The sequence below is a fragment of the Elaeis guineensis genome, chromosome 1 (assembly GCF_000442705.2).
Source record: "Elaeis guineensis isolate ETL-2024a chromosome 1, EG11, whole genome shotgun sequence".
NCBI lineage: Eukaryota > Viridiplantae > Streptophyta > Magnoliopsida > Arecales > Arecaceae > Elaeis > Elaeis guineensis.
Genome location: NC_025993.2, coordinates 140,496,581 through 140,568,669, shown reverse-complemented (window position 1 = coordinate 140,568,669; position 72,089 = coordinate 140,496,581). Strand labels below are relative to the sequence as shown.

General features: G+C 35.8%; 2 protein-coding genes and 1 long non-coding RNA gene across 3 annotated transcripts in view; 1 reads left to right on the top strand and 2 right to left on the bottom strand.

Moving 5' to 3' along the window:
• Nucleotides 1-22,726: 22,726 nt before the first annotated feature.
• Nucleotides 22,727-24,476, top strand: LOC105060364 (uncharacterized). The gene has a single exon (XM_010944033.4). The coding sequence runs from the start codon at nt 23,855-23,857 to the stop codon at nt 24,206-24,208; it is 354 nt and encodes a 117-aa protein (XP_010942335.2). The 5' UTR covers nt 22,727-23,854; the 3' UTR covers nt 24,209-24,476.
• Nucleotides 24,477-24,690: 214 nt separating this feature from the next.
• Nucleotides 24,691-60,347, bottom strand: LOC105060366 (retinoblastoma-related protein). The gene is made up of 7 exons (XR_012139977.1): nt 60,253-60,347; nt 60,062-60,142; nt 57,775-57,940; nt 56,933-57,252; nt 55,966-56,838; nt 43,054-43,573; nt 24,691-26,979 (listed from the first exon to the last, which is right to left on the bottom strand). It is a non-coding gene; the product is annotated as a retinoblastoma-related protein (long non-coding RNA).
• A 3,923-nt stretch (nt 60,348-64,270) lies between these two features.
• LOC105060367 (multiple organellar RNA editing factor 8, chloroplastic/mitochondrial) overlaps nt 64,271-72,089 on the bottom strand; it is a 9,421-nt gene continuing 1,602 nt past the window's right edge. Inside the window, exon 4 of the mRNA XM_010944034.4 lies at nt 64,271-65,439. Within this exon, the coding sequence (XP_010942336.2) occupies nt 64,640-65,439 (800 nt within the window). The 3' untranslated portion in view covers nt 64,271-64,639. The remainder of the gene's footprint in view (nt 65,440-72,089) is intronic.

The following is a 72,089-nucleotide window of genomic DNA, read 5'->3' as shown; positions in this document are numbered from 1 at the left end:
ATGAGTGTGGAGACACTGGTATAGCATACAGGTGAGATGTAAGGGTACATCTGCACTGAATGTGACCGACTCCGGAGCTATTTCTGCTGTCAAGATTTACTCCGATGGAATATAGGTATAAATATCTCTCCGACCTAAGACCGCCATGGTGACTTGCAAGCAACTCACTGCACTTAGGCACTGGACTACCTGAATTTCTAATTCAATGACAGAATGCTGCTGGGTGTAGTCAAGTACTTGACTTATCGGTGCGTGTGTCAAGATGGGATTGACCACTCCAGTTTAGGAGCTGTATACAGTCGTGTTTCAATTTAGCAAAACCTTGGCCAGGGTAGTCTTTGTGAGGAGTCACAGGACTGTTTGAGTTGAGCACGATTCGGATGATCTAATCAGGGTTGACAGTTTAACCCTGAGTCATCCTAAACACGAGGTCAAAATGATAAATTATACAGTAACCATATTCATGTAGGTTCTGAGTGTTGCGATTGCGACCATTCGACCTATCCGATCATCGGGTACCATTGCTAGATAATCACTTCGATTAGTACAGGAATTGATTTCTGTGCTACCGACTTAGGTTCGAACCTGCGGGATCACACACATTAGAGGTTCCTATCTGATCTGATGGCTGATGAAGAGTTCTAATACTCATGAACTATGAGTCCTATATGTCTGAGACTCTGTGATCGAGAATCAGATTCTCTGATCATGAGTCCCACACATTTTGGATACCGGGGTCAAGAGTCCCACTGGTTTGGGACTCTTCGATCAGGATTACATATCGATGAATTCTGATGCTTGATTACCCATCAGATTTAGACTCAATATTTATGAGAGGTTTAATTAGTGATTTGATCACTAATTAACTCAATTTGATTGAGTAATTATTTTTGGATCAAGTCCAATTGACTTGGATTCAGTTGGGTTTGACCCGATTAGGTTAAGAGTTGACCTAATCGTCGAGATGGTTTGGTCCCTGATATGATCAGGGGTTGAGCTTAATCAATTCCTAATTTGATTAAGATTTTATTGAGCCTAATTAAGCCTAATTTAGTTAGATTTAAATTAGTCTAATTGGGCCTAACTTATTTGGTTCAATTAAGTTGGTTTAAATAATGAAACCACCTTGACCCACTCTCCCTGCGCCACCTCACTTCCACTGCGCCCATTTGAATTCATGAGAAGGAAGTTCTCATAATTTTTTTCTCACGCAAAGCTCTCCTCACGCCCTACTTTAATGTGCCATATGAGTGGATAAGGATGATTGGTTGGCCATTCAAATTCAAAATAAAGTTTGAATTTGAATGAGCAACCAATCTTAGCGCCTTGACCTTATCCTCTTTTAACACCCCATTTATTATACGAGAAAATATTTCTAATGAAATCACTCATGCACAAATTAAGCCACGCCCTCCTCTTCTCACGTCCTTAGTAGATAGGGATAAATTGATTTTCATTTGAATTCAAAATTTGATTTGAATTCAAATGTGCAATTACTCATCTTTATCCTCTCACGTGGATAAGATGTTTGTTCTTATTTTATAAGGAGGAGAAGAGTTGGGCGTGGGTAATAAGAAAAATTTTGGAGAGAAAATCTGGGCGTGAGGAATCCTTGTGTGCAAGGTGAAGGTCTATATCCTTCTGAGAGAAAAAGAAAGAAAAGAAAGAAAAAGTGTGCGCAGGGTTTCAGTGAGTTCTTCAGGGTTTTAGTCTGGAGTTCGAAAAGTGAGAAGGTGAGCTATGAGTGTCGTGAGCCCACCAAATTTTTGAAAGATCTTCAACATCCTCTCAAGCACGTCTGCTGATGATCTGAAGCATTCGAAGAATCGACAGATATCGATCGAAGGAGTTCGATCAGCATCGGCCGTCGAAAGGGCTCTACAATGAGCTAGCACTCGTGAGGAGTCGATCAGATCGGGAGCTTCGTGTGGATGATCCGCAGAGGCCAGATACACTGTGTGGCTGCATCGCGATGATCAGACTCTCCCAATGGTGATCAGATTGCGGCGATCTACTATCTGCACAAAGGTATTGTGTTCTGAACATATTACAGTAAAGTGTTTACTGTTCAAATTCGAATTTCAAATTTAAATGCATGCATGCTATATATCATATTTAGATCCTAGTGTAGGATAAATTCATATTAATTAATTAGATTAATTAAAATTTTTCACTGTAAAATCATAATTTTGAAAAAGTTTTAAAATTACCATTTTACCCTTGCACTGAATTTTCCCAACAGAATGAGCTCTTGAGGGGTTGGTAAACTTGAATTGAAAGCTTCTTTCGCTTGAAGAGGTCTTTTTGCTTAGGACTGAAATGAATGCTTGAAAAATTTTATTTTTTTCCTCCTTTAAGTGCCTTTATATCTTCAATGGATGCTAGAGATAAATCTGGACTAAAAATAGAACCATTGGAGATCACTAAAAGAGTATTAAATGATGCCAAAAAGAGCTGAAAATTAGTCGTTATGAAAGTTTTCATCACAGGAGATCGACTCATGGGGTCGACCTCTGTGGTACAGAACAGAAACTGACTGTTCTGCAACTTTGGCTTGCACAGCAATAGAGGTTGACTCATGGAATCATCCTCTTTAGGTGTGCTAGCCAGAAATGGCGTGCCATTCAGTTCCTTTTGACAGGAGTCAACCTAAGGGGTCGATCTAATTCTTTAAACTTGAATTTCTCTCAACATATCCATCCAAAAAGTATGAAATTATCTTTAATAGATCACAAATCTTCTATTCTTGCTCTTGAGACTTTTGAATCAGAACTTGATAAAATTATGATTTTGCCTCTGAAATACAATAAATCTTTTTTCAAGCCAAAATCATTTGCAATCCCCTCAAATATTTTGTAATCATCAAAATCAATTCAAGGAGCAACAATCAAATTAGAAATTCGGATAGTCCTGCACCAAAGCACGATGAATTGCTTGCAAGTCACCAAGGCAGTCTCAGATCAGAGGGACATATATATCCATATCCCATCAGAGCAATCTTTGACAGTAGAGTACTATGAAAGTGATCATGCTCAATGAAATATACTTCTAGAAATCATCCATATGCCATACTTGTGTCACCACACGTCTTAGTTAAGAGGACAATCAACCAATATGGCATACAACGACTTGCACCCGATACAATTATCGTTCTTATAATAATTATATCATTTGATTGCAAGCAGGATTTAAGAACTACACAATAAATCCTCCTTTATCATTTTGGAAGTAGTTCTAAAGACTTCATCATAATATATGAGTTTCATTTTGAAAGATGTATTCCTTATGATGAATCTGTCAGATAACATTTATCATTTTATAATTCATATACTTGTATGGAGTACAATCATCTATAACTTAGATGATTGGCTTTAGGATATATTTTCTAACAACTCCCACTGAGACTAAAGTCAATCAGATTGGAATCAAATACCCATCTTTCATTTTAGATCATCGAACTCATTAGATCCGATTGCTCTAGTCAATGGATCGGTCAAATTCTCCTTTCAATCGATCTTCCTAAGGTCGACTTTATTTTGATCTTATCGAATAAGTTGATTGCAATACAGAAAATATTTGATTCTTAGATGAAACATCAATTCTTCAGTTTGACCTATGGCTCCAGTACTGCTGTCAATACAGAAAGACTGGACCATCAATGGAGGGTGCCACTCCATGCTCACTGATAAATTTTCATAACCAAATAACTTCTTTACTAGTTTCAGATACTGCAAAGAACTTTGTATCACAAATGATACTGGCTACAAAATATTGCATGGAATCTTTTCAGTATGTCGTTCCTCTTTTTAAAATAAAAACATAATCTGACACAACTTTGTCATTTCGATCTGACTAGAAACTGAAATCAATATTCTATAGATTTTAAGTCAGACTCTCCGTAAATGAGTCATTGGTCCTTAGTATTTCATAAATACTTAAGGATGGTTCTAATAACCTTCCAAACCTTTATGGAGAATAGAGATGACAACCAAGCTTTTATTCCATGCAATATAGGGATGTCATTCTTGATTAAGAGAATTTCGTCCAAACAACACAAAGAATACTTTTACAGAACTATTAGCCCATTTGTATATACAAGATTCTTTTTCATTCTCAACGAAACCATACATTTAAAACATATATTCCAACTTCGAGAAGCTTGATTCAATCCAAATAGACTTGAGCATTGCCACAAAAAGAACTTCTCATCATAGTCAACACTATAATTTTGATGAAATTTTTTAGCAACTGAACAGAATTAATAGGTCTACACTTTTCTATCTGCATCTCTTATCCATCTAAAATCTACTTATATTCTATGCGTCATACCCTTTCAGGTGAATCAACGAATGTCCATACATCATTGATCTTTATGGACTTCATTTCAAATTTAATGGCTCCAAGCCACTTCTCAAGGTTAGATCCCTATATTGCATCCGTATGGAAGATCAAATCCTCATTTCGAACCTAAAAATTGAAGTATCTGTTCGACTGATACAGTACTCTACCGTATCTACTCAAGGATACCTTTACATCGAGCTTCGGATTTGATCTAATCAACTCCGATTCTGTTGGTTTGTGTCAGAGTTGGTTTCTCTACCTATCAAGCTTTACTAATCTTGATCTTAACGGCATCAGTTCTTTCATCAAGAATTTTTTTTTCAAAAAAAAGTATCTTAAGATTCATGAACATCTCATGTCCATCAAGAAGGTAGAAGAAATATCTCTAAAATAATATTTATCAGACCAAGATCCAAGCTAGTCAGTTTGTGAATATTTTACATAAGTTCGACACCCCAAACGTTAAAGTAAGAGAGTATTGAATTATCCAAGTCCATATCTTATATGAACTTTTGGTGATCAATTTGCTTAGATTGTTCTCGAGCACATATCAAGTAGTCTCTAAAACATAACCTCAGGCAGACCAGCAAACCCACAGTGGACCGAACCATGTCTAACAAAGTTCAATTCCTCCTTTTAGACATCCTTTTAAACAATGGTATCCCTGGAGAGGTCCATTGAGAGAAAATCTAATTTTCTCCTAGATATGTCAAAACTTACTGTAAATGTATTCACTTCATCAGTCAAACCAATGAATTCTAATACTCTTTATAGTTTATTTTTCTATCTCATTACGAAATCGTTTGAACACTTCAATCGATTCAAATTTATGCTTCACAAGCAAGATGCATCCATGTCAAGACAGATCGTCCGAGATTTTAATGAAGTAATAAAGCCCTCTTCTAGTACTTGTGTTCATGAGTGCAAATACATCAATATATACCAAACTCAGAATATCGCTGGCTCATTCACTCTTTCCAATAAAGGTGACTAAGTCAACAATGCTAAAGGCAAGCTTCAGTGATATTATCTAATCAGGATGCTAATTAGAAGTATACTTTACACTAACAGGCTATAGTACTGAGTTTATATCATTTTTAATTATCCACTCATTATTGCAGTATCATTCACAATGATATCACAATAATCATTCTTATTGACACCATCAATAAGATTGGACAATAGTGACAATCACTTAAATGGCATCTTCAGGATTGAGAATAAGCTCGACGATTTTTAATGTTAAGACTGGAACAGACTTTCATGTCTTGCATTCAGGAGTCTCTTGCTGTTTTCAAATCTTCTACTATCTTGAAGTCTTTTGCAGCTATTTGCAAATATGACTTATACTGTCGATATCCTATACCCCGATAGTAGGATTATCGATAGAGAAACTTTAAGAAGTTATTATATAACTATCTTGACCAGCAACCATATGCTGATTTCTCTTTTAAGTTTATTTGGGTTAGCTTGAGATTTTCTGATCAATTAGCTCTAAAACTATACTCAACTTCTGATACTGGCTATCGAAGTTAGGTCTGATAGCATTTTTACTGTCTAACAGTGAAGAAAGCAATAATTTTCTAGCTATTTCTGAAAAGAGAACAATTGACCTATCAGTATATGAACTACTTTAAGCCTAAAGACTTGGACTTTAGTTTAAATATTCTTTCACTATTTTATATGAATTGATAGCCTCTACCTCCAATTCAAAGAATTATCTTAATTTTTTAGCAGGTACTAAAATTCATACAGACTGTATATAAGTCCAGGATGGCTCGATCAACCCATATGCATCCATGGGTAGGTTCTCCATCAATTATTTCTCGAAATAATTTTTAGTATTTAATTTCACCTCAGATTTTATTTCAGTAGGCAATGGGCCTCCACTGAAAGTCTCGGTTAGGTCCAACCATTAACATGAATCTACTCAGTGATTCTAGCCAAAGAATGATCAGGTCCGAGGATGGCTCGATCAATCTGACCATCATCAGATAGTTTAATAGAGTCATCATATGATGTATAATAATTCCATCATTCAGAGAGAACACCAGATGGATGGCGCCTACAATGTCAATCTGAAGTAATGGACCCATTACCATTCACCTTAATGGGAGACTATGATCTAGTTATCTCCATAACTAGCTCATTTTATAGACCTAATAATTTAAAAAATTTGATTAAATCTTTTAAAAGATATCAGTCGACTTATAAGTCATAAATCCTCCCACTGACTTCACCAAGTCATGTAAAGGACTAAAGACTAGCTGGTCCAACCGACATATCGTAAATCCCTTCCACTGACTTCACCAAGTCATAAGAAGGACTAGAGACAAGTCGGTCTAACCAACAAGTCCATCCAGGGCACCTAAATCAGTTATACTGATTAACCTTAACAACATGGGTCAACTCGAGTCACCTAACGATCTAATCAGCCTAATGACTTAGGCTCAATTTTTTAGCCTCAATTAAGGTCCATTTGATTTAATCAAAGATATAGACTCGATCAATTACAACTATTATTTTTGATCTAGAGTACCTTTGATCTAATCTAAATTAACTATTGGTTAGATTTGATCAACTACCCTTTTTAGTCCATTAAATTTTTGACTTTTAACCTTAGGTCTAACCCAATTAAAAAGACTTGATTTGAGCTAACCCATGCCCCATATTTTATACAATGTCATTAAATATTTAATTACAATTCTAGATCTAAAATATATTTTTTAATTCTCAATTAAGTATAGCATCAACATGGGTTAAGATTATTAATTAAAATTATTTTAATTTTTTTATAAAATAATTTTACATCATTTTTATATAAAATTTTTTGTTCCAAAAACTAGATCGGCTCACCCCTGAACTGAGTTGCTCACTTTAGTGGGTCGACTAAGTCTGATACTTGATCGACTAACTGATTATGAATAGTAATCCTTACTGTTTGGCCTAAGATAACTAGGTCAAATTAGTCAACACTGAACCGATTAAAACAGGAGACTGGATCGACTTAGTTCAAAACTAGTCGGTTTAGTTGGCATGCCAATAGGTATCACATAGTTTCAGATCTAAAAATTCTCATAAACTGAAATAAAATCAATCATAATAAACTTTAGATCATATCTAAATATTTTATGATTTTAAATTTTATTTTTATGATTAAAATAATTTTAATCATACAGATTAGATATTTTACTTTTCATACAACTCATGCTTTGTATCACATACAACAAATCATAAGGTTTCAACATCTAAGATTTTGCAGAAAAGTAAGTTCTTTCTTTTACTTTCTTCTTCGAGGGACCTCACAGTAGCACCCCTACATGCCATGAAGAGCATCCCATTGAATGGGAGAAGAGGGTCATGTAATCCTACTTGCTCCTATGATCAAACGGCATGGTGATTATCCAATCCGAGTACTTTGCTACTCATGCCATCTAATCTAATTTACATATCATATATGTAAAAATTTAGATCAAATCTAAATTATATTAGATCTAATTTGATATTAGATCATATGTAAAATCAGATCATAATACATCTCATGTATTGCTAAATTTAGATTTCAACTCTACATGCATATATGTTCATGTCATAATGAACCTTCGCTCTGATACCATTCGCAGGAAAGCGTGGTGGGTTTTGTGCATGTATTTTTAAAATTTTATAGTGAAATATATATAGATTAAATAATTTAATCTACAATACATGCATAGATCAAATCTAAAATCACCGTACAGAATCTATGACATAAATTAATATGCATGTATCCAAAATTAAAATATAAAATTCAGTAAGCATAGATCATATTTATATGTAATTAGATCATATCTAATTAATATTTAAATCACATCTAAATATTAATTGAGATAAAAACCTTATACCTGAGTGTGGGTGGTAGATCACCACATCCAAAATCTATGGTACTTAATTCTTCATGATGCTTGGCAGCCGCACATGCGTCCGACCTCTATGGATATCCACACGAAGTCCTTGTGCTGATCGATCTTTCTGGGAGTGCTAGCTTACAAAGTCACCATACTTTGACTGATATAAAAGTAATCACAAAAAAGATGAATAATAAAGAGATTCTCTTCTTTTCTTCTTAGACCCACACATCAGATCTCTACAATAGAGATCAAGAGAAGAACCCTTTCTTCTCAATTTTTTCATGCATAAGAGAGAACTTTTCTCTCTTCCTTTCATGTCCTTAAGAAATTTTTTTTTTAATTTTTTATGATAAAAATTAGATCTAATCTGATTTTTCATGCTAAAAATCAGATAAAATTTTGAACCCTAGAAGAATCTAAAAGAGAGACCCAAGAGAAGAACCATTCTTCTCTCTTCTTCTCCCTTTTTCTACTCGATCTAGAATACTAGGAAGCCCTAAACACCCAACCAGATTTTTTTAGTATTTTTTCCCTAAATTTTTATATTAAAAATCAGATCCAATTTAATTTTTATTTTAAAATAAAAAAAAATCTGAAAAAAAAAATCCTTCTTCTTCAAGATTGCACTCGAGAAAGAAGATCCATCTTCTTCCTTCTCTTTCTCTCTTTGGGAAGAATTTTTCTTTTTCAATTTTTTACTATAAAACTAGCAAAGGAACCTCTCTTTGATGCCCAAAAATCAGTAGTAAAATCTCTCAAAAATTCTTTTAAGAAGGGAGGAGAAGAGGGGCTTTGCACATGGGGTTATGGGGCATCCAACTCTTGGATGCCCCTCACCTTCTTTTTTTTTTTTGGGTGACAAGAAAGAGGGATGCCTCTTTCTTTCATGCAAGAGAAGAGAGGGGGCATGGTTCCTTGGGTGTGAGGAATTCTCATGGTAAAAGGTGAGGAGGCATGAAGATATTTAAGCATATGGGATGTTTCAAGTTAGTTAAGTCTTATTCCAAATAGGACTCAAGATCTTATTCCAAGTCTAACTAATTCATGAACCCAATCCTAATCAATTTAAGAATTAGTTATAACAAACTAACTAATTGGATTCTAACCCAATTATGAAACCAATTAGGCCCCAATCCAATTGAAAATTAGTTAGATGAAAACTCCATTGATCCAAGGATTGTTTCTTAATGGATATCAAAAAAGTTTTTGATAATAGGGCTTGATCCAATCAAGCCTATTATCCAATATGATTTGATCCAATCCAAGCCTATATAAAACTAATTGAATCATATTCAATTTAAAATTTGATTTATATCCCTGAGATCAATTGGAACAAGCTCTATTTTCCAATAGAGATGCATCCAATCAATCCAAAGTCAAACTAATTGAATCTAATTCAATTAGATCTAATCAATCCCCATTGCTCAATCAAATTGAGCTAATTAACAATCATATTGTTAATTAATTATTCTTCTAATTTATCAATCATTAGTAAATAATTTATTACAATCTTTGCATAAGATTAATCATCAACCAGGAGAACAAATTCACGAGTCATGGGAGTGACTTAAGGAACTTCTTAGAAAATGCCCATACCATGGTCAATCTAAGTAGCAAATTATTTAAGCTTTCTATGAGGGTTTAAGTGATCAGTATAGACTGATGGTAGATACATCTTGTGGAGGTGCATTCATGAGTAAGAGTAAGGATGAAGCCTATACTTTGTTTGAAACTTTGAGTGAAAATTCGATCAACCATGCTTCATTATCTTCCTATGAAGGATCGATCCCTCACCAAAAGCGGACAAAAATTTTTGAGATCAAATAAACAGACTCTAATTCTAAGGCTGACTTGAACCTAATAGCTCAAAAATTAGATAAAGTCAATCTTCATATCTTGAAGTTAGATCAATTTCTAACTTTAGGTCAATAATTTTCTGCACAATATACATCACCTCTCAATTATCAAAGATTTATTCTATCTGTGCTAGCCTAGCCCATCATGTGAGTGAATGTCCCATGAATGCACAGTTTTCATCTTTCATCCAAGAACAAGTTCAAGCTGCCCAAGGTTACTCCAAACCTGTCAATGATCTATTCTCAAACACATATAATTCAGATTGGAGGAATCACCTCAATTTTTCTTGGAGACCCCAACAGACTCAGGGTCAAACCCAAATTTCTCTAGTGCAAAACTTTCAAAATAAACCTCAATATTAGAATTATACCTATAATAGAGATCAACCTAATCAGTATATCCAGTCATCATATCACAATCAGCCATCATACTCACTTCCTCAACAGACTAATCTAGTCAATGATAAGTTCAATCAACTTCAACAACTGATTATGACCCAACAGCAATCCATCACCAGCTAGAAGCATAAATAGGATAGTTAGCTGAGTCTACTATGAGGAGAGAACCAGATCAATTGCCAAGCCAACCGATATCGAATCCTAAAAAAACCCACCCACCCACCCATCACCAACTATCTGGATCTAGTCATCAATCCAATTTCTCACCTAAGAATCCTCAATTTAAAAATGCCAAAATAATTTTTGAGCTTAAAAGTAATAGGATTCTTAAGGACTCATATCAAGATCAGGTGAGAGAGGCTAGTATCAATGCTAGCCAAAATGAGAACTTAAAAGAAAAAGATTAGTATTGAGACTAATCCAATAGAAGAACCTGAGCCTAAAATTGGTACTGATGCTAGTTCTAATCTAAGTAAAAGAGATAAAAAAAAGAAGAGAGCGGATGAGTTACTCCACACATATAAACTAAGAGTCCCATTCCCTTCAGTCCTAGAAGTCGGTTCTTTCTGCCAAAAGCAAGGAGCACGCAATGAAAAACTAATAAAATTATTTAAGCAAGTTCACATTAATCTATCTCTCTTCGATGCAATTCAATATGTTCCAGCTTACGTTAAATTTTTTAAAAAACTTTGCATCAAAAAGCGTGAGTCATGAACCATAAAGAGAATTACGCTGTCTGAAGATGTTAGTGTAGTTTTGTTGAATCCATTACCTCAGAAAATGAAAGACTCTAGTGCTTCTTTGATTTCATATGTTATAAGAGGCATCATCTTTGATTGAGCCTTGTTAGACTTAGGAGTTAGTATGAACCTACTTCCAACCTCGATCTATGAACAATTTGAGATAGGAGAACTGAAACCCATATCAATTATTTTGCAACTAGCTGATAGATCTGTAAAGATGCCATATGGTCTGATTGAGGATGTCATAGTCAAAGTAAACACATGCTATTTTTTAGTAGACTTTCTCATACTTGATATGGAACAATCCCAAAAGCTGAATCTGAATCCTATAATTTTAGGTCATCCATTCTTAGCCACTGTTAATGTCAATATTAATTATAAAACAGAAGCCATGGACATTTCTTTGGAAGATCAAAAGGTGAGAATTAATATTTTTAATGCTTTGAAGTATGCTCAAAAGGAGGAAAGCTATTTGGTTATTGATTTGATAGATGAGATAGTTGAAATCGATTCCTCCTTAGATTTGACTGAAGATGATTTCCTGAATGAGCCCATTGAAGAAACTCAAAATCAGGAAGTGAATGCCTTGCTTGATTCATCTCACCCATCACATTCACTATCTTGGTCAATGAGAATTGAATCGTTACCTAAGCTAGAAACTGAATACTACATCCTTCAATTCAGGCCCCACCACAATTTGAACTGAAACCTTTGTCTAAATCACTTATGTGCTTTTAAGAACTGAGAAAACTCTATCAGTAATTGTTGCTTCTAACCTAACCCCTGAGCAAGAAGACCAATTATTGAATATGTTGAAAACACATAGAGAGATCAATTATCGATATGCATGCACCATATTTATATAGAAGACAATACTAAACTAACTCGAGAGATGCAAAGATGACTCGATCTGAATATGTAGGATGTAGTCAAGAAGGAGATAATAAATAGTTAGATGCTGGTATTATTTATCCTATTTCTAACAGCTACTGGGTAAGTCTCACTCAAATTATTCCAAAAAAATCTGGACTCATGGTTGTCCACAACGACCATGGGGATCTAGTGCCAATACGACTTTTCACTAGATGGCATGTCTGTATAGATTATAGAAAACTCAATGCAGTCACCCCTAAAGATCATTTCTCCTTACCCTTTATTGATCAAATCCTGGAAAGACTAACTAGCCAACAATATTTTTGCTTTTTGGATGGATACTTAGGATACAATCAGGTAGCAATCTACCCAGGAGATCAGAAAAAAGATCACATTCACATACCTCTATAGAACCTTTGCTTTTCGAAGAATGTCTTTTGGACTGTGTAATGCACCCGTGACCTTTCAAAGGTGCATAATGTCAATATTTTCATATATGATACGAGATTTTTTAGAGATTTTTATGAATGATTTTTCCATCTTCGGAGAATCTTTTGAAAATTATTTCAACAATTTGAAGAGAATATTAAAATGATGCATTGAGGCTAATCTAGTTTTAAGCTAGAAGAAGAGCCATTTTATGGTTCAAGAAGGGATCATTTTGGGGCATATTGTATCAAAGAGAGAGATTGAGGTTGATAGACCAAAAGTTGAATTGATTTTTAAACTTTTTCCATCCACTTCTGTCAAACAAATCCAATCTTTTCTTGGCCATGTAGGATTCTAGTGTTGCTTCATTAAAGACTTTTCCAAAACATCTCATCTTTTGTATAATCTGCTCGCTAAGAATGTTCCTTTTAATTTTGATAAAGAATATCTTAAGTTTTATGAGTTTCTAAGATAAGCTGTAACCAAAGCTCCAATCATCTAACTTTCAGACTGGTCACTACCTTTTAAAATTATGTGCGATGCTTCAGATTTTGCCATAGGAGCTATCTTGGGTCAAAGGATAAACAAATATTCCGTAGTGATTTATTATGCCAGTAGAACTCTAAATGAAGCTCAAATTAATTATACAACAACTGAGAAAGAGTTATTAGCTGTAGTATTTATCCTAGAGAAGTTTTGATCATACCTATTAGGATCAAAAATCATGATTTATTCAGATCATACGGTTTTGAAATATCTGCTCTCAAAGAAAGATGCTAAACCACGATTGATTAGATGGATCTTACTGCTACAAGAATTTGATATTGAAAGTTGAGATAAAAAAAGATCTAAAAATATTATAGCAGACCACCTATCTAGGATCCTAGTTGAAGATTGTGAATCTACATTAATTGGAGAATCTTTTTTGGATGAGCAACATCTAGCAGTTTCACACACAAAGGCTCCTTGGTTTGCAAATATTGTTAATTACTTAGCAGTTGGATAAATTTTTGATAGATGTTCTAAGAATGAAAAAGATCAATTTTTTGCTTAAATTAAGTATTATTTTTTAGAAGATCTGGAACTTTTTTGAATTTATGCTGATCAAATCATTCATAGGTGTGTTCCTGAATCTGAATAATTGAGTATCTTATAATTTTTTCACACTCTTGCTTATAGAAGATATTTTTCTGGATGAAAAACTATGGCCAAAGTATTGCAAAGTAATTTTTACTAGCCCATGTTGTCTAAGGATGCTTATACTTTTAGCTAGGAATGTCTTAGATATCAAGCTTTAGAAAATATTTCAAAGAAAGACACGATGCCTTTGAACCCCATTTTGATAGTTGAAATTTTTGATATTTAAAAAATTGATTTTATGGGATCCTTTTCACCCTCCAATGGTTTTGGGTACATTTTGGTGGGCATCAATTATATTTCTAAATAGATTGAGGTAATGGCAACATGAATCAATGATCATAAGGTAGTCATAAAATTTGTTCAAAGAAATATCTTTTCTAGGTTCGGATTTCTACGTGCTATCATTAGCGACGGAGGTATCCACTTCACAAACTATCAGTTTCGAATACTGTTGTGAAAATATGAGGTCACATATAAGATAGTTATATCGTACCATCCGCAAATAAGTGGTCAAATAGAAGTATCCAACAGGGAGATCAAGAATATCCTGCAAAAGACTATTAGGCTCGATCATAGAGATTGGTTAGATTGATTAGATGATGCATTATGGGCTTATAGGACAATTTATAAAAATTCCATTGAAATGTCTCCTTACAGATTGATCTATGAAAAAGCATATGATCTTCCGATAGAACTTGAACACAAAGCATATTGGGTAATCAAGCAACTGAATTTTGATTTGAAACAAACTGATTCCAATCGAATGTTGGAACTGAGTGAATTAGATGAATTGAAATGAAAGGCTTATGAAAATTCATGAATTTATAAAGAGAAAATGAAAGTCTTTCATGACAAACACATTTCAAGAAAAACCTTCAAGCCAAATCAACAAGTCTGGTTATTTAATTCAAGGCTAAAATTGTTTCCAAAAAAATTGAGATCTAGATAGGATGGACCTTACATAATAAATCAAGTATTCTCACATGGTGCAATCAAACTTTATGGTCCTAAATCTGAAAATTTTTTTAAGGTAAATGGTCAAAGATTGAAACCATTTATTGAAGGGATGTCATTAAATCAAACCATTGATTAAGTAGCATTAACAGACCCACACTGAATTGAGCTATATTGTGTCTGACTGAAGATGGTAAACTTAGCACTTGTTGGGAGACCACCCAATATTTATTTTTTTTCTTCATATATAAAAAAATAAAAAATATAAATAAATAAATAAATAAATAATGCAGCCTTTATATTGATGATGAGCACCTCTTCTCAGGTTGTTTCTCTCCCTATACCTTTCATTTCATTCTCATAATTTAAATTTATTTTTTTAATTTATTTATACTATCAGGGACAATGGCATTTAAGTTGGGGGTAGAAAAATCTCTTGAAATTTTTTTTGAAAAAAAATTGAAAAAATTTGAAAAAATTTTTACAAAAATCTTTTTGAATAAACCATGTATCAAGAAAGAAAATCCTAAGCTAAATAGACTAAAAATAATAATAATAATAGTAGAAAAGTATTTACTAATGACTGTAGTGAGTTAAGGAGTAGATTAGTTGGTCAGACTTTTAGCAATCTATTTAGATTATCTAAAGGCTATCAGTACTTTCAATTGCACATGCACACTAATAAGACAAAGTAGGTGTTGATTGTAAGACCAACTGAAGATTCAATTATCATTTAAAATTGATGATTGATATACATCCTAATTAAAAAAAATTGAATTTAAGGAAAAAGCTACTTGTCTAAAATAAAAGTGTAAAATATAAAGTATATGTGGATTGCCCTAAGCTTAGTAACCGGATCTCTGTACCTAAGTCAAGTGTGGGATTCACATCAAAAAGTAGAAGGAAGGCCAAGATGCTCAGCACTATAAATAAAAATAATAATAATAATAAAGAGAGGGAAGCAGTGTAAAAGCTATCTTAGTTTATAAGTTTAATTTGGGGGGTGTATAGAAAATTAACCAAAATAGATGACAAGAGAAGATATATTTGTCCTTTACAAGCTGGCACCTAAATACTAAGTTAGCCATCACAAGCACAAGTGCGGTAGATCTTTAGATGAATTCTAAGAAAGTTTCTAATTATACTGACTATAAAATTTGCTTCCAAAACTTAATACTTAGTTGGCAATATTTGTTAAACAATTTTCAATCCTAGATCTATTTTTGTAAAAGAGTTTCTTAATGAAACATGGTAATACTTTTATTGCATTGCTAAGGGACTAGCAATAAGTAAGTTGGGAGATGTGATAAGTTACATATTTTTATATTTATTTTAAATATTTTTGATAATTAATGATGCTAACATCTTCTAAAAAATCTAATTTCATAATTAAATTAATTTTTTTATAAAACTAAATAATTTTAAAAAAAATGAAATTAGAGTAAATTTATGAAAAATAGATGTCAAGTTGATTGAAAAATTTAAGCACTAAAATAATTAAAGAATTAATGAAAAATTTAATTTATATTTTTTTATTTTTTAGGTATAAAATTTTAGTAAAAATCATCCAAAAAAATTAATTTTTAAGCCTTCAGTGCATGTGGACCGACCACTCGGTCCACAAGCAATCCACAAAATAGGGCATAGCTCACAGCACGGTTCATAAGCCACGACACATCGAGTCTACATGCGGTGCAGGGGAATAGTGTCGTCAGTCTTTATCGTAACGTAGGGCTCCTGTGTGCTGATCAATGGCTGGGATTGATTTTGTATGGGATCGGATGGCTGAGAACATGCTAACCCATATCAAGGGGTGGTGGCCCACAACAACTATGTGATCCAATGGCTCCAAGCAATCCTAACCGAGATTGGATGGTCCTGGTTGTTGCCGGTGGGAGAACTAAGGCTGATTTGCACTGATCGACGGACAAATTTCAATCCATCAAGGGATCGGATAGCCAGCATCAAATTTGACGAGATTAAGAGCTAGGCGGTGATTTTTGATGAGATCTCATACATCCAAACACAATTCGACAGCTACAAATGTAAGATGCGGGTTGAACACATTTTGGAGGGCTTTTGGGACTCCATTTTCTATCAGAAAAAGAGAAAAAAATCATCTATAAATAAGGGGGTCTGAAAATAAGAGAAAAGCAGAAAAAAGATAGATAAAATAAGAGAAAAAAATAAAAAAATAATAAGAGAGGTATAGGAATCCAAAGAGAAGAAGGAGAGAAGTCAGTTTGCTCTATGAAGTATGAAGAAAGGAGAGGTCGTCAACCATCTTTCCGATAAGATACGTCAATTTACTTTAAATCTTTGTTATAATTTTATTTTATTTTATTTTATTATTTTTTAAAAAAATTTTATAATTGAACTTCAATTTTAATTAATGTAAAATTTATTTTCATATACTTTAAATTCTTGTTATTTATTTTCTTACACTTTAAATTTTTGTTATTTATTTTTATTGTAAGTAGATGCTAAGATTTAGATAGTAGATTCTAGTATCAAGTTATTTTCATGCTCTTTAAATTCTTATTCTTTATTTTTATTACAAGTAGAAGCTAAGATCTAATTAGTAGATCTTAGTATCAAATTTATTTTTTATATTTTTTAATTTTATTTTTTAATTTAAATTACTTTCTTAATTTTTAAAAAAAAATTAAAATTTTCAAATCAAAAAGATTTTTTTTCTGTGAATTCGATCCGACTCGCTAATCTCTACATATTTTTAATTTTTTAGAAGTCAAATTTAATTTGATAGTCACAGTGTCCTAATGACAACATCGCGAGCTATCATATCATTTGATTTGATCTAATTGGATGCATTATATGTGGATGAATTAGAGAGAAAACAGCTTCATCAAATCAGATTTAATGTGAGCCATTGGATGGTTTGGATGGAGCGCATGCCCATCCCTTGTGACGTGAGAACATGATTTGGGCGCCAATAGTTGGCATCCTTCTCCTTTTCTCATGAGATAAGGATTAATTAATAGGTCTTAAGGCATTAAAAGGAGTAATCCTAATGAGATTAGGATCCTTTTTAAATAAAGATTTGGAGTTCGGTTAGGACTCAGATCAAAAGTCTATATAAGTGAGTCACCCCTTCACCTTTAGGAGTAATCAAACCTCAAGCAATTAACCCACAAGGAGTCCATGCCTCCCCTCTCTACCTCTCTTTCTCCAACGTCCAAAGCTTGGGCATCCAAGCTTCTACATACCCAAATCTGGTTGGGCATCCCCTCCTTTTTTCTCCTTTTGGTTGGTGGCTGAAATACATCAAAAAAGATTTAAGGAAGGAGTAAAGGCTGATCAAGGAGTTGATCTAGAGGACCAAAGGCTGATCATGAGTTGATCAATTATGTATGCAAAAATCAAGAGGATCAACCCATCCTGTTCTCACATAGATATCTGTAGAGGCTGAGTGTTTATGCGGCTAAAGTTCATACCCAAGGCCATCATGGCCCAAATCAAGGATCTCCATACCCAGGTTCACTCGGAAGCGAGTAGAGCCGAAGCTTAACTTCAACCATGTAATGAAAAGATAACACACGGCCATTGTAGCCTAAATCAAGTGTCACCATATTCGAGCTCACTCAGAAGTAGGTAGAGCCAAAGCTAAACTTTAGCCACTCGATGCAAAGATGATCTAAAGCCATTGTGGCCCAAATCAAAGGTCTCCATACTCGAGCTCATTCAGAAGCAAGTCGACCTGAAACCAAAATTTGGCCACTTTACCATAGGATGATCTAAGGCTACCTCATCTTAAGTCAATGATCTCAAGATAATTTGGGCAAACTCACAGTCAAACCTATAGGAAGGTCTAACTTGGGTTGCATAATTTATGACCAAAGCAGGGGATCATGCCATTTGCTCGATCTTGAGTACTTGGGTAAAGATCTGATAAGAAGGAAGTGCGATCGATAGCATGTTGTGAAGCAAAAGAAAAAATATCTTGTTTCATAAACTTAAAATAAGTTTGGCCGAAGCCGAGTACAAAATAAAGCTACAAAAGAAAAGAAAAAATAGGAAAGGCCACAAAGGCCTACTAATTGACAAGTGGGGTGTTGGTTGCTACAACAGCCTCCTCCATAGGAACAGAGGTCGACCTCCTAAGTTGGTTGGGCATTCTCCTTAGATGGCAAAGTAGGCCTCGTTAACTAGTAGAGTAGTACCTCAGCCAGCACCTCAACTGGCAAAATAGAATCACTGGCGGGTGGGACTTGATCATTGTCAAGGACACTGAGGTCAACTCAAGAAAGAGCCTCTATATCTTGGTGCGACAGTCCTCGAAGCCTTATCCATAGGCCCCGGGTCTGTACTTAGCCAAGTCGAGTTTGCCATGCTCCGATGCCTCATAGTCCTCGACCGCCCTTAAAGCCCTTTTCTAGGCCTCCAAGAGCTTGTCCTTGAGATGAAAAACCTCTGCCCCCCATATTTCATTGTCAAAAGCCCGACACCATTCCAACTTGGCTATCTTCTCCTCGAAGACTATCCCTTTTCTTGTGCTCAAGGAGCGAGAGCCACAACTTGTTCTTAGCCCTCTTTGATTGCTCCACCACCCTATCCATTTTCTCTTCATATTTGGCCACCATTTGGCTAGCATCCCTTCTACCTTCTTGACCTTCTTCTCGACATCGATCAATAAGCTTTGAAGCTCTTGATAGCCTTATTGAAGAAATTGATATGGTAGACAAGTTGCAAGTTGTGCGTTGATCTAATATAAGAAACCAACCAAACTCTGAGAAAACATAATAATACTTACCTAGAGAATGGAGGCGAACACCTCATACAAATACATAGGTGTACGGACCCCCCCCTAATAGAGCTCTCAATCAATGGAGAGAATTACCCCTCGAAGTAGGCCCTTAGTGACCTACAAGCTATGAAGCCCTTTATCATTCTGCTTTATATCCGAATTAGGACATAAAGCTTGGTTGAGATTGGCCTCCATCGCCACTAGCCGAGCCCTAGCTTCAATCGGTGGAGGAGAAATAAGGGTCGATGATGATGATCCTGAGGGCACTTGGACCCCAGGGAGAAGTGATCAAAGAGGCGAGACAGCCTCACCCCAGCACTAGGATAGTCCCTCCTCAAGGTCTCAACCTCATGACTCGACCCCCTCACCGAACTCAGACCCACCGATCTGTAGCAGACTAGACCCAAGCCCTCAATGACAATGGCTTTCCACCTGCCAAGACCTTCCACTTTCTTTGATGCATCTAGTGGAGGAGCTCAGCATTCACCTGCATGGCTACAAAAATGAAGTAGAGAAGTTAGAGGATTACTGCTAAATAAAGATAAGCGGTTACAAAGATAATAATTATTATGCCATAGGAGTCTGTGTGACTCAAGCCCATGTTGATCAATATTTGCTCCGACGGTAACTGTCATAGAGGAGGAATGTCGTACCAAATCAAGGTCTTCAATGATCAGTTGTCAGCATCAAATAACTCATGAATTTGGTTCATGGCTTTCTGAGGCTGATCCTATAAGATATCAAAACCCCATAGTTGTTCGGTGGAGATGAAGAAAAACCACTCCTTCCATCCATGGATAAAGTAGTAATCCATGGATGAAGGAGTATCTCAAATAAGGACGTAATATTTTCGATGAGACACATACCACTAGTCCCTCTCCTAGAGATGTCTTTTCAAGGTGAAGAAGGCTCAAAAAAGAGAAATGGAGTGCCGAACATTGCAAACAAAGCAAAAAGAAAGAAAAGCAATTATAAACCTCTAGGAATTCAGAACTATAGGATTAGAATAATGCAATATGTTTGAAAATCTAAAAGATAAGGGATGGAGAGGAAGCCCTAATCTAGCCTAAGGGTCTTTTCATAGACCCAGCCAACCTAAAGGAGGGTCGGCTATCTGACCCGCCAATTAGGGAGTTTCCAATTGGAAATCCATGGGAATTTGGTATTGGAGGTGAATTGCCTCTAAATCTTCGAAGGTGACGATAGACATAACCCTTTCTAGTATGATGACGGTATCAGATCCGACCTCCGAAAGAGGACTGCATGATTCTAGGCTAAGCCTTGGGACCCCAAGGCAGATCAGAAGACCAGCTTTGAATAAAAGCTGCCAACTTAGCCATCCTCGACAAAGGGTTCCGAGAACAAGAACGGAAAACAAAAGAAAGGAAGAATGGCTCGGAGAAATTAGTTGCAAAGGGCTAGAGATTGTATCTAATTTAAGGTCGAAGGAGAGTGGGCGCTACCGAACAACCGGTAAAGGGTGATCTTGGTATTCCGCCAAGGACACTTCAGGAACTCATTGAGAGCAATCAGAAATTCGCCGGAGACTTTGAGAACTTGCTGGAAATTATGAAGAACAGCAAACGTCGGCTGGAAGCCACTGAAATAGCAAATTTTTCCTCAGTGAAAAAACAATGATCGAAGATGAAAAGATACGGACGGTATACACAGATTGGCGGATGGCCGAAATCTAATGACCCTTCATATGGATCCATGTGATTTCGATGCATGGCAACTCGATATAGGTCAAACCCAAGTCTCATGATCGTTACGGTGAGCGCCGCAAATTGGCTTTACACTTCGCTTGGCCAGCTTAGCTGCTCGCCTTGTGCCGTCTTAGATCTAAATAAAGGGTCATAAATAAAGACTGTGCGAATTTGGTGATTGGAACTATGACACCTCGATAAGCCAATTGACGTGCTTTTAATGTTTGGAGTTATGATGCCTCAAAGAAGCCCGCCGCTGGTGCATTAATTAAAGTTTCTGAAAACGCCAGCTGGTCAACCAATAGGACCTCAGTCAGACAAATGCTTCGACTCCCTTAGCTTGAACACAAATTAATTTTGAACTTAGGAGCAGGAGACAACTAATGTGGCATTACCCCGGCCTATCCCGAAATGAACTTATTTTGAACCATACTAATCTACTCAGCTCAAATGTAAATAACCAAGACATGCGATCAAGCGGCTCTGGATCTCCGGCACTTTTCGTGCCCAGGATCGTCTATATCACTCAAATAAGGCAAAAACTTTTGGGATAGCATCGCCAGCCGGCCATACCAACCCAAACCGTGAGATTGTCGTAATGCATTGACCCCACGTATGCGATCCCCATGGGAACAGACCATAGCCTTTTTGGAAACGACGATCAATTCCCCTCTTTAAATGGAGGGAAACAGGGGACTCTCGGGTAATCCTCTCGAATACATTCGAGAGCTCTCAATTTTCTCTCACTTTCTCTTCTTCTATTTTCGTATTCGGACTGACTTAATTATTGAAGAGTCCTCCCTCAAACAATCTGTGACTAGTGGAATTGTTTGCTATTTGCATGAGCCTTCTAGGAGTTTGACCATCCAGTCCAACCACAACCAGACCGACTTCAAGACCATCCCAGAGTTTACGGCAACACCTAATAAGAAATTATATCCAACACAACACGCACCACATAATCCTGCATGCATGCCATCGATTACAGTAGCTCGTTTCTGCAGACCTTATTTATCAAGCATTTATCTCAATGGAACAGCAATGAACGGCTGCGGTTGGTGATGTGCATGGCCGCTTGGTGCATGAGGATATAATTTCTCCTTTCCCAGTGGTCCATGAGCCGAGTAGCAGCAAGGTGGGAGAGTTATCATGTACTTGCACTTCCAAAAAGACCTTTGAACCCCACCCACCATGGTAAAAGAACCAGACGAAACGTCCATCAAAAGAGATGCTGCGTCTCCTCTTTTCTTTTCCTTTTCCTTTTTTTTTTTTTTTTGCTTGCTTCTCTCTCTACCAAAAAACAAAAAAACAAAAACAAAAACAGACAAACAAAAGAGATGCCGCGTCTCGGGCGCAGAACATGTCTTTCACGCGCCGCTAAAGCTCAAGGACCTGCTTCACTAAGAAAAGAAAAAAATCAAGAAGCCGGAGGAATCTGACGATATTGTGGTTAATCAGGTTACCAGATTTCCAGCCCTTCGAGCAAGCGAAAAGCGAACATAGAGGACACGGGCATCCGCATCTGCCTGATGGAAGCAAAGTCCGAGGCTCCACTGAGTGGACCACAAGGCAAGTCAGGCACTGACACAAATGAACGACCGACAGATATTTAGTTTGCGCCCGCCACTCAATTTCCCACTTAAAAGAACTCGATCAATGTTCTGCTGCAAATTTGGTTCGTAGATTTTGGATGCTGTGTGTGTTCTCTCGTTTGCTTTTCTTGTTATTTTCTCGTTGCAGAACTCTTCCGTCTACCGTGCCAAAAAAAAAGAAGGTTGTATAATTCTAGGTATTGTTGCATGGACCCGAAATGATCCTTGAAATGATGTTTTCCGGCAGGTCATTTCCTTGGGATTGGATACCAAACTTTGTCCAATGTGAAGCCGTTTACATCTCTCTCTCTTCACCCTTTTCTCTTTTTGTGGGCATCCGATTCCTTGCCTCGCCTTTCCTTAACCGTTTTCCAATTCGTCTCCTCACACTCCATCGGCTCAGGTGGCTAGCCAGCCCATGGATGCCCCTATACAAATAGGGACTCAGTAGCCTTCCCTCTCCCACCTTCCCCGCCAACTTTGTTTCACAAGTGTTATCTAAGCGGGTTGCAATGGCAAACCAGCCCCCCACCGGCCGTCCGTGGTTCCGGCTGGTGTCCCAGCTGGCCTAAGGGAGTCGCCACCACCGCCGACTCAACCTGCCCAGCCTCCCCGGGGACCTCCCATCCGCCAACTCGTAAGGCAACCTAGTGCCGTACTTCCATCACCGCCACCGCCCCCACCGGTGCAACCACCGCCACCACCACACCACCCCCACCACCAGCCCAGCCCCAGCCTTCGCCTCAGGCCACACCACCACCACCACCCCGCCACCGCCACCACACCATCACTGCCACCACCACCTTCGGTAACTCCTCAAGCGGAATCAACAGAGTCTGCACCACGTCTATCGAAACACCCAAACAACCATCCTCACCTCTACCACCCCTCAGGCGCATAAAAACGTCCCCATCCCCTATTGCCCAATCTCCCAAGGTAAAGTCTCCCTCCCCGTCCCCCAGGTACGACTCTGGTGACCGCACACTGAAGCCGAGTCCAGAACCTGAACTGAAGACCATAGCAGAAGCCCAGCCAAAGACCGCCGCCAACAATGGCAAAGGAGAGGCCAAGCTCGCAACGGCGAGCCTAAGCTTGGCACATCTCAGGCTGACACGAGAGGCCCCCCTCCTTCCCCCAAGAAGGACGCCAAGAAGAAAGATGAGGGTGACATGAGGATGATTACCATCGCAGGAGAGAACATGGGGGCCTACATGGATCTGGGTCCTCCCTACAGCCTTTCCAGCAGAAAGCAGCAGCAGCAGCAGAAGAGCAATGGCAGCCTCCCCAAACAAGGTCAAGTGAGTAATTCTGCAACAAACGATGGAAAATCCAGTGACAAGAATGGAGCCAAAGCAGCAGCGGCGAAGACGAAGCCCATAAGCTCTCTGGTGAACAGCAACGTGCAGAGCGTCAACAATTCGATCGTCTACAACAGCTCCTGCACCCAACGCAGCCCCGGCGTGTACATCGCCCTCACCAGCCACCGCAACCCCAAGAGCAAGGCTCATCCACCCCCGCAATGAGGCCCCTCCTACGGCCAACAGTTGCCATTTCACCTTAAACAGAATTATCAGGAGCCCCCCTGCTGCTGCCTGCTTCTCCACTGCTCCTCTTCCCCTCATTACTATTATTTACGTACCCAAGATGAAGTTGCCTTGATGGCTATTTTTAGCTTGTGCTGTTTGTGTGAAATTGTGTTTCCTAAATAAATAAAACTAGTAACCCTTCGTTGGACAAGCAAATGATGTTATTGTAGTTTCTAAATAAGTAATATTGATACAGTTATTTAAACAAGCCAGTGATTCTGTTGGATGGTATCATAGGTCTCTTCAAGAATTTACCGACGGCAAGTTGAGGAAGAGGAGTTGAAACGTTACATAAATGATTAAGCTCCGTAACATCAACAGAGCATCCACACATTCAACAAGATCCATACACAAAAGCAGAAAACGCATCGAAGATATATGTTAAAGAAGCAAGAGGATTTTCTTTTTTTGGACCAAAGCAATGAGGAAATTTGTTGAGTTAGATTGGTTAGTATATATATATGTGAAAATTATAACAAATATAGCAACTGAAAAATCTCAGGGCAGATGAATTGTTTATCCCACTGTGTGCTGCTCACCTAATGCCCTGTTTCATATACTCATATACAAATAAAATTCAACTCTCTAAAAGAGAACCTCAGAAAGGTTGTGGTTGGCAGGAGCAGCTGAACATGCCAAAGTGCCAGAGTGACAGCTGCCAAGGAATAACTCACATGTCAAAGTTGAACCTGCTTTTAATCCTCCTACCACTGCCATGGAATTCCAAATGATCAGAAAAAGAGTCAGCAATCAGCATCTTCAAACAGGATGGGTGATCCTATGATTTAATAGTGTTTAGCTCAGATACCAATTAAAGCAGTTACTAATGGCACCACTCCAACAAGAATGAGTGCTTTCGCCAATTTATGCATAGTAGCTTCTGGAGCTCAAGGACTTGTTTGAAAGCAAAGCATCCATCTGTTGATTTGTTTAGAAACTAGACAGCAACAAGATCAAAACATGCTCTGATAAGCATAAATGCTTTCACTAACACAACATATGAGCAAGAATAAGGCATGAATAATTTCCTTATGAGAAGTCTAGTTACTTATTCTAGAAAAAAGGCCAAACCATAATTGACAATTTGTGGCACCATTCATTGGAGAAAGTGATGCATGTCAGCTGTCTTTCCAGCTTATGCATTCAGGATAAATCTCAGGGAACTGAGATCTCTCTAGGCTGTAGGAGCATCTCAAAGGGAATAACACAGAACAAACATTGTACATATGCAAAAGCACCATAAAGATGACAACAACCATGCACTTACCTTTTTGTTACTTTTTTAAATACACTAGCACATACATACATAAAATTACCATTTAATTTATTATTCCAATTATCACGACAATGGAATAGCAGGTTCCAAGGTAACCAGCATGGGTAAGCCAGAAGAATGTTCTAAATTAGCCCAAACCAATTTATCTTTAAAATCATTAATTTGCTCCAACCTCAAGATCTGCCAAAACTGGCTCAAGATTGGTTCAACACTCGCTACCACATATGAATTTTTATAAGAAATACCAATACTAGGAAGCAGCACAATAAACTCAGAATTTCCTAAACAAAGTTATAGGTGGACGTCCTACAATTCACTTAGACCATGGAATTAAATGGTAATAACCCAGGACCTCACTTGAAAAAGCTAGCCAAAAGTCATTAATTGGATTCCTTGACCCTGTATCAGTATCCAAGATATCTCTAGCGTACAACCAATATGGGACTAAACACAAGCCCGCACGGCTTCTTACATGCTCCCGCCTTTAAGCTTTCGCATCCTCATCAAGCTGAAGGTCCAAATCCAATCACAAACCTAAGATCTAGAAGGGCACATGTTGCAATGTCCCCTAATTTATGTAAGTCATAGATCAGGTCTGCTCTAATATTATTTGTCCTAGGACCTCACTCAAATGGGCTAGATAAAAGGTATAATCAAGATTACTTCTTGTATAAGTACTCAAGATCTCCCCAGCATACAACCAATATAGAACCAAGCACATATCCACATGAATACTCACACATACTGCTAGGTTTATGTTCAGCTTTGTACCACCATCTGACCTAGCTTATACAACTTGAAATAAGAATTTGTTCAGAACAATGATTTTGATAGGTCAATCTGAACACAAAACACTCCTAAACTTTACTAAGGCATACCAAATTATTTTCATGTGTTTTTGCTACATCCTTGCTAAGACATATGGGCATTTAAAAGATACCTCAACAGACTCTCTCAAGCAATAAGTCTTGTTCTTTTCTCAGATTTTTCCCCAAATTCCTAATATTTTTAATTGTCCATCTTGCTCTGCATGTGGTCAAAAACAAATCTTAAATGTTTCATATTGTATCATTGTTCAATTTCATGAACAAACCAAAATTCAAACAGTTTAGATGCATCTGAACTATAAATTAAATCAAAGCATTGCACCAACCTATTAATAATTTAATACTAGTTATTCATAAGCAAATAAACTCTTTGATTTTAGATATTTAATAGTCTATGGAATGGACTCCCAAATTAAAGCATCTGCTCACCCTCTCTATCACTGTATGTGTATGCGACCATGTGTATGTATGTGCAGGGTTAAAGATCAAACAGGGTGGATCGGAGAGGTCTGCACAGCAGAGCTTACCTGAATGCTCTTGTTTTCATTCACAGCACTTCAAAGGGCAAGGGCATGCTTGCAGTTTAACGAAAACATTAACTATACCTGGAAAAATCAGTCATAATGGCTAATGAGGACATGTTAAATACCCAAATAAAATTACAGGCATTCCCTCATTCAATAAAACTGCATGAGAATAAAGGGCAATGCCATATTGAAAAGCATGACCTAAAAGCATTTAATTTGTCTAGCTTCCTGATAACTAAACTAAATATTCATAATGTCTCAAAACACTAAACATCTGGGAAAAAAAAAAAATCCCCTACAACACAAGATCCATGACCCATGATCTTTTTCTTTTCTAACCAAGCATAAACTGGTGAAATGAGGCACACAGATTTGGTCCAAAATATGCAACTTGAATTTTATCCATCTTATTTAGCTGCATGCAGTTTGGTTAGCCACAGTGATGAATATAAGCATGAGAACCAGCTGTATCCAATTCAGCACTACTTTTGATAGTTTATCTCTGCCAATTGTTTTTCCAAGGGAGACCTATGGTTTTATAGCCGAGTTAGGCTGCATCTTATTTTGTTGAATTATCTAGAATACAGAAAGAAACAAATGCAACCACAAGGACTGATCAAACTTCCACCTTGACTTGACACATGCATGTCGGCAACTCTGCAGCAAAACATTTTGCATCGCATACATAATTAATTTGGTTTTGCAATACTGCCAACCTATGTTCACAGAACTATCTCAGATGAATAGGGATGGGTTATCCCTGCAAACAGGATAACCATGGAATAGGGATCGGTTATCCCACTATCCCACCAAATACATTACTTATGGGGTTTATTCTGACGATGCACTTTAACCCATTACATAGGGTTAACATCATTTCCTTGGGAATAGGGGGAGGTGGGTTAAAATGAAGTTATTTCTTATCTTTCCTACTTTTTTCCAAGTTAAACCCCACAAAGTCCAACCAAACGGCATCTTTATTAACCTAGGGAGATTGGAGAACCTTGGTGCGATATCGAGAATTATGGTAGTCTCCTACTTTTTCCTGTTCTGCAACCAAACATGGCATATTAATAATGGGTAAATTATTCATACCTCTCTGATTAATAATTATTTATTTTTTGCAATTTGTTCTATAGACTTAGCTTTGTATGTGTATACTTTGAAATGTAAGAATGCTTGATAAACTATGGATTTCCCAATGCCCCAATGCCACTGGATATATATTTGTAGAAATTCCACCACTATCATCAAATCTTCTTAAGATGAATGTTGGACCAGTTTATCCAACATCTGCTGTTTTGATATTGATTACCTACCAATCAAGAAATGGTATCATATCGTACTAAACCATTCCTTAGGAACACTAGATATGGTAATGCATACTGGTTCGATACTGATACAGCATTTTTGGCATTTTTTTTCATTTATTATTTTTAGCATTATTTTAAGGGTTATAAATGTTTAACTTATGATTTTAAAATATTTTAATATTATTTTATGTCCTATTGATATCGATAGACCTTATAATTGTTTGACATAGTGAATATTTTTGAACCTGAAAATATATATATCAAATTGATTTGAACTACAAAATAAGTAAAACATCTAGTTCCTCGTGGAGTATCTACGCCACTCATAGACATCAGGATCATCTTCATAAATGGGGCCCTGAATATAGCTCCATCCCAGATACTGTGCCCAACCCTACATCCCACAATCTAAGCCTCCTAGATAGCCAATCTGGTACTGATTCTCTCTCTGATATTCGGCTGATCATTCCAACTGAGAGAAGATTGCCGCAGCAAAATCCAACCTATAATCTGCCTAAGATTGTGAAGGGTAGTAGCTACTGGATATGCTGTCTCGAATAAAAATTATCTACACAGATCATATCCAGATTGTGTAGAATAGAATTCAGCATAAATGAGGATCCAGATATACCTAGAAATCATACCACACATGCTATATTATCTATAGTAGTATCGTGTCCTAAATCACCTCAAGAGGCCCATCTCATATATGCTATCATATCCTCACAAGCCTTCTAACATGCAACGTGGTCCATATCTTGCACAATATGAATAAACTACGACTCAAACTGTAAATCATCTAAAACTAGGTGGATGTAGTCCTATGCACCCCCACTATGTTCATTTCTACCTTCCCATAGACCAGATGCATCATCCACTCAAACCGTCATTATTATCAGTAGGAATATATTTAGCAATCACAAGAATCTAAATATAGCACAATCCAAGAATACCTTATCAGTAGGGATCTAAATATATATCAAAATCCAAGAATACTTATCAACAGGGATAGCAATCAGCAAGAATCTAAATATAGCACAATCCAAGAATACCTTATCAGCAGTGATCTAAATATATATGCAAAATCCAAGAATACCTTATCAGTAGGGATCTAAATATAGCAATCAGTAGAATATATTTAGCAATCAGCAGGAATCTAAATATAGGTGTATTTTTATAGTTTGTATTACTATCTTTGGGCTGTAATATATTATTGATTATCCTGTTTTGTATAGTTGTTGATATAGGCTGTATTACTATATTTTTCTCTATTAAAGATCTATATAAAGAGACTCTCTGATCCCAAAGGGGAGAGGCAATTTTGGCATCCCAAACCATCTCTCTATTCTTGTTCTTGTCATGGTATCAGAGCAAAGGGCTTCTGAAATTACCGTCCTCATCTAGAGGGCTTTCTGGAGTCCACTGCCCTCATTCAAGGATTCTTCTGCAGCATCTTAAGATCGTGGGAATCTGAAGTCTGGTATTTTTTTGAGAAACTTCTGTCAGGTTCATTGCATATTTCTATTTTAATCTCTCTAGCTTTCGAAATCTCTGTTCCTGATGGATACCACACCAAAACTGCTGTAATTCCTATATGTTTTAATGGGAAAAACTATTTTTTGTGGGAGTTTCATTTAAGATGTTTCATTATGGGTCAAGAACTTTGGGGTTTTGTTGATGGAAGTGAAGGCCAGCCTAGGGAAGATAAAGGAAATGAAAAAGAAAACAATAGCAGAAAAACAATGCAAAAGTGATGAGTTGGATTGTGATTCTGTTGAATCTCAAATTGGAATAAATCTGCGGGCACACACCACTGCTGCAAGCATGTGGAGTTTTTTAAAAAAGTTATATCATCAAGACAATGATTCTAAGAAATACAATATTGGGATTGAGATTGGTGAATATACTCAGGGGACAAAAACTGTTTAGGAATACTATTCTGGTTTTATAAACTTGTGGTTGAATACAACTCTATCATATATGAAACTGTTCCTACGAAGCTTTGGTGACAATTCAAACTTTGCAAGCCAAAAATATGAGAGATCATTTCCTCATGAAGTTAAGATCTGATTTTGAGACTGTTAGAGGGACTTTGATGAATCGAAAACCTGTACCTGATCTAGATAGTGTTTCAGGAGGTTCTTCGTGAAGAACAATGGCTTCTCTCATAAGGAACTGCTAATAATTCTAAGGCTGTAAACAATTCAGATCTTGCCTTTCTTTCTAGGGAGCAACCTAGAGCTAAAGATATTCAGCAGTTACAATGCATTCATGCCAAAAATATGGACACATTGCTCGAGATTGTAAGGAAAATTTGCAGGTATTGTAGGAAGGGAGGCCACATCTTGACTGAATGTAGGCAAAGACCTCAGAACAGAGGAAAGACATACCACACCACAGTTGGTTTAGCTGAAGAATCTTCTCCTCTTGCCATACCTGTGGTAATCACTCAATCACTACTGAATCAATTCAAGCTATGATTCAGTCTGCCTTGTCTGCCATGGGAATTTCAGATAAAAATACTTCTAGGCCTGGTTGTTAGATTCTGGAGCCTCCAATCATATGACATCCTCTTCACAAACTTTTGTTCAGTATCTCCTTACCATGGTCAATCTAAAGTTCACATTGTTGATGGAAAAAATTTGCCTATTATGGAAATGGGTAGAATTCAATCCAAAAACTTTAATGTTTCTAATTTTATCTTGTTCCACAATTGTCCATAACTTCTTTCAGTTGGACAGCTTGTAGACAATCATTGCAATGTAACCTTCTCTCCTTCTGGCTACATTATTCAGGATCTGAACTCAGGAACAGTGATCGGGAAAGGGAGTAAGCATGGGCGTCTTTTCACTGTGGATCATATATTCCGCAACCTCTGTTTGTCTGCATCTCATGAAGTTGTCCAATAAATGGCTACTTTGGCATCGTAGATTAGGACATCTAAATTCAAATAAATTGTTGTTAATGTTCAAAAAGGTTTGATTCATAATAAATCTGAAATTCCAAAGCAATGTCCTTGTTTTAGTTGTTGCCAAGGGAAGAGCAAAACTCTTCCATTTTCTTTGAGCAATCGTGTATCGAATCATCCTTTGAACTTATACATTCTGATGTCTGGGGTTTGGCTCCAATTATATCCTCTTCGGGTTACAAATATTTTGTCACATTCATCGATGACTTTAGTAGGTTCACTTGGATCTACTTCTTGCGTGCAAAATCTGATGTGTTGTCTTTTTCAAAGCCTTTGTGTCGATGGTTGAAACTCATTTTGACAAATGTATACAGACCCTACGATCAGATTCAGGGGAGAGTATATATCAAATCAGTTTCAATTATTTCTTCAAGACAAAGGAATAATCTCTCAACGATCTTGCCCCTATACTCCTCAGCAAAATGGTGTTGCTGAGAGAAAACATAGACACATCCTTGATGTCGCTCGCACTCTGCTTCTTGATGCTGCAGTGCCTCCAACTTTTGGGATGAGGCTGTAAGGACTGCTGTGTTTTTAATCAATCGTCAGATCTCGAAAAAATTAGAGAATGTCAGTCTCTATTTTAAACTTTTTAAAGAACAACCAAATTATAGAAGTCTTCATCCCTTTGGTTGTCTTTGTTTTGTTCACCTTCCTCCACTTGAACGTCATAAAATTTCTGCTCAAGCTGCTCGCTGTGTATTCTTGGGTTATCGGTGTATCAAAAGGGGTTCCCATGTTATGATCCTCACAGTCAACGCATTCGAGTGTCTCGAAATGTCGTATTCTTTGATAAATATTTTTTCTATTCTCACCATCCGTCATTATCTTCCCAAGTCTCTTCCTCCATTATACATTTATTTGACACAACTCATGAGGCAGATTCCTCCAGCAAATTCATACAAGGGATGGTCTACAAGCGAAGGGATACACCCACAGCACCAGGTGCTGGACAACCTGAACCTCTTAACCCTGCTATTGACCTTGATCCTGAACTTGCACCGATTTATGAATTTCCTTCACTTCCCAATATTAGGAGATCCACTCGCCCCACTCGCCCACCTGACCGCTATGGCTTTCCATCCACTTCCACAGAAACATCCTTTCTCTCCACTTTGTCCACAATTCCCATCCCCAATACATTCTCTCAGGCTGTGAAGCATGAGTGTTGGCAACAGGCTATGGCAGAGTTAGATGCTTTGGTCAAAACCAACACATGGATCTCATTTTCTGTCCTTCAGGCATCAAGCCCATAGGATGTGAATAGATTTACACTGTCAAAATGAAATTTGATGGATCCTTGGAACGCTACAAGGCTCGATTGGTCGCTTTGGGGAATCGTCAAGAATATGGAATTAATTATCAAGACACTTGTGCCCCTGTGGCTAAAATGACAACTGTTCAAACTCTTATTGCATTAGCTGCATCAAAATCTTGGCCTATATTTCAAATGGACGTCAAGAATGCTTTCTTGAATGGAGATCTACATGAGAAAGTTTTTATGAAACCTCCTCCAGGATTGCCTTTGGCATCACAAGACTTGATTTGTCGATTGAAGAGATCACTCTATGGGCTCAAACAAGCACCACGGGCATGGTTTACTAAGCTGCGACATACCATTCAGAAGGCGGGATTTCAGCAGAGCAAACAAGATTCATCCCTTTTCTTGCAAAGGTCCCCTCATGGACTTACTTTATTGTAGTATATGTTGATGATATATTGATCTCAGGTGATAATACTCTTGGAATACAACACATCAAAGATACGCTGCATCGGTCATTTCAGATGAAAGCCTTGGGTATTTTAATTACTTTTTAGGTGTTGAAGCCCATCGCACCAAAAAAGGCATACATTTGACTCAATAGAAATATTTGCATGATCTAATATCTCTTGCTCAGCTTCAAAACAGTCCCACTGTTGCCACATTTATGAAAGTAAATCTCAAACTTTGAAGTGATGCTGGCAATCTACTTGATGATCCTACCTATTATCGCAAACTTGTTGGGAGCCTCATTTATCTCAGTTTTACTCGTCCAGACATTGCCTATGCTGTGATAATGTGAGTCAATTTATGACTGCTCCTAGGCATACACATCTTGCTGCTGTTCATAGTATTCTCCGCTACCTCAAGGGTACTCCTAACCGAGGACTGTTCTTTTCTTTTGGAACCTCTCTGTCCTTGTCTGCATATGCTGATGCCAATTGAGGAGCTTGCCCCAACACTAGGAGATCTATTACTGGTTGGTGTCTTTTTAGGACAGTGCTTGATTTCATGGAAATGCAAGAAGCAAGATCGGGTTTCTAGATCATCCATTGAAGCCGAATATTGCGCAATGTCTGCTGCATGTTCTGAAGTCACCTGGTTGAGAGGATTACTCTTGGAATTGGGTTTCCTGTGTAATGAACCCACTCCCCTATATGCTGACAATACTAGTGCCATTCGAATTGCTGAGAATCCAGTCTTACATGAACGCACAAAACATATTGAAATTGATTGTCACTACATTCGTGATGTTCTTGAGAGAAAAATTATTACTCTTCTCTACTTACCCTCCAAAGATCAGATCATTGATATTTTCATGAAGGCTTTCTCCTTTGATCGACATAAGTTTATCAGTAGCAAATTGATGCTGCAAGATTCCCCAGCATCATTTAGATTCTTGCTGATTGCTAAATATATTCCTACTGATAATTATTACCACTCATATCGTGAGATGATCTAGGCAACAGTCATCTAAAGGCTGCAAAATCTCAAAAATCTAAATGAACAAGCTGATTGTCAACTCCCTCCAATAGATCTGCATTTCCTTTTCTTAACTACTTTCTTTTACTGGTTGCCCTTGCTTATCTAGCTTTCCTAGATGGCACAGGTAGGCCTGCTACTCTGATTGCCCTATTTTCTTGATTGGCCGAGTACCATGGGACTTCTTCCTAGCAACTCTCTGTAATATCCATAGGAGGATATTTCAAGCATAGAATGTCATGATCGCGATTGACTTCCTTTTGACTCCTATGGTTGCTCAGTTGGTTGTCTAATACACATTACCATAATTTTCATGATATTAGTTGAATAAATAATTATTTAAGAAATTAAGTACTTAAGAATTAGAAAATTAAATACTTAAAAATAATTACATGATTTAGAAATCCAACAGGACTTAGAAAATTATTTTCAACTACTTATTTGATATCTATCCTTTTTTATTATTTTAAGTGAACTATATCCTATGGGAATTAGAAGAAACCTATTGGTTTAGGAGATCTCTCCTATAAATACTCCAATTACATACTCAAAAATCAATCATAGAAATTTGAGAAGCTCTTATTTGATATCCTTCTCAATTTTCTTGTATAGTGAGAGACTAGTCAAGGGTGTGTTGTGCGAGACCACCGTTCAAGAAAGAATACTAGTGAGAGATGAGATTCTTCTGCCAAGGCCTTGTAAATATTGAAATTTGAAGGTGCAATGCTAAAGGTCAAACAAGAAGAGAAGGTGCAAGGCCTTCTAGTTATCCCTTTAACTGTAGTTTAGCTTAATCTCTCCCCTCTAGTTCTATTTTCTGACTCTTTTCATCTTAATTTTAGCTTCTAGTCTAAATTTTAATTTTAGTTTTTCTTATCGATGTGCTACTTTGATCTTGTGCTACTTTGATTTTATGTAGGCTAAGGATTCTCACATAGTTTCTTATGGACCTTACTACATCAAATTTGGTATTAGACTAAGGACTTTCCTTCTTATCAGTTTAGGATTTGTAATTATTTTCACAAGAACAAAAAATTTTTTCAACTCAGACTCCAAATCTAATTCCATCAGTTTTGGTACCAAAGCCAGCCTTTCATTTCCTTGTTAGTTGAGGATTTCTTGTTAATTTCAAAGAAAGAATTTTCTTTTCAAGTCGGATCCCAAAATTGATTCCATCAACTTTAGATTGAAAGCAAGTTCCTTCCTTTCCTTATCAATTTAGAATTTCTACAAAAAATAAAACAATAACAAAATAGAGTTTCTTTTCAACTTGAATGCCAAATCTGATTCCATCAGATTTGGTATCAAAGCTGTTGTCCGATAAGACAACCCAAGAGGGGGAGGGGGTGAATTAGATTTTCAAAAATTTAAACAGGATATATGCTGATTTTACAAAACAGTGAGAAATGAGTGAGTGCAGAAAATTATGCAATCAAGTAAGCTAAAATATAGAAAATATGAAAAGAAGAATAGAATACAAGCAACACACAAACACCATAAATTTTATAGTGGTTCGATGGCCCTAGTACCTACGTCCACTCCCCAAGACCCCCTTGAAAATTTTCACTATAATCTATTCAAGAGTATAGCCGGATAGTTTTTTAGGACTCACTATCTAAAATCCAGTTGGTTTTGCATGAGATCACCAACCAAAATCTACCCAAGCCAACCCTTGGCTTACAGTCCAATTATAAGGCTTGGATGAGCCTATCTCCTAACTTCAATCCCCAATTAAAGCTAGTTATAGCAAAATAAATGAAAACAAAATAACAAAACTATAAAAGCTCATGTAATGAGCAAATGATTGTCGATGAAGCTTATGGAATCTCTTTTTGAGGAAGTTTTTTAGTTGAGGAAGTTGTGTTCTTGCTGAAAAAGCTCTCTTGATTTGATTGTTCAGGTGGTTGAGGAATGAAAGCTCTCTATTCAATGCTTCTTGATCTTTTCTTGTAGTTTTTCATTTTTATCTTTGATTCTCTTTTTGTTGCATTGTCAATCAGTTGTTGGAAGTGTTAAATCACTGTTTGAAAGTCCAAAAAGCCATTTTTGACTGTTGGAATCCAAAATAGAGCCGTTGGACACATTTCTGTAAAATTCTGAAAATTCTACAAAACTAGCCGTGGGAACTCGAGTCGACTCGAACTGAGCTCGAGTTGACTCAAATGGCCTTCGAGTCTGCCTTTCTAAAAATCCAACATTCAATCTTTTCCTGCATCTTCGACTTGAGTAACTCGAATACTTACATTTCTATCATTCCTCATCCGAATCGACTCGGATGAAATTTGAGTCGACTCGAGGGCATACCGACTGAAGCATTTGCATGCCAGAACTTTCTTTTTTTCTGATTTTCAGCTTGAGTCAACTTGAGATGCCCTCAATTAAATTTTTTCTGAACTTTTCCAAATTAAAAGATGTTTTGATTCCAATCTTTTGATGACCTTCCCCACTTTAATTTCAAAGTTCCTTCACACCAGTTAAGCTTCCAAAATCTTTTCCTTCGAAGGTGTTTGAGTCTTAAGAATCAATCTTTTGATACTTACTAATTTACCTAAAACATCATTTTAATGAAACTATTAGACAAATCATATACTCAAATGTTTTGCTATTCATCAAAATCAATTTCTGAGGTCAACAATCTTTCCCTTTTTTATGATGACAAAACTTTGAATATATGAGCAAATGAGTATAATACGAGAATCATATTGAGTCAAAATTAAGCCCAAGCGAGTTTGAAAATATTATCAAAAGATAAAAGTCTAAATCTCTTTTGATTTTAGATCTTGCTCCCCCTTAGTTTATGCCTATGTTTTTAAGTTTGGATTTATCTCTTCTTCAATTTACAGTTGTATGACCATTGTAGTGCAAGGAGATATTAAGGCAATATCATGATCTGAGCAATGTTTATATCATTCACAAATGTCAAAGCAATATATAAGTATCAGATAGAGTATCATGGCTTCAAAGTTGCATAAGAATCACAAATATAATAGTTTCTTCCTATAAGCATTGTCTTTGTGAAACTTTTACCGCATCTTATAGCTTAGCTTTCAATTATCTTCTTATATTTTCCACATAGCTTTCAATTAATCTTCTCATATCATGGCTCATATACATAGTCTTAGTTTTCTCCTCCTTGTCATCAGTCAAGACAAAATGTAAATAATAGCTCACAAGAAATCAAAAAACAAAATTCATTAAATAAAATAGGAGTTTTGCATTGTGTCAAATATAAAATAAATGTACTGCACAAAATAGTAGATGTAGTACACCAGGATACAACAAACTCAGAATATGTTCATACATCTGAATACATCAGTGGCTAAGACATCAGAAGACACATTAGATATCTAATAATAAACCTAAACAACCATAAGGCACTAGCTCTACTTTGTATCAGAGGGAACGTCTAAGAACTCAAATGAGTTAGCCCTAGAGGTGGGGGGTCCAACTCGTCGGCTCCTGGTTCTACTGGATGGGCCAATCGCACTTGGAGTAGAAAATCCTACACCAGCCCTAGTATAGGCTCTGAATGGAGGTCGGGCCTGGCTGGTAAAAGGCTGAGTGGGAGGACAAGGTGTGGACTGAGACTGGGACTGAGTAGGCTGAGGCATGGAGGCACTGATCACTGCAATGGCTGCTGCATCTGCTGCTACTGCTGTTGGCACTGCTCCAGGGGCTAGCCGCTCGATCATGCCTAATAGATTGCCCATGGATAATAGTACAAAAAGGATGCCCTCCTACTGAGCTCATCCGGTCCTCTGATGGTTGACTGCATCTGAGTGCTCCTGGACTCAAGGCTCCCCCTCAGTCTGGCTATCTCTCCAGTCAAGTTAGAAATATCAGCAGGTGCATCTGGCTGGGATCCTTTCTACTCTAATGCAATCAATCTAGCCCTCATCTCATTCTAAAAAGCATCAAATCTATCTGAGAGAGCTCTCACATCGGAACTCATGCTAGCTGAGATCATATCAGCCAATCTCTCAAGTGTGGCAATGTTAGATGTCGTTGGCTGAGCAGGGGTCACAGGTGGTGATGCAGGTGGAGCAGTAGTGGTAGGTGATGGTGGGGTCTGATCACGAGCAGCTGAAGGTGGGGTGAGAGATGATGGTGCTGGAGGTACAGAAGTAGAAGGCTCTCCAATCTACTCTGCTCTATCCTCACTCCTTTTATGACCAGATACTTTTCTAATCCACCTACCTCTGACTACATGATACTTCATCCTATTCAGAGACCTATCATCATAAATGTCAAAGTGTGATAGCTTCTTATAGGTCTCATTCTCTAAAGGGACTCCTACTTTCATAAATATTTTCGTGAGGGGCATACCATAAGGTAAACATCTATTCTTCTTTGATACCATCTCCCTCATCTGGTGTAACATGATCCCGAGAAGGTTCAAAAGAATGCCTCTGACAATATACATCATGACCCTAAGCTCCCTCTCAAATACAAAATCATGTCTCCCCAGCTTAGGGATAAGGATCCCTCCTATCATGTGGTGCAGAAGTCTCATCTCAAGTGTTATGGTGTTGGCAAGTACATCACCCTCTATATCATCTCTCCCTACTATAGTCCTTAACCCTTCCTTTATGTCGGGAGTCTCTCAGGTATAATCCCACCATGGGGAATCCCAAAAATCTATCCAATCTTCTCCTCAGTGAGATCAAACTCAACCTTAACAGTAGAACCAACTTCTCGAGACCCTCTTTTTAGGTTCCCATTAAATTCTCTCACCAATTGGGGATACATGGGTAGGTCGATGGTACAAAAATTTTTCTACCCCATTGCTTCAATCCATCTACTCATAGAAAAATTATACTTATCAAATAAGCCAAAATCTACTTTCCTTCCCATGGCTATTGCCCTAGTTGCCAGCTTTCCTGTTGGAGTGGACTGAGAAAGGAAAAAAGTACCTTGTTCCTCAGATGCTTGCTCCTCTTCTCTAGGGGGTTCAACAGTGGGTCAACTCGATTCCTCTCCTTGAGTCGAAGCCCCACTAGTCCAAGCCTTAGTCCTCCATTCTTCTAAAGCTTGAATAAGGATCACTTGAGCTTGTGCACCGCCTACCTTTTGGGACCCATCCCGTCGAATCTAGGAAGGAATCAAAGGGAAAATGATAGATCGAAGGTGGAGACGAGTGAGGAGATGATCTCTGACGTTTTGAAAGGGAAAGGAATGGCTTTGGAACAATTTCAAAGCGAGTTAAGGCAAGAACAGGAACCGCAGATCCGACTTTAAGATTTGCGGTCCCAACAATTGAGTCGACTCAAATTTAACTCAAGTTGACTCAAGCATGAGTCGACTCATATTTACATTCGAGTCACTCGAGCATGAGTCTAAGATACTCTGTTGTTTTTATGAAAATTTGAAATACTAAGAGTGTCAAGGTTCTTCTAAGAAATTCAATTGATGATAATTCAAAGAAATTTGATTGAATTTTATCCAAATGAGAGAGATTCAAAAACCCTAATCTAAATGATAACAAACTCTTAGTTCTCCTCTAATTAAACTAAACCTTTCTTCACTAAGAGGTTTGGTGAAAATGTCAGCTACTTGTTTATCTATGCAGACAAACTTTAGCATTACTCACCATTTTATACATGATCTGTTATGAAGTGGTGCCTTATTTCTGTGTTTTGATCTTGAGTGTTGGATTGGATTTTTAGTTAAGTTGATGGCACTTATATTGTCACACCTTATTGGAATTTTGTTAAGTTTTATACTAAAATCTTCAAGTTGTTGCTTAATCCACGTGATTTGAGTACAACAACTTCTGACAGCAATATACTCGACCTCGGCCATTGTAATGCTATCGAATTTTGTTTCTTGCTAAACCACAAAATTAACTCCAAGAAATTGGTAGGTACCACTAGTATTTTTCGTATCTAGTTTGCAACCAGCAAAATCAACATCAGAGTATCCAATTAATTCAAGAGGTGAAAGCTTATCATGCCATAATCCAACATTAAGTGTGCCGGATAAATATCTAAAAATCCTTTTAACCGCAAGCAAATAAGATTCCTTAGGATTTGATTAATATTTTGCACACATACAAACACTAAACATAATATCTGGCCTACTTGCAGTAAGATAAAGTAAAGATCCTATCATGTCTCTATACAGCTTTATGTCTATATTTTTATCTTTTTCATCTTTATCAAGCTTACAAGAGGGGCTACCAATAGATTTTGACGTCTCCATCCTAAACTTTTTGAGTATCTTCCTTGTGTATTTGGTTTGATTGATCAAGATGTTCTCTTATGTTTGCTTGGTTTGAAGTCCGAGAAAAAAATTCAGCTCTCCCATCATATTCATTTCGAACTCACCCGGCATAATCTTAGCAAATTCTTAACAAAAGGATTCATTAGAGCTCCAAAAAAATAATGTCATCAACATAAATTTGTACTACTAATAAGTCCTTATTTTTTTTTTTTCAAAAATAAGGTTTTATCAACATTTCCTCTAGTAAATTTATTATCTAGCAGGAATTTGCTTAATCTCTCATTCCATACTCAAGGGCCAATTTTAAGCCATAAAGTGCCTTATGCAATTTATAAACATGATCAAGAAATGCATGATTTTGAAATCTAGATGGCTGTTCAATATAAACTTCCTCAACTATATAACCATTTAAAAATGCACTTTTAATATCCATTTGATAAAGTTTAAAATTCATGAAGCATACAAATGTAAGTAACAATCTAATTTTTCTAATCTAGCAACTGGGCAAAAATTTCATCAAAATCAATACCTTCTTCTTAATTATATTCTTTAGTTACTAATCTAGCTTTATTTCTAACAATAATTTCATTTTCATCTAGTTTGTTTCTAAACACCCATTTAGTTCCAATTATCGGATAGTCATTAGGTGTATCAATTAAAGTCCAAACTTTATTTCTATCAAATTGATTTAATTCTTCTTGCATGGCATTTATCCAATTTGGGTCGTGTTTAGCTTCTTCAATAGTTTTAGGTTCAATTTAAAATACTAAAACTAAATAAGTATTAACATTTCTTAGAAAAGAGCGAGTTCTTATCTCTTGAGATAGATCACCAATAATTAAATCTTTTGAGTGTCCATGCACATACCTCCACTCTTTAAGTAGTTCATCCATTTGGCTTGGAGTGGGTTCTTCAATCTTCTCTTCTTCATCATCCTTCTTTAAGTCTTCTTTTTCATTTTGAGGTGGATTATTCTTTAATGTGAGATCATCCATTTTGTTGGTCAAAATTTCTGCATCCTCATCTAAAATATCTTCCTTTCTAAAAGACTTGTCATTGGATTCATCAAAAACTACATGGATAGATTTTTCAACAACAAGAGTTCTTTTATTGAAGACTCTACATGCTTTGCTAGATATAGAGTATCTTAAAAAGATACCCTTATCGACTTGGCATCAAATTTTTTTAAATTATCCTTTCCATTATTTAGTATGAAACATTTGCAACCAAAAACATGAAAGTAGTTTATGCTCAATTTTCTACCTTTCCAAAGCTCATATAGTATTTTCTTTAAAATAGGTCAAATTAAAACACGATTTAAAATATAGCATGCTGTATTGATAACTTCCGTCCAAAAATATCTTGGTAGGTCACTTTCACATAATATAGTGCGTGCCATTTCTTCCAAAGTACGATTTTTTTTTCTACTATCCCATTTTGTTGAAATGTTCTAGGTACAGAAAAATTGTATTCTATTCCTTTTTCATTGCAAAAACTTTCAAATTGATGATTTTTAAACTCGGTTCCATGGTCACTAAGAATGCACACTATTAATAAGTTCTTCTTATTTAATGCTTTGCGATAAAATTTAGTAAAAGCAGAAAATATTTTATCCTTTTGAACTAAAAATATAATCCATGTAAAACGTGAAAAATCATCTACAAGCACAAGACCATATCTTTTTCCTCCTAAGCTTGTGGTTTAGTTGGTCCAAGCAAATCCATGTGAAGTAATTCTAAGGGTCTAGAAGTTGAAACAATATTTTTTGGTTTAAAAGAGTTTTTTGTTTGTTTTTCAAGTTGGCAAGCATCACAAATTCGATTCTTTTCAAAATTTAGTTTTGGTAAAGCTTTAACAAGATCTCTTTTAATTAGCTTGGAAAATAAATCCATACTTACATAGCCTAATCTACGATGCCATAACCAGCTAGTCTCACTAACTTTGGCATCCATTGTAACAATACATTGATCATTCTTCATATGAAGATCATCTAGATCAACCATGTAGATATTATCATACCTATATCCAATGAACATAATGTCATTATCATTAGGACTAGATATAATACATAATAATGATTCAAAAGTTACTTTATATCCCTTATCACAAAATTAACTAATACTCAATAAGTTATATTTCAATCCATCAACTAACAAAATATTTTAAATGGAGGTAGAGGGAGAGATGTGAATGTTACTAATACTAATGATACGTCCTTTTCTATTATCTCCGAAGGTAACAATTTCTCCATCCTTTAATTCAAGAGTGACAAATTATGATTTGTCACCCATCATGTGTCTTGAGCAACCACTATCAAGATACCAAAGCCTTTTTCTTCTTTTGGTTGCAAGACACACCTATAAAAGAGAATCAAGTAAAGATTTTAGGTACCAAGTCATCTTGGGTCCCTTAGGGTTGGTTCTTATGGTTTCTTTTAGAACCCATACCTTTCTAATCACGTTTCCATTTAATTTTCTGAAATCACATGAATAAGATTTGTGCTCCATTTTTTCACAACACAAGCACGTTACATTTGAAGAAAAGTTTGAAGAAGCTTTTACAAAGAAGTTCTTAAATAATTTTTGTTTCTTTTTAGGTTTGAATCCTAAACCGGCTTTATTGAAAATAACTCTTTGTTCATTTAAAATCATTTGTAGCTTTTCGAAACTAAAAGTAAATTTTTTAATAAAGGGTTTAAGCTTTTTCAATTCATCTTTTAAGTTCTGATTTTCACGAACTAGAGACTCAACCTTTTTTAAAATTTGTTCCTTTTCATGAATCAAATTAAGATTTTATTTCTTTAATTCTTTGTTTTTCACAGTTACTTTTCTAAATTCAGTCATAAGTTTGGAAAATGCTTCTTGTAATTCATCAAATATGAAATCTAGAGAGTTTTCAGCACTTACCTCTTCTTGATGAGCCATCAAGCAAAGGTTGGCCACTTCTTATATTTTCTCGTCGGAGCTTGAGTCCTCACAATTGCTCTATGTGGCCATCATTGCCTTCTTCTTAATCTTCTTGCTTGATTTCTTGAGAAGGGGGCAGTCCATCTTAAAATGATCGGGCTTCTTGCATTCAAAACACACGGAGAGTTCTTTGTCTTTCTCCTTCTCCCTATCTTTGCTCGGTTCTCCTTTAAATGGCCTTCTCTTGAAGTTTTGTCTCTTCTTCTTCATGAACCTTCTTGCAATCAAAGCCAAATCATCCTCTTCACCTTCTTCATCTGACTCATCGCTTTCATCATCTTCAATTACGGTTGACTTGGGTGCGATGATTTTTTTCTTCTTACTTTCCTCCTCAATATTTTGCTTCATGGTTAACTCATGGATCATGAAAGAACCAAGAAGTTCTTCTAATGGAAGCTTATTGAGGTCCTTGGCTTCTTAGATTGCAGTGACTTTGGCTTTCCATGCTTTCGGTAGAGATCTAAGAATTTTGCAAATAAATTTACTGTTAGTATAAGATTTTTCTAATTTTTTTAAACTATTTATAATGTCAGTAAATCTAGTGAACATATCCATAATAGATTCATTTGACTCCATTTTGAACAATTTATATCTATGAACAAGCATATTAATTTTAGACTCCTTGACTTGGTTGGTGCCCTCATAGGTAACCTCCAACCTATTCCAAATTTTTTTAGCTGAAATACAAGTTGAAATTCTACTAAATTTATTAGCATATAATGCATAATATAGGACATTCATAGCTTTAGCATTTAATTCAATCAATTTTATATCAAGCTCATCCCAATCCTCTTCGAGTTTAGAAACATCATTACCATCGACATTAATTGTGGGTGTATGTGGACCTTTAATTATCGCTCTCTAAAGTTGATAATCTAGTACTTGAATACACATATGTGTTTTTCAATAAGTATAATTTGTTCTATTGAGCAAGGATGGTCGGTTGGTTGATTGCCCCTGGCAAGAAAGGCACTCATTTGGGTTGCCATTTGATCTTAATTCTTGATCGTTGGATCAAATATTGCTGAGTACCAAGCTCTGATATCATTTATTGCCTAGCAAGACAACCCAAGAGGGGGGTGAATTAAATTTTCAAAAATTTAAACAAGATATGTGCTGATTTTACAAAATAGTGAGGAATGAGTGAGTGCAGAAAATTATGCAATCAAGTAAGCTAAAATATAGAAAAGATGGAAAGAAGAATAGAAGGCAAGCAACACACAAACATCATAATTTTTATAGTGGTTCGATGTCCCCAACACTTATGTCCACTCGCCAAGACCCTCTTAGGAATTTTCACTATAATCTGTTTAAAATTACAGTCAGATAGTTTTTTTCGGGCTCACTATCCAAAATCCAGTTGGTTTTGCACGGGATCACCAACCAAAACCTACCCAAGCCAACCCTTGGCTTACAATCCAATTACAAAGCTTGGATGAGCCTATCCCCTAGCTTCAATCTCCAATTGAAGCTAATTACAGCAGAATAGATGAAAACAAAATAATAAAACTACAAAGCTCCTTAATGAGTAAATGATTGTCGATGAAGCTTGTGGAATCTCTTTTTAAGGAAACTTTTTAGTTGAGGGAGTTGTCTTCTTGTTGAAAAGGCTCTCTTGACTTGATTGTTTAGATGGTTAAGGAATGAAAGCTCTCTATTCAATGCTTCGTGGCCTTTTCTTGTTGTTTTTCATTTTTCTCTTTGATTCTCTCTTTCTTGTCTTGTCAATCAATTGTTGAAAGTATTAAATCACTATTTGAAAGTTCAAAAAGCCATTTTGACCATTGGAATCCAAAATAGAGCTGTTGGGCATATTTCTGCAAAGTTCTGAAAATTCTGCGGAACTAGCCGTGGGAATTCGACTCGATTTAGATTGGACTCGAGTCGACTAGAATGGCCTTCGAGTCTGCCTTCTCGAAAATCCAACACTCTGTCTTTTCCTGCAACTTCAACTCGAATAACTCGAGTCGACTCAATCTGCCGCTCGGTGCTTCAATTTTCTATTCTGAATAATTATATTTCTGTCATTTCTCATCCAAATCGGCTTGAGTGAAATTTAAGTCAACTCGAGGCTATGCCAGCTGAAACATTGGCATGCCAGAACTTTTTCTTCTGATTTTCAGCTTAAGTCGACTCAAATTCTGCTTGAGTCGACTCAAGATGCCCTCAACTGAATTTTTTCTGAACTTTTTTAAATTAAAAGATGTTTTGATTCCAATCTTTTGATGACCTTTCACACTTTAATTTCAAAGTTCCTTCACTCCAATTAAGCTTCCAAAATCTTTTCCTTCGAATTTGTTTGAGTCTTAAGGATCAATCTTTTGATACCTACTAATTTATCTGAAACATCATCTTAATGAAACTATTAGACAAATCATATACTCAAACATTTTGCTATTCATCAAAATCAATTTCTAGGGTCAACAAAAGCAAATTTAGTATTCCCGTTCTTTTGCAATTGCAAAAAGAACAAACTATTTGGTTTCAAATTCCCAGTCAACTCCTAGTTGCTATAGAATTTCTACTTCAAGCTAAATTTGAAGAAATGTTGCTTTTCAATTCCTTTTCACTTTTGAATTCCTAGTCGACTTAAGATTCCTAGTTGATGCAGAATTCCAAGTTAAAAAGGATTTATTAACAATTCAAAAACAAAGTTTCAAAATCTAGTTTGCTTTTGAAGTCCTAGTTGCTGTCGAATTCCTAGTCTATTCAATTTCTTATTGCTTTAAAATTTCCTGCTTGAGTTATGAGTGCTTTACAATCCAAAATTCCCACCCTGTGGTTTGAGGGATCGTTCCGGTCCCATTGGTTTATCCTAGAAGTATTTAAACCATGTTCGCTAAACACTCATAGGCATGCCATACCCTATACATGCAACCTAAACTAGGTGCCACCTGCTAAAGCAATTGAACCCTAGTTGCTAGATCCCACCCTGCTTTGAAAGAAGTTTTAGCTCCCTGCATCATGTCAACATTAAGCAGAATTCTTCAAGGTGGAACGTAATCCAATGACAACCTCAGCTCAATGTAAGTGGTTGTTCCGACAACACCCAGGACATTGTCTGTAACCAACCAATGCCGGAAAGCTATCTTCAAGCACAGAAACTAACAAACACCAAGCCATAGAAAGCCTACTTAGCAAAGTTTCAATGACAAAAAAAGTCTTATTGCAGAAATCCCAGCTTGCATATACACAAGCACAATAGATGCATCAACATGAGTAACCAAATAGAAAGTACCAATCCATGAGTGGACACATGGGAGTAGCTAATGTCAAGGATCGAGCAATCAATCAAACGGATAACTTCACTCCAGCAACATTCTTGAGCAGGATAGTGCAAGTTCATTCTATGACCAGACTTGCAAATCACCTATGTTGAGTCTGATATGAAGATATCTCCATTATATTTAGATTAAAGTGGAAGACATTTATTAGTATTCAAATGCTGAAGCTTTTACTCCTTGGCTCCTTTCCATTATAGACTAATTTTCGTACTATCACATGACGAGCTTATTTCTATATTTTAAGAGTAAGCTTAAGGGTAAAGCCTGGAATTGGTGGATGATAATTGGAGGCTACAAGCAGCACTATCCAATCTAAGGTTGTTTCTCAGACAACTTCTAGGGATAGTGCTGCTAAGAATAGGAAACTTAGTCTGTTACTCATTCTAGTGGTTCTATAGATGATATTTGTTCTAGTGGTTCTTCAGTACACTATCATCATTGTCACAATAGAGGTCACATAGCTGCATGTTGTCCTCAGCAAGCTTTAGCTTTAAAGCAGGAGTCTAATGATCCACAAGAGGTTATGGACCAAGTAGTAGATCCCATAAAATATTCTTGAGATGAGGTAGAGTTTGAGGATGATTTAGAGGTAATAACTACTATTGTGATGTAGTGAGGTCTGTTTTGTCCACTACCATGGATAATGAGTGAGAGCACACTATTATTTTGACCGCTGCCAAACCCTCAAATAAGGATTCTAAATCTAAGAATAAATCACTCCCTCAGGCTCCTATTAAAAAGGGTATCTATATCTTGAACCATAAATTTAGATGCAAAATTAAAAATGAGTAATATGGACTATAAACTTACTTCTGATGTGCATTCTAGGGCCAAGGATTTTAATAGAGGAGATAATATCATGGCTCGCATTCATCCAAAATATTTGTCGAAAAGTTCCTCCCAAAATTGCATGCCTAAGCCATTGGCCCATTCTCCATCATTAGAAAACTTGGACCTAATGCATATTTACTTGATTTACCTAATCATATAAAAACTACACTTGTTTTCAATCTAGAGAACTTAGGGTCTGTTTGGGATGATATAGCTTTTGGCCAAAAAGTAATTTTTAGTACAAGTTGTGTTTTGATGTCAAAAGCTACTTTAAGACAAAGTAGTTTTTTTGGCTGTCAATATCCTAAAACTATTCTAAAGCTGTAGAAATAATTTGCTGTCTATTTGATTAACAAATCCAAAAGCTGCTTTTGAATGACAAAATGACCAAAAAGGACAAATATCTAAAATGATTCTAAAATTGTTTGGATATAAAATTCTCTATTTTATTTTTTTCTCATCTTTCTTTTTGTATATTTTTTTAAAGTTATCCACTTTCTTTCATTAGGCGGGGATGGACATGAGATGAGATTAATCGAAGAAAGGGTCCTGATACACAAAAAAGTCAACAAAAAAGGGTCGTGATGTGGATGGAGATGAAAGGAGATCAATGTCAAGAAAGAAAAAATCTTGATAGACAAAAAAAATCGAAAAAAGGGGGGAGATGGGAGGAGATTAATAATCTGAAAGTCAAAAAAAAGGGGACATAGATGGAGATGATAGGAGATGGAGATGAGAAAACATTAATCGGAGATATGGCTAGAGATGAGATGAAATTAATTTGAAGAAAGAAAGAGTTTTGATAGACAAGAAAGTTGGACAAAAAGAGATGTAGTCTTGATAGACAAGAAAGTCGGACAAAAGAAAACATAAACAGAGATGAGAGAAGATGAATAATCCTAGAAGTCGGAAAATAGGAGACATAGATAAAGATGAGAAGAGACTAATCGGAGATATGGATGGAGATAAAATGAGATTAATCTGAAGAACAAGTCTTGATAGACAAAAAAGTGGAAAAAGAGATGTGCAACTGTGCAAGGGGTACTGAGACAGTAACACGTAATTTTTCTTAAAAAAACTAACTTTCCACAAACGCGATATTTAGCTTACAGTGCTACATCCATAGAAAGTAGGAGGTAAGCTTTACGTAAACCACGTTTTGAAAAATCTTAAACAAAATCCGAAATTATGTTTAAATTGTAGCCAAACACTCGAAATTCTATTTTTAAATCCGAAATCATTTTTAATGAGTACAAATGCACCCCTAAACATGTACTTATTATCTTATCGAGGTACCTTAGAACCTCTTGCTTTGCCATCTAATATTCCTGCAGGTACTTCAACTCCTAAGGCGCAATATTTTCTACAGCAAAGAGATGAGATTGAAGCAGTTTTGGATAATGAGATTGTTATTTCTTCTAATGGTTGCTTGTATCATTATCTTATGCAATAGGAAGGCTCATCTAATGCTTCTTGGATCACGGAGGATGAGTTTCGTACCTTGAATCCTGATATGCTCGAGCAATACTATGGTCAAACTCTCTAGAGTTGAGTTCTTCCAATCAGGAGAGCATGATGGAGGACCATCTAATAAGAAATCTAGGTGCACTTCTATTAGGCACAAATATAGAGATTAAAAAATTATTTTATTTCAGAATTAGAGAATTTTATTTTTACAAGAGCTCCAGGACTAGAATTTTATGAACTCTAGGATAGAATATTATTAGCACTTTAGTATTTTATTTTTATGCAGACTCTTGTTAGGATATTGGGTTATCTGCATAAATCCATTACCATATTAATTGAGAATATAATTTGCATTATTGAGATTTGACAATACACAATATTAAGCCACCCTCTCCCTTTGCCTTCTTCTCCTCCTCTTCTCTTCCCTCTTCGTCTTCTCTTGCCTTTTTCTATCCTACATCCAAAGAGGTTTTCAGAGGCTGATTTCAAGGAGTCTATGGTAAAAGGCTGGAAAACCAAGACTAATTCTAATAAGATGGTTTCTTTTAAAGCAAACATCCATTTTCTTCATTGATCTTTTCTATAGAGATAGTAGGAAGGGAGAAATTATAACCATAGAGGCTAGACTGTGTTGAAAAGTAGAGAAGAGCCATAAGAAATAAAATAAGGATGCTTTACATAATCCAGCGTCGCACGTATTGTATATAAGTCATTCTTTCACTAGATAAAAAGTATGTCCTACTAAGATATAGATCTATTGTTAAGAGTGTTATTAAACTCAGTTGGTCCTTTTATAAATGGTACAAGATGAAAGCATAATTTTTCTTTTATGATTTGAGAACTTACATTAATGAACTGCACAGCTTCAAAGGGAGGTTATGGGCAGCATGTCTAGAGATTATATTTTAATACATTAATTAAAAGTAATAATATTTTAGTAAAATACTATAATTAACAATATTAATAATACTAATAATATTAATGACCTTTTATTTAACAATATTAATAAACTAATAATACTAATGATCTTCTAATAAAAATAGTATTTTGTAGCGAAAAATAATTTTATATTAATAATAATTTTAGAATATTAATAATATTTAATTATATATCAATGTATTAATAAAATAATATTTCTAATGAAACTGATAAAATATTTATTAATAAAATAGCATTTTATATATAATAAAATATCTTATTTTGTAAATTATTATATAATTAATAAAAATTATTTTAAGGGTAGTATATGTATCTCATGCATTTCATGGGTTATATGCTAGTTCTAATATTCAATTTGGATCCTTGCCAAAGAAAGTAGAAGTCAACGTGGCATTTACTTTGTCTTATATCTTCCAATCAAGGACTGATCAACCACCCTTCATAGAAGGAGATATAGATGAGCAAAGTGAGTGCCTTGAAATCTTATATGCAAAAGAAGTTGATGACTCAGTCCAAGAGCAATCGAAGAATGAATAGTCCTGGCCAGTAGAGGTAGCCATAATGGAATCCAGCCATGACACAGCCTAAGTGTTGTTTTAGAAACTTACCAATGAAATGGGTTAAACATATTAAGCCTCTATATGTTGATATGCGTATGTTTGGGAGACCGATATGGCAAACACTAGTAGACAATAATGCAATAGTTAATATAAGGTCGGGATCAATCATGAAGAAACTTGGAAAAGGAGACAATGATCTACTCATAGCAGATGTAGTGGTAACTACATGAGCAAATCATGTAAACCTACTGAAGTCTAGTCGGTCCATTTGTAGGCGGGATCGAGAACTTCAACAACCGCCTTCTTTGCGATTGAAACTGCTACCACATACAATGCATTGCCTAATCATGATTGGATCCATGTGAACTACTGTGTGCCTTCATCTCTCCATCCATTCATGGTGTTGTGGAACCTAGATGCAAAATAAGGGAAAGACTAAGTAGAAAATGTCATGATGAACAATAGATCTTTCTGCTAAATGCCAATGTGACTGAAACCAGACTCTATGATGAGAATCTTGGTCTTATAACATTCACAGAACAAGATAGATATGGAAGGCCAACTAACCTTGCAGCCTCAAATGTTGTGAAGACTAATTTTGTTGGTTTATCCTATGTTCTGAAAATGTTGCAGCCAATGGGTATTGAGAAGCTGATTAGTCCAATATAGTAGCTATGGCAAGAATTGTGAAGCATTTGAGGCTGTGAAGGAAGCTATGGAATAGGTTCACAACTTATACAGTAACAGAGCAACTCCTGGGGACATCGACTTGTGTGGCCAAGTTTGTTCATGAAGAAGATACATCAGATGAGGTACTATTTAGCAACTCAACCTAGCATTGTCCATCGATCCTTTAGTTGTCATTTATTTAAGGGTAGACTAAAAAGTGACCTACTTTTACAGCTGGATTGGAGTTTAGAACATCAAGATAAGATGATCTTGTTGTTGAAGAATGACCGAGATTTTTTTTTTTGGATACAAGCAGGCCATTACATCGTTCTAGTATGAGTACAGCCCAAAAAATCAAAATACAAAATATCTCATAGGACCCAAGGGCAATCATCGTTTTGACGCCAGATCCAATCTCCGACGTGCTCGACAACAAAAGATGCGACCCAATCCATGGCGTTGTTCACCTTTCGGAAGATATACCGGACAGACATCATGGTAGCATGATGAAGGGACCTCCAGATATCGTCGAGCAGCAAATAAACCTCCAGATACTTCATCTTGTCTCGGATGCAGCCGATGACTATGATTGAGTCACCCTCAACGAAGATCCTCTCCGCTCGCAGCTCCTGCCTCAAGTAGATGATGCCCGCCTAAGCAACGTGGAGCTCCGCTCTGAGGACAGACGGCTCGAAGAGATGTGAGCCCCCTACAGCCAACAATCTACCACCCAGGCCCCAAATAACATAGCCCGCACCACCTCTCCCATCCCTAACACTACCATCAAAGGACCAAGATTTCTTTGCTTGGTATTTACATAGAAATGCTAGGGCCCTTGGCTAAACATCAACTGCCAATTAAAGAAGGATTTAAATCTTACATTCAGCTGAAGAGAAGAATGTCAATTGAATTAACTCTAAGGGTCCATTATTTGGTGGATAAATATCATGAAAAATGGGTCAACTTTCTCATTGACCAACTTATCCATATTCTTATGCTTTTCTAAGTGGATAAGTTATTTTCCATAGGGAGCATTTACCCATGAAATGGAAGAAAAGACTTACTCACCTAGAAGATGGATAAGTCATTATCCCATCAGCCAAAAAAATATTTTTTTATTTTGTTCCTAAAATATCCCTAATCATGTAATAATATAACATAATATATATTATTATCATTATAATATAATATATAATAATATTATATTATATTATATATAGTATAATATAATGTCTAATATTATAGTAGAATAAAATATATTATTTATATCATATTATGATATATTAAATTAGATATAATATAATATAAACCATAATATATATGATAGATATATTTATATATAAAGGGTATTATGGAAAATATAGATAGATCTTAGCAACTTATCAGAGAAAGTAGTAATGAAAAAGAATATTGATAATAGATTTTGAAACCATTTTCCAATACATAAAAAGAACATGGGTAAATTATTTTTTGTCTAAATGTTGCCTACGAAATACTTATCCAACAAAATAGAGATTCCCAGGTAAGTTATTTGCCCTCCTAAGAATGGGCCCTAAAAGTAAAGGAGATTCAAAGATTTTCAAGGCCAAATTCATCATCAAGAGTGTCAACCATCATATTTGTATTGGATTCCTCATCAGTTGGCCTAAGATCCTAAAGAATCCCTAAACTAGAGATGGATATCCCATGATTTAAGTAAAGGTATTGGTCGAGTGACCAAAAACAGAGGGCGGCAAAGAGAAGGGCCCGATGTTCAACATGAAGGAACCTAAAGAATGAAATAATATTTGAGTCTATTTTGCTCCTAAACCAATTTCTTCTATCAAAAAATCTCGTCAAACCAAGTATCCCAAAGGCTTGACTTAGTAGGCCAAGACCAATGAGGGTTGAAGTACTTCCAGATTGATGTCCTAAAGAGGAGAAGAAAGGATGCTTGATTCAAAGATGGGCCCAAGACAAGGAAGCTAGAAGGTCAAGTAGTAATACCTAAGAATCCACAAACTTGGGAAGAATAGATCTTTCTAATTGCTCTTCTTTTTCTCAACTTGTTAGGCTTTAGATTAGGCCAGGTTGACCAAGTCAAGGTTACGATAAAGAGGGTTTGCGTAGAGAACCAAAAGAAGTTTTAAAAAATTAGGGTTCTTAACATAACAAAAAAAGAGAAGAATAGAAACCTTTATAAAAGGCCGGGTGCACTGGACCAAGATGTATGGGAAGGATCCCTATGGATTATAGATCTTTAGGATGGCATGTGTCACATATACCACTTAATGTGACCGATGGGAATGTAGAAATATGATGCTTGTAGCTGTCACCCTTGGTAGAAGCAGCAACTTTGCTGTGCCACTAATGAAGAATCCGAATAGGTAATGAAAACCTATCAAACGCGGGATCCAAATAATGGAGGTGGTGCCAGGTATATTCCATCACCCTCTTGACTGTTGGCAAACGAGATGTGGAGGATATTTCAAATAATGACTCTTGATTGTTGGTTGGAGTCATCAGATGTGTTTGAAAATGACATATGACAACATCACAAACAATTCCAAAATAAGTGTGCAAGCACCATATAGTGTTATCAAGACAGGCTGAGTGATCTTGACCGAGGACTGTCGAATTGAACCCCATGCCGGCTGACTGGCAGCACGGTTCGATATGGATCCATGCCGAGCCAAACCGATAGGGCAAAGAAGGGGAGAGGGAGAAGAAAGAGAGGAAGAGGGAGAGACAAGGAGAAAGAGAGGAAGAAAGGGAGGAGGGAGAGGGAGAGAAAGAGAGGACCTCTGACGGCCAGGCCATCCGAGCTCTTGCCGAGCTCGATAAGGGCAAAGGGAGGGAAGAAGAGAGAGGGGACAATCTTACAGGTCACTAGAGGCCCTCGAAGGCCTCTGGATGGATGGCAATGCCGTCGAGAGCTCTCTAACGGCCAGCGAGCTAGCTTCGAGGGAGCTAAGGGTGGCCGAGGCCGGAGGAGGGCCTCCACCCTCTAGTTCGAAATAGGGGTTCGTCCCGATTTCATAATTCTTTTTGGTTTTTAACAAGCAAAGTCGGCAGCTTTTCTTTTGTAGTTTCGGTTGAAGTCAACCAACTGAAATTACAAAAAAAAAAGGTGAAGTCGGCAACTGTATTGCCAATTTCGTCTATTAAAAATTTAAAAAAAATTACGAAATAAAGGTTTACCTATTTCGAACTGGAGGAGGGTTGAGGCCCTCCTTCAGCCTCGACCGCCCTTAACTCTCTCGGAGCTGGCTCGCCAACTGTCAGAGAGCTCGCAGCGGCGTCGCTATCCGTCCAAAGGCCTCTGAGGGCCTCCTGTGATCCGTAAGATCTCCCCCTCTCTCTTCCCTCTCTCTGCTCTTATCAAGCTCGACAAGAGCTCAGATGACCTCTAGCGGCCTCCGACGGCCCTCTCTTGCTCTCTCTCTCTCCTTCTCTCCCCCCTTTCTCTCTTCTTCTCTTTCTCCTCCCTCCCTCCGAGATGGCCACTATGCCGTTTTGCACATCAGAACTAGACCAGTACCCTACCGGTATGTTTCGGCACAATCTGAACCATCTGATTCGGGACGGTTCGATGAACATTGATCTTGACAAAGAGAGGTAATGGCCACCAAAAAATTCCAGCTAAGGATGGTAGGCTAAATCAAAAGGATTCAGAGGATAGACCAAGAATACAAAAAACTGACTGATTGAACCAAATAGGTCAAAAGTGCACAAGAAGGCCCAAGTACATACTTAGGAAAATTTTACAAGCTGTTATGTTATAGGCTAAGCATGGGTGCCTAAGTCTTTGGCAATGATGATGGAAAATATTAGCTCAGTTAGTTGAAAAATAATTACCAGGTAACATAACATGAAAGCTAGAGGAAGGGCTCCAAATTTAAAGCTAATGTTGGTAATTAACGAGGAAAAATGCAAAATGATAGCATTTATCCAAGTGGTTGGTAAGAAGAACGTGACAACAATGGGCATATAGATGTGAAATTGCAAACAAGAAAAAGGGGATCTATGAATGAAGCATTAGACCAATTTTGTGTTATCTTTATCTATTCATCTTTTAAACAAATTTCCTTTTATATATCTTTAGTCTTCAATAGCATAGAATTTAGTTATCCCCCTCTCTATATGGGCAGCAATTTGATGGTTATGTCTTTAAATTTCAAGGCAATTGAACCCATCTACTTCTCTCTTTTATTCTGATGACAACCAGGGGCAATTATCTGACCTAGCCATTAACCAATTTTCCTTTCCATCTCATCTCAAGAGGAAAACAGGTTCCTTACCTGCATCAAACTATGGTTCAAGAAGGTTCACAACAAGTCAAAAGACTTGCAGCTAGGGGTGAAAGTAATATGGATAATATGCATCCAGATCCGTTTTCGCATCGAAATCAATCCGGATATGGACAAAAATTTGAGAATCCAACTAATATCCATATCCGTATCCATATCCAGCAAAGAAAAATGAATATGGATATGGATAGACAACTATGCGATCCATACCTAAATATCCGGATCTACTTGGAACCCTATATAATTTTATATAGCACTTATTAATTTTTAAGAAAATATACAATCATATAAATATGCTATTAACTTGATTTATCATCTATTTAGTAATATCTTTGATTCTGTAGTCATAAAGTTTAATTATCCAACTTATATTCATAATTATATCCATACTTCCAATATCCAATTATATCTATATTCATTTAAAACAAATATGGATATAAATTTTTGCATCCGAATAATATCCATACCATATTTGTATTCGTCAGACAAAACAAATATGGATATGAATATGTTGATATCTGATCCATATCCGATCCGGTTTCAGCCCTACTTGCAGCTTAAAACCCTCAAATTGTAACAACAAAATTACAGTGTTGTCCTTATAAGATGTGTGAACCTATATGCATGTGTGGAAATTTTTATTTTAAGCACATGACATTCATATTGATCAAAATTTTATAATTATGATACTAGAGAAAGCAATTTGAATAGGTTCTTCCAGAGCATGTAATGAGTAATGACAGCAGATCTACTACACAGTACTACTAACTGAACAGCAACAACTATGAAGATTCATTTAAAGAAAAAAGTTACCTGGCAAAGCATCAAACTTTTGAGAGGGCAGGGATGGCAAGCTCCATTAAGAATATGATGATGTATCGCAATGCCATCAAGAGAGAGAATTGGCTCAGATGGTATGCCCCAATGATTTGTTTCCACAGCAAGAACTGGCGTTGCTATGATCAAGGAATTATACAATGATGAATATTTTTCCCATGCTGTGCTTTCTAGAGATCGCTCTTTCAAAGAATTAAATTACCTTTCAACTCTCTCGGTAGAGTTTCTTCATGCCAACAAAAGTTTAAATCACTTTGCTTAAATCAAATGCTACTAACCCTCTTTGCTTAAATCAAATGCTGCTAAGCCAGTTATCTCTAAGTAACGACTGTCCTATGTGCAATCAAAACTAATCCAGCTGAACTAGCAATACACCGATGAAATTGGAGAACAAGGAAGAAGATCATTGGGTTTCAATAATTGCGAGTCTGCTTTACAAACTGCTCCAAAACCCTATTGTACAACTTCAGGGCCTCCATTTTGCCCTCCCTTGCAATGTCCTATCAATCAAAACAGCACTCTCAAGACTCCCAGAAATACATCATTCTCTGAAAGAATTACTTCGAAAAAGTGCCACCCATGTCATGTTGACCCTACATGTAATGTCACTGGTTACAATGCTGTCATAGGATGAAAGAAGCCTTTCAAGCTTTGTGGTTGGGTTTTTTGATGGAAGTGGAGAAATGGCATCATGGAGCCACTTTGCAATCATCATGACACTGCTCACTGGTGTAATGGGAGCCATTTTGGAGCTATTAGGATAATTAACACTTAAGGAGATGTAGGAGAATGAGAAGTCGACAGGCTTGTCATTGTCCCGGCTGGTGAGCCAAATGCATCAAATTTCCACTGCATTGATATAAATGGACCATAAATAATTTGTTGTTTAAAAAAAAATTATATTCAGTTGCAAAGCTATACTTGCATGGTTAAACCAATATACCCTCATGCTGCATGAGCTAATGGCATCTCCAGATAAGCTCCTAGTACCAAGTAAATTGTCCTCGCTGGTAATAAGCATGTGTTCATCTAGATAACTAACTGTATCATCATAAACTCCCTCTAAAATAAGAAGACTTGATTGCAATACTTTCCCCCTAGAAGATACTCAAAATATGTCAAGCCACCTGCCATAGTGATGATGCCGAAGAACTTGTTGTAAGGCAATAAAAAAATGTTGGCAACCCCATACACAATAACAATGACAAGAAAAAATAAGACTTTTGGACCTGTGTTGGTACAATCTAGATTCTGTTTTGATTTCTGAAAGAAGAAACAGTTTCTTGTTCAAAATATCTGCAATTGAATTGTTAACTTATCTATCATTCTCTTTAAGTCATCTTCAGAAGTATGATATTTGTCACAAGAGGAAGCAAGAAGGTTCACGCCCTTGTGGATCTCTTAACCGAAGCAAAGATACAAACCACATACACCAGATCTAACATTATCATTCATGAAGCTAGAAGCATTGAAAGACAAAAACAGAAAAAACCACTTTTATGGGCCCAAAGGATCATTACCAAAGTGAAGGGAATGTTGAGTAGGAAAATTTCTGAAGTGTTTGGGTATGTGAAGAATGAGTGTGGCTTGTCACATAATCACCAAACATGTCATAGCCTCTTAAATGTAAACTTCATCAATGCTCACTGATTGCAAGAATAAAATACTGCACATGAGCATGCTCCATTTGGAATAAACAGAAAAATGGAGCACGAAACCCCAGAAGAATGATGATCAAGAGGAAAAACTAACCAGTATCGACACTTATTTATCTGTACATATCACCAGATCTTTAAAATGGCTAACTGAATGCATATGCTGCGCGAAGAACAACAACCATCCAAAATGATGACAGTTGGAGACATATTCCATACTTCTAGAATCTGCAGATTGTTGAGCATTGGTCATGTCCTCCAGCAAGAAGAATTGTTTATATGCTTTATTGCACAACCTGATATACCATATCATGGTCATAAGCTAAAGCTATCATGACTTACGTGGGACAAATGATTGAATAAAGAATTAAAAGCACAAGCAATTGTGCTTACTTAAATAGGTAACTAATAAGTAGATGATCGAGCAGCACAGCTGGCAAGTGTATATTTAAAAATCATACATTAAATAAGAAAAGCATAATCAATATATTGTTATGCTCAAATTACTTCTTGTATGACTAGATCAGACATGTACTTCCAAGTTCATCAAACCAAAGAAACATTCATGTGCTAATATTGTTGCTAGATGAAGTAAGAATAGAATTAGAAATCCAAGGGTTGATATTTCTAGCAACCGTGAGTAATTGGCAAGTACAAGGATTCATTAGTCTCTCCCATGCCCATCCTACAGATTACAGAAGATATTTCTAATGCACTAACACTCTTACCACCTTTGCAGAAAATGGATCAAATACAGATCGGATACTAACATATCCATATTTATATCCATATTCATCCTTATTTGTTCTAAACGGATACGGATACAAGTCGGATATTAGAGCTGAAACTGGGTTGAACATAGATCAGATAACAATATATCCATATCTATATATATTGTGTTTGATGAATGCAGATACAGATACGCATGTCAGTTGGATGCAAAAATTCATATTTATATTTATTTTAAATGGATATGAATACAAATCGGATCGTAGAAGCATGGATATAAATATGGATATAAGTCGGATAATTAAACTTTATGAACATAAAATCAAAGACATTACTAAGTGGAAGGTATATCAAGTTAACAACAAATTAATATGGTCATTTATATTCCTTAAAAGTTCATGAGTGATATATAAAATTAAATAGGATTACAAATAGAGTCAAATATTTGGATATAGATTAGATGATTGTTTTTTCATAACCATATTCATTTTTCTTTAGTGGATATGGATACAAACATAGATATTAGTCAGATACTGAAATTTATATACACATCTGGATATATTTGGATATGAAAATGGATCTAAACAAATATTATCCAATCCAATTTCGCCATAAATAAATAAATATATCATGGAGAAGACTTAGGGGTGAAAGTAGTATGGATATTATCTATCCGAATCTATTTTCATATCCAAATCAATCAAGATATGGACAGAAATTTGAGAATCTGACTAATATCTGTATCCGTTAAAGAAAAATAGATATGGATATAGCTAGCAACTATCCAATGTGTATCCGAATTTACATGTAATCTTATAAAATTTTATATAGCACTTATTAATTTTTAAGAAAAATATACAATCATATAAACATGTTATTAGCTTGATTTATCATTTATTTAGTAATATCTTTAATTCTGTAGTCATAAAATTTAATTATCTAAGTTATGTCTGTAATTATGTCCATACTTTCAGTATTCGAATTGTATCCGTATCCATTTAAAACAAATATGGATATGAATTTCTACATCAGAATGATATCCGTATTCATATTTTTATTCATCTGACAAAAAAATATGGATATGGATATGCTGGTATCCAATCCAGTTTCAGCCCTAAGAAGACCGCAACCCTTCAACCCAAGTCTGTTGAGGGCAGAACTTTACTTGCTCAGATCAGTCAACTAAGCAACATTCACCTATAAGTCCTTCAACTGCTCATCAAATGTTATAGACCACAAAGAATGCCATATGGATGTCATAAATGTTTAAATTAAAATTCGTTCCCATCAATTTCTCGCATCATGCCTCTTCTCCCAATCAGAACGTCCAATGAGAATATGACGACAATAAAAGATAAGCGTGGCATCTCTTTGACGGAAAGCTCAACACTATATTTCCAAAGACGCACGTAATAAAGCAAAATGGATCACATAGACTTCACAGTATTTTGAGAAGAAAATGAAAAGAAAAGAACAGGAAAATTACCTTAGCTTAGCAGCCCTCAGTATTTGGCATCACATGACCTGCCTTTTTTCTTTATCCTTCTTCACCTCAGCCTTCCCTGGTTCCTCTGCAACTCCTCAGGCTGAAAGATTTCATCTTTAGACCATTAACAAAAAGAATCGGAAGAGATAAAAATAGAGAAAAAGGAAATTTACCGATCATAGGCATGTTAGCCAAGAGATACTTCTTGCTTTCCTCCATGTTCTCACCAAGAAAAAGTATTTGCCATCGCTTGCCTCTCAATGCTCTCACCAAGGGCCATTTCCTTCAGCTCAAACCAGATTGCCAACTCAGATCACATGCACAAAAGAAAAGAAGAACAAAAACAAGAAATAAAAATAAAGGAAACAGATCGAAGAAAGAACCAAAAGAGACCTTGCGAAGATGACCGAATTGAGCCTCCGCATCCATCGGTCCACCGCCATCATCCGTACTCGAAGAAGCGCAGGCCTCGCGGCCTCCGCATCCATCGAACTAGCGCCCATCAATTCAAGCCGCTGCCTTTCCAAAACTTAATCAATCTATCATCCCAAAAACTTGGAGATTTCGAAAAGCGGAGCGAGGGGAGATATGCACGAAGTTACCCACTCGATCCTCCCGATCCGTGGCTGGGAGACCGGGAGCAAGCGCCGGAGACGGCCTATCAGACGGTTATTTTGCCGCCGGGGACTCGAATCGGATCCTAATGGGCCTCGGCTTGACGAATTCCAAAATCTCCTTGTTCTCTCCTTTTTTTCTCCTCTTCTTTTGTTTTTTATTTATTTTTTATCTCCGGGTTTTATATGGGAAAATTCCGGTTTAGCGCGGGAAAGAGTGTCCTCTTCTAAATGGCAAATTGATTGCACGGCCCGCCGGCAATGAGACCTTCGTTGAGTGGATCCTTCCTCACTACCTCGGACCTAACAACCTCTTTTTATATAAAAGTTTGGACTCTGTATCTCCGGGAGCTATCCTGGACTTATCAAAACAAAAGCTTGATCGGCCCAAAGGAGAGGAGGCGAAGACGAAGCAAACAAGTCAAGAAAAAGAATTCCATTTCTGTATTAAAGATAGGTCCCTGAAAGATATTCTTCCTAATAAGACGGAAATTGAATAAAGAAAAGAGAGTGCTGGACTGAAACAACATCGAACCATAGAAGACAACCCCTTACAGTCGAACCGGCAACACTGCAGTATACCTTCTATTCCAACTTTCAAGCCATTGATCCAGTTGATCATTCTTTTCTCATTTAGAATCTCCATGACTGGCTAACAAGATCCTGATTCTGATGAGTGTGTTTCGCGGTGGACCATCACTGAGATGAGTATGTGGCAAATGGAACCCACGTTTGCAAGTTCCGTGATCGATTTTACCATGTTTACGAGTTTGATGATCGGTGCACTGACATGGCCATGCACATCGTATACAATAATCTCTCTCTAAACTATGTTCATACCAACGGCAGCCAATGGGGATGGAAATGTGGAATTTGGAGTGCGGCCCATCATGCTGGGGCAGGCCAGGCCAACGTGAATTATAAGCGGAACTACATGCGGACTAGGAATGGCACAACGAGCAAGGGAAATTCTTTCTACACCGCCTGCGGTATAGAAAATCTGATGTAGAGTGCACCGTCTCATTCAGTTACATGATAATTTTTTAATATATATTTTTTATTTTTTATTTAAAATTTTAAATAATAAAAATATTTTTTTTCAAAAAAATTATAACATGTTGTGAAAAAATTATGATATCTTATGAAAAATCATAATTTTTAATGACAAAAATGCCTTTTCTTCTTTGTGACATCTTATGAAAAAATTATGGCATGCAGAAAATTATAATTTCAATACAGAATGTCATAATATGACATAAGATATCATAATTTTTTCAGAAGAATGAGATATTTTTATCATTCAAAATTTCAAACGAAAAGTAAAACTGTAGACATTAAATACATATTGGAAATATAATGCGTTCTACGTCAGATTTTCTACACCATGATTGAGGTACAAAGAATTTCTCCTATAAGTAATTCTTTGTCATGCAGTGCAATAAAATTGACGTCAAGTACACCGTAGCAATCGATTGATCCAAGTAGTACAATTAATAATGGCATAGATATTTAATACCGTACAATTTTTTTCTCAAATTTTTTTAATTAAAATATTTTTTTTATAAAATAAAAAAATAATATTATTATTTTTTGATGCCTTGTATGATTTACTGTGAATATATATAACCTCCTAAGCAATATATATATGACTTCTTATATCTTTATATGATATCCTGAATAATATAAGCTTCATGATGCCTTATATGATTTTCAGTGAATATATATGATATCCTAAATAATATATATGATATCTTATAAATATATATAATATCTTAAATAATATATATGACTTTCTGATATCGTATATGACTTCTTATCAATATATATGACATCTTAAATAATATATATGATTTTCTGTGAATATACATGATATTCTGAATAATATATATGATTTTCTATCTTTATATAATATCTATTAATTATTATAATTTTTTAATACCTTATATGACTTTCGTATGTCTTATATGATTTTCTGAACAATATATAAATTTTGATGCCTTATATGACCTTTTTTTTGTTATAATAACCAACATGATATTATATAAAGATAGAAAATTATATATATTATTCAGGATGCCATATATATTTAAAAAAGTTATATATATTATTCAAGATGTTATATATATTGACAAAAAATTATATAAGATATCAAAAAGTCAAATATATTATTCAAAAAATTATATATTATTCAGAATATCATATATATATATTTATATATTTATAAAAAATTATATAAAGTATCAGAAAGTCATATATATTATTTAGAATATTATACAAAGACATAAGAAGTCATATATATTGTTCAAGATGTTATATATAGTCACAAGAAGTCATATATATTATTCAAAATATCATATATATTAACAAAAAATCATATAAGATATTAAAAAATTATATAAATTATTTAAAATATTATATATATTCACAAAAAATTATATATATTGTTCAGAACATATATATTCACAGAAAGTCATATAAGATATCAAAAAATATATATATTATTTAAAATATCTTATAAAGACATAAAAAATCATATATATTATTCAGGATATTATATATATTCACAGAAAATATATAAGATATTAAAAATAATAATACTATTTTTTTATTCTATGGAGAGAAATGGTATTTTCATCAAAAAAATTTGAAATAAAAAACTATATAATATTAATATCTATCCCATTGTTAATTATGTTGCGTGGTCTAATATGATTGGACAATTCGTTCCATATCAATTTTACTACGTCACGTGATACATAAAGAATTTCTCATAATACTGTTCTCAATTCTGCATTCCAACGCCCATTACCCAACACATGATTAACCCCAAAACTAAGAGACACCGTGATAATCATCAAAATAATAGTAATAGTAATAATAATAAAAATAATAATATTATTATTATTATTATTTAAATTATTCAATATATGTTTTAGTATATGTTTCAATTGTAGATTATAATATGTTTCATTTATCGTAAATATCCTCCGAAAAGCTATGCTTCTTAGAAAGTCACAGTGCCCCAATGTGATACCATAGCAAGTATATCATTATCGCTCCCTTGCAAATGTATCACTGTAGTAGCTGTGACGTTTGTCCGTCAAATCAAGTACACCCCAATTACATGAACATAAATGATTGAATTATACATTTTTCAGTTCAGTTGAAATAGCAATTGAGATAGCAATCAAGCATCATTTTGTAACATAGGCTATTGAATCTCCCAACCAGCCATCGGACATTTTCATTGTCAGTATTTAATGAAGTATCTGCTTTACTCAACCTAATGTTAACAACGGGCGAAAACTAAAGAACAGCCCCAGCTCTTCCACAAAAACAGGCCGAAAGCTCCAAAGCTCCAACGCAAGCAACCAAACAAAAGTGAAGATGAAGATGATTTGTCTCCTACCCTAACCAATATCCATTTCAAAAAATACAAACAAAAATCCAAATACATTTCCTTATCTTTTTGATTTTATACATTTCTTGATCAAAGGACCGAGTCTGAGTGAAGCTCAACTCTGAAAAATTAAGCTAATTATTCCAGTAGACCAACTTCAAAAAATACGCAAAAACAATCATAACAATCACCCGATATCCAGACAAGTTATTATTCTTTTTTTTGGTAGAAATTATTTTTTAATGATATCAAATAAAACTACTATTGTAATGCTCAATTTATAAAACGCAAATGGACTTATCATGTTGCCCTACCAGCTCACTGGGAAAAATCTATAGCCCGGAAACAGGCCTAGGGCACCAGACCATGATGACATTCTCAAATTGACCCATTGTAATTTCTTGGACAATCTGGTCCATTCAAACTATTCAAATTAATGTGCACTTTAATCAGGTATTACATATAAAGCACTTCCTTGGCCACAGATTTCAGCATCCCAGCAAATTTTGCTCAGAATCAGCAACAATAAGACTAGATGCTTCAGATCAAAATTAAAAAACCTTTTAACACTCAAAAGAGTTTCATGCTCTTGCAAGCTTAAAGAGGATCTGGACGGCATAACTAGCAGCTACTAAATTGAAATATTACCTATGTAGATAAAGTCCCGGTCTCATCAAAATTAACAGTGCATGCGTTATGGGCTCCTACAACATAGAGATGTATTGCTTCGTATTCAATTCTGCACAAGCATCTCCAGCAATAGTTCCTATTGATGATCTCTTCCAGGCATGTCTCTCCCCTGATAAGCTGGTGTGCCCCCTTGATAAGCAGGTCCATCCTGCTGATAGTTAGGGCCGCCTCCTTGATAACTGGATCCACCATGCTGGTAACCAGGGCCACCCCCTTGATAAGCTGGGCCCCCTCCCTGATAGCCAGGGCCCCCTCCCTGATAGCCAGTGTTGCCTCCCTGATAGCCTGGACCACCTCCCTGATAACCAGGGCCTGCCGGCATCCCAACCCCAGGATTATTGCCCCCTGGGTACCCATGGACGCCTCCTTGATAACCAGGACCACCAGGCATACCACCCCCAGGACTGCCTCCTTGATAGCCCTGGCTTCCTTGATAGCCAGGTCCACTGTTTGGTGCATAGCTGCTTTGAGGGCTGGGAGGCATTTGGCTCTGGTAGTTGTGGGGCATACCACCCATGTTAGGAGGCATGGTATTGAAGTCACGGTTAGGTGGCGGAGGCATGTCTCTGGGAGGCATGGTGTTCTGTGCATTAGGCATTGGAGGCATGTCTCTGGATGGCATGGCACTTTGTGGTGGAGGTGGTGGCACAGGGTTCTGACCATGGCTTTGGAAGTTTGGATTTGGCATAGGAGGTGCTTCTCTGTTTTGGAAGTTCTGCATGTTCTCCCTTCTCCTTTCAAAATTCCTTGATCTATCGAAATTACGAGGTCTGTCATTGCGCCTGGATCTCTCATTTGCACGAGCATTATTCCGGACCCATTCTTCATGGTACTTTGGGTCATAAGGTACAGCTTTACCATCTATAAATGGTTCTCCTGCAAATCAAGGGTGAAAAAAATTAACACATTAACTAAAGAAAAGCTCCTAAATAATTCTTTTTCCTATGGTGCTAATACACAAGAATTTAATTGCAAGATGAAAAGATAAAAGAAATGAGATGAATCGAACAAAATAGCAAGCAGGCCACGCTGCCTCGATTTAGTTGATAAATATTTGCATTCTATGCAGCTTATGACAAGTTTAGGAAAGTTTAGAAAGCTTAATTTCAGTAGAAACTGTGCAAATAATAGAATTATTTAAATTAATTGGGATTAGATTCCTTTTATTCCAAACTGACCATTTAGTTTTGTTTGCTATTAACAGTTAGATGGTTTCCTCATAACCTCATCTTTACTCCTGAAGCACAACTGTCTTTCTACTTTCCCTCATACCTTAGCCACAGTTACACATGATCCTGCACACAGACAGCAAAAGCTGATATTTGAACAAGCATCCATCATTTTTTTTCTTTGTCACTTCTTTTCTTGCAACTAATTCCAATCAAGCATGCAAATGAATGAAAATTTGAAAAACACGATGAACCAAAGGATTGCCAAAGTTGGAGAGAACTGCTACAGATGTAAATGAGCATCTTCCTTTGAGTCATTCACCATCATTGAAAACCATATCTTTCCTAAAAAGAGAAATTGTAGCATTCAGACATCAACAAGTAAAGATAACGACGATGCTGTTACGCAACATGGAAATGTGAAACCTTCATATCAGTTGCCATGTCGTAATGGTCTTTTATTTCCATATACCATCACATCAATTTCTGGACCATTTATGCCGAATCAGGAAGTAGATTTGTCATTGTCACTATTTTTATAATGGGAGCATGTCCTTTTCACTTTAAAACATCTTTCTTCTTTCCTAGATGAAAACTGTTGAGGCCCCTAGTCAATAGAACCCCTATTGGACAAAGACCAAGAATGATAGGACAAAATCAAATGAGCACATAACAGATAATTTTGGACCTTAAAATCCAGTATGGAAGGAAACATACTAAGAGCATGCAAAGCAATAAAGAATTACTTATGATTGTGCATCTAATGGGTGGTTTCCTCACGCCAACAATTAGGGCTATGCTTACTGAACCTTACAAAAAAAGCCCGGGTAACCATTCAGATCAAACCGAGTTGAGTTTTATACATGCTATATAATACTCTTGACATGAACATACTCTAGCTTTTCTATCCTGAATGATGAGCTCTTTCTGAAGATAGGTTAAGGACAGATTCATAGAGTACAGCATAAAGGAGAAATTTCATGGTTTATTTTTTATTCAATGTTATCAACCCCAAATTATGCTCCATGTTCGCATCTTCAAGGATCTCACTACAGCATAATGTCAAAATATCTCCAATATCAATCAAATATCTATACCTATTGAACAGAAAGGAGAGAAAAAAAGTCAACCACTCTCCAAAATTCAAAAAAATCATAAAAATATTGTCTCTTATTAATTATTTTTGGTAGTCATGTTAATAAAAAAAAAAAGAAAAATTTAGCTCATTTTTCTCCACTCAAAAAAAAAGTTCTTAATAAATATAGAAAATGCTGTTAAAAAAGGGGCAAAAAGAAGTCTAATTTTTAGCAAGACTCTTTGAAAAGGAACAAATTAGATTTTTAGTGGGACTATTCAAATTCGTCCCAAGAAAAAATTCAGAAAATTTGAAATATTTGAAAAAAAAATGCACAACACAATTGTAGAAAAGTTGCTGGATTTCAAATTCGTACTTCTCTAAAGGAAATAATTTTTCCAATGCCAGTGTTCCTCATTATGGTAATTATAATATTTATGCATCCCACATGGTTTTTGGGTAACAAAATTACCTGCATAATATTGTTTCATCATCTCACAGAGTTTTTTTTGGAAAGAAAATAGTATGTTAAGAAAAGTGCATATAATTTGAAATTTAAGGAAAAAACCACATAAGAATGTTACACAAAATTACATTTCGGTTTTCATTATCTCCATATAAGCGCACATTTATTTGTCCTATACAAACATTCAACTACTGTGTTAAACAATTTATCTTTTCCATTAGTGCTGATCTTTTTATTAGGAAGATGTTAGAAGTGAAATGGTTAATAATTATGAAGTCCATTTCACTGACAGTATATTATTTTAATCTATTTTCAAGTTCTTATTATTCTTCTATTATACAAAATTATATTTTAGTTTCCATTATCACCTGGTGCATCGCACAAGTATCATTCTTGTATCTGGTAAACGAATATGACAAACAAATCTCCCCCCTATATAGAAATTCATTAAAATTCCAAAAAAAAAAAAATCAAAGAACACAATATCCCTCCCACCTTATCAGGAAGCCACGTCATTCCTGATTTTGAAATTTAAAATTACCCCCCCCCCCCGTTAAGAACTTTCCAAATAGATATAAGCAGAAAAAAAAAATCAGCAATAGTTAAAAGGAAGGATTTATCATTTCTTAACTACCAGAATTTTTCTTAACTAACATGAATAAAAAATTCACTCCTCCATTTCTTTTCCATCGATCTCAAGCTAGCAAGATGAAGAGATGAGCTTCAATGGTATCTCAATGGACATCGATAAGAAGAGAGGATAAACATTCTTGATCAAATCAATGCAAATAGGATCGAATCAAATCAAGATCCAAGACTTAAAAATTTAAAATATATCCTTTTATATGTCATGGTCCTCAATATTTCTTTGTATTTATTTTTCTTATCCCCCTGCGTGAGATTCTCAGCATCATCATGCAAACTTTCTTCCTAGCTAGATCAAGATACAAACGTTAACTTAGTTACTCATCATAAGGCTCATAATTTCAAGCAAACAAGAAACAAGCTAAAGGAGGGGAAGGTGGAACGTGGCCATGGTAATAATAATTTGATTTTTAGCGGGACTCTTCAAATTCATTCCAAAAATATTCAGAAAAATTGAAATAATTTTTTTTAAAAAATGAAGATATAATTTGTAGAAATTTCTTGGATTTCAAATTCGTACTTCTCAAAAAGAAATATTTTTTAAAACACAGTTATTCCTCATTATGGTAATGATAATATTTACAAATCTCCCATGTTTTTTTGGTAGAAAATTACCCCCATAATATTGTTTCATCATCTCACATGTTTTCTTTTTTTTTTTTGTGGAAAGAAAATAATATGTTAAGAAGAGTATATATTTTGAAATTTATGAAAAAAAACCATATAAAAATGTTACACAAAATTACATTTCAGTTTCATTATCTCCGCATAAGCACACAATTATTTGTCCTCTACAAACACTCAACTACTATGTTAAACAATTTATCTTTTCCATCTATTAAACAGATATGAGAAAAAATCTCTCCCCACTATAGAAATTCACTAAAATTTCAAAAAGATAAAAACAAAGAAAACAGTATCCCTTCCACGTTATCAGGAAGCCACGTCATTCCTGATTTTGGAAATTAAAATTAAACATTCCAAATAGATATAAGCAAAAAAAATCGGCAATAGTTAAAAGGAAAGATTTATCATTTCTTAACTATTCAGGATTTTTCTTAACTGAAATCAATTAAAAATTCACTCCTCCATTTCTTTCCAGTGATCTCAAGCTAGCAAGATGAAGAGATGAGCTTTGATGGTATCTCAAGGGACATCAACAAGAAGAAGAGGATAAAGATTCTCATCAAATCGATGTAAATAGGATCAAATCAAATCAAGATCCAAGATATAAAAATTGAAAATTATCCTTTTAGTATTTATGTTTTTACCTCCCCCCATCATAGGGGTATTTTGCTTGTGATTAACAAAAGATCCTCAGCATAATCATGCAAACTTTCTTCCTAGCTAGATCAAGATACAAATGTTACCAAGAAAGAAGAAATATGTTAGTGGGACTCCAAGCAAACAAGAAACAAGCTAAAGGAGGGAAAGGTAGCCATGGTAATGATAATTCGAGTTTTAGTGGGACTCAATTTGTTCCCAAAAAAAAAAAAAATCAGAAAAATTGAAATAAATTTTAAAAACTGCATAATATAATTTGTAGAAATTTTCCTAGATTTGAAATTCATACTTCTCTAAAGGAAATAATTTTTAAAATACCAGTATTCTTCATTATGGTAATAATAATATTTGCGCATCTCACATGTTTTTTTTTGGTAAGAAAATTACCCACATAATATTGTTTCATCATCCCATGTTGTTTTTTTGGAATGAAAATAATATCTTAAGAAGAGTGCATATAATTTGAAATTTATGGAAAAAAAAACATGTAAGAATGTTACGCAAAATTACATTTCCATTTTCATATTCTCCACATAAGCACAGATTTATTTGTCCTTTACAAACATTCAACTATCATGTTAAACAACTTATCTTTTCCATTGGTACTGATTTTTTTATTAGTGAGATGTTTGAAGTAAAATGATTAATAACTAAGAAATACATTTTCCTTATAATATATTTTTTCATTCTATTTTCAAGTTCTTATCATTATTCTATTACACAAAATTGTATTTTGGTTTCCATTATCTCCTCATGCATCATACAAGTATCATTCTTGTAGCTATTAAATGGATATGAGAGAAATCTCTCTCCTTCTAGAAGTTCACTAAAATCTCGAAAAAAATAAAATAGAACAATATTGCTCCCACGTTATCAGGAAGCCACATCATTCCCGATTTTGAAATTTAAAATTACCCACCTGTTAAGAACTTTCCAAATAGATGTGGAAAAAAACCAGCAATAGTTAAAAGGAATGATTTATCATTTCTTAACTATTCAGGATTTTTCTTAACTGAAATCGATTAAAAATTCACTCCAATTCTTTCCAGCGATCTGAAGCTGATAAGATGAAGAGATGAGCTTCAAGGGTATCTCAAGGGACATCTATAAGAAGAAGAGAATAAAGATTCTCGATCAAATCGATGCAAATAGGATCGAATAAATTGAGATCCTAAATTTAAAAATTTAAATTCTATCCTTTTATATCTCATAGTCTTTAACATTTCTTTGTATTTATTTATTTTTTAACCCCCCCCCAGGAAAAAAAAAATTGCAGGGGTATTTTGCTTGCGATTGATAAAAGATTCTCAGCATCATCATGCAAACTTTCTTACTGGCTAGATAAGATACAAATTATAACTTAGTTTCTCATTATAAGGCTCATATACTTTCAAGAAAACAAGAAACATGCTAACAGAGGGGCAGTAGCCATGGTAATGAAGCAACATGTTATTCCATTTCTCTTCCTATTTATGTGGTTGGGCAATGCATAATCATTGATTTGCATGGAGGCATAATTGCCAATCATACAACTGATAATTCAGCACCTACAAAAGGGCTGCAAGGTTATGGACTGAAAATGCAAATAACACAAACTACAATAGAGGAACCTGGAAATGGAGGGAATGGGATAACTCAAACAACATTCATGGAGGAAATAATTTAGCCTATCATTCAACCCATCTGAAGGAAATGGCCTAACCTTACAGATGCAGTCCATGGTCACAAAATTCCAAGAATTAATAGACAAATTTCACCCAAAAAAATAAAAGAGATGGACACCTTACATTCACAAAATTTAATATGCCTTGAAATTTATAAATTATAATAATGTCTTTGAATTTTGGCAGCTCTTCAGCACAAGCATAAACCATAACCAAAACATGCATTTATGGAAAAATTCCTTTTTTGTGTGGGTGTGGTTGTGGATGTGCGGGGAAGTGGGGGTTACATCTAAAGTACCAAATATGGTAGCAACGTTTGTCGTACCAGTTGGTACCATACCATACCGGGTGTACTGTACCATACCAATACCAAATTAGTACACAATTTCGTGCCATATTGACACCCCTATGCCTCATTGTCTCGTATTGTACCACATATCAGCATTGTAATAAGATGGTACCCTTTTTTTCACAATACCGAGACAACAAACCTAGTCCCATAGTGATGACATATGACTCGTATGGGAACACAATTTATATATAGTACACCAAATCAAAATAGAAATATCATCATATCACAATCAAAGTATATATAAAGCAACATCAACCACTAGAATTCACCACAAGAATGCATCATTATGAAAGCAAACTAAGGAACGCTACTACAACATCTTTGAGTGGCACATCTATAGTCACCAAATAAGCAGATTCCTAGTATGTAGGAACCCATGGAATTTATTTTACCCTTCTTAAAGCCATGTTTTGCATTGTAAAAAGAAGACATTGTAAAATGACCACTATCTCAACAATTCCACGGTCGCTTGTATGCGATTGATCTCTTTGTTCGGATTACTTAGCATGGCTCTTCAGATAGTTGTTTGTCTAATGATAAATTGATATTATGAAATCTTTTCCTTTGCTTCACCTAATTACCATCTTTTCCCTTATATGTTCAACCCTGAACATGCCTTAAATGCATATGGTTGCATCCAAGGCATATCGTCCCACAAAATTCATCAAACCAAAGGCCAGTCAAAGAAATAACCCCAGCTGCCTATTCACAAGAGAGAGAAACAAAAACAAAATCAAAAACAAGAGTGAAGCAAGTGCCTCATTTCCATGCGCATCATCTGATCATTTAACCCTTCTACTGCCGACAATAATTTAATTACTCTGTATTTAGGATGCATTTGGAGAAGAGATCTAAATTAAGTTGAACTTTG

Coding starts and splice junctions, on each gene's coding strand:
- LOC105060364 (XM_010944033.4), top strand. CDS start 23,855: ATGAGGATGATTACCATCGCAGGAGAGAACATGGGGGCCTACATGGAT.